Below are 72,089 nucleotides of genomic sequence, written 5' to 3' on the forward strand. Positions count from 1 at the left end.
GATGTGATTATTGTAAAAGTTAAACAAATATAGAAGTATTTACCTGTCGACCAGAGCCGTCAACGCCGCTGGGTTGAAAGTGGGCAGTCCACGGCGAACCTGGAACGATACGACGTCCAAGCCATCCCTCTATAGGAGAGGAGTGTACCTGTCATCATACCTCATCTCCTCCAGAAGCCATCGTCTCAGTGTAGGCAGGTCCTTGAAAAGTAAGCCTACCTTAATCTCAATGCTATCGACGTTATTCGGAGCCTCTAGCAGTTCATCATCACGTCCTTCTGCATATGCACCGGTGGAATGACTTAGACTGCTAAATTCATGTACTGCAGGGTCACGCTCGGGACACAAACATCTTATGAGTTCAATTTCTTGCTCGGTCATTTCTTGAACCGGACGGTCATCATCAAAATCTAAGGCCCGTGCAGCCTCATATGGCTCCTCCTCATCCTCAATCTGAACATCAACACTATTTGATGCCCTGCATATGTTTTCCATATTGTATGATACAGGCACATCAAGATAAGCACCATTATCTAGTAGTGGAGATCCTGCATCGCGTCGAAGGAGGAAATACTACATTAAAAAGTCTAATCAAACGAAATAACGATGGATACGAACAACGTGTTCAAGACACTTACTAGGATGATCCTGAATTGGATCCTAGGTCAATGGGATCTCCTGGGGGGTTACCACCGGATTAGAAGCCCCACATACGTCGTGAAGACGACGAGAAATCTCATACTCGTTCGGGCTCGATTGAGCATCGGCACAACAACCACTTCTTCCGGAAGCTCTAGCAAAGGAGCTTCAATACGAGATGCATTTGGCATTTGTGGAGACAACCCGACTGGAGCATCGCAATGACTAACAGATAACTTTCGAACAACCACATCCAAACATGGTGGAACAATCGTCTTCACAATTCTGACATATCTCACCCAATCATCTTCTGAGGCAATGGAGATCAACCGTCGGACAACTATCCCAGATGTAATATGGGTCAACAAACCCTGAACTCCTCACAAGCTCGAGCGAAAATCTGGGCAAAAGAGGGTCTTTCATTGAACATCATGGTCACGTTCTTCATACCATAAAAACTAGCATTCCCATAAACATCTGTCTCCACGCTTCCTCCATGGTATAGTGTCACTAGGGTGTCCATCTATTGCAAACATGGATTACTAACTCAATAATGCCAAGGTACTGAAGCCTAAATACTTACTAAGTAATAAATAAATAATAACTAGTTATTAACTACTAACTATATAGTACATATTAAACGAAATTATATAATCTATGAATAATGTACGAAAACAATGTATACCTGAGATCGCGTACGAGTCAAGCTAACGGTGACGAAGGTAGTCGGAAGGACACATATGTACAAAAAAACTACTGTCAATAAAAATTCGGCAGCACCTCCCCTATAAAGTGAGGTTTCTAAAACCTGCAAAGAAACGACAACGTGATGGTTGCCAACACACAAAACATCACGACAACTACATAATAAACAAATGCTAACCATATGATAAACAATGTAACAGTCAAAATCTCACGTCGGCCTTATTCCTCTATATGTTTGGTGTATATATCTTTAAAACAATACTCTCTTGTAAAAAATGTAACTATGAATTACGTTGTAACTATGAATCAATTATGAATTAACTATGAATTAATTATGAATTAACTATAAATTATATGTAACTATGAACTTTGTGGGGATGCACAATTACCACTCGCGGCGGCGGGGAACTCGCGGCGGCGGGGAACTCGCGGCGGGGAGCTCGGGGAGGACGACACGCATCGACGAGGGGCGGCGGGGAGCTCGTGGAGGACGGCTCGCGGCGACGAGGAGCTCGCAGAGCAAGCACGAGGGGGTGGGGCGGGCGGAACTCGCGGCGCGGAGGAGGTCACAGGGGCGGCGGGCCGCGCGGAGGAGCGACCGGCGGCGGGGGGGGGGCGCGGAGGACGACGCGGTGGCGATGGGGACCTCGCTGCGGCGGCGGGGCTGGCAGAGGCTGCGGCGGCGAGGCTCGCGGCTGCGGGGCCGGCGGTGAGAAGAGGCGGCGCGGGCAGAACAACGCGGTGAAGGAACAGAGAACATAAACGCGGTGAAGAAACGGACCGTGCGGCTAAATCCTAGCTCGGCGCCAAGATCTATGGCGCTGAGCTAGGTGCCCACGCAGGCTAACACGTCAGCCGTGGTCGCCAGCGCCACATCAGCGCTCGGCGCCATAGACCATGGCGCCGACCTGTGTTACCTCGGTGCCATGGGCTCTAGCGCCGAGCAAAGGGTACAAAAATGACATTAATTTTTTTTAGGATCCAAACGTGATTTTTTTCCCATGAAAGGGCCAAAATACAAAAAAATCGGACAATTACATTTGCCATGATCCGAATTTCATTTTATTGGCCAAAATTTGTTTTTTGTATTTTATATTTTGAATCGAAATCTATTTAAAATCCGAACGAAATCTATTTGTCGGCTAGTAGCGAAAACAAAAAAAAATAGCGAGAAAATAAACCGTGGGTATTTCTAAACCCGATATCCATCAGTCAACTGTCAATACGTGGATGGGCGGAGTGGGGAGGAAGAAGGCACAGGAGGTTGGGTTGGAATTGGATGGGAACGCCGGAACGGCACCGATTCCTCTCCGCAGCAGCACAAGGCCCCGTGCGGCCGTGCCGGCTTCCCCTGCCCCCCGTCTCTCTCTCCTCCATCTCCTTGCTGACACCTTTGCGTGCCCTGTGGTTCTGATCCGATCTATCCATCATCCAAGGCCGCCTCCATCCTGTCCCTGCTTCTCGCGCGCGCATGCACGCTAGGAGGGAGGATAGGAATGGCGACGGAGGTAAACCGGGACGCCAACGCTGACGACCCTCCTCTGCCGCAACCGGCCCCTTCCCCGTCGTCGGAGGGGAAGGATGCCAACAACATCAGGGACAGGGTATCCTTCTCGTCGTCCTCCTCCAGAGCGGCCCGCCCTTCGTGCTGGGGAAGCATCAGAATCATTCATCGGTTTGGCCGGATCCGGAGCCGGAGCCTGAGCAGAATGGGCAGCGACGAGCACGACACGCGCGCAAGCCTCGGGGGTCGTGGGCGCCGCTGCGGTTGCGGTTGCGTTTGCAGCGGCGGCAAGGCGGGTGCAGCGGTCGGGCCGACGAGGTCCCTCCTCCAGCGCAACGATTTCTACTGCGACGATTGCAACACGCACGCGTAGGAGACGTCCCTTCAGCTTTCTGCTGCTTCATCAGATTTTGCCCATGGTGTATGTTGTGCATCTGAATCTGATCAGGAGCGATTCAAGTTTTGTAGTGCTTCATCATTTTAGATAGCCGGTGTTTTCGCTATACTGTTTCAGTTACGTATTTGTTGCCTGAAATGTCCGTAGTAGCAATCATTTAGGCAGATCAGTTTATCCTAGAACATGAACAACTAAGAACTGTTTGATTCCTTTAGTCATCTGACTAAACTTTAGTTTAATCACTAAAATAACTCGTTTGGTTTCAGTGACTAAACTTGACTAAAAAACATTAATTGAAGTGAATAATAATTGCTTTACCTCTATTAATTAGTGGATGTCTGCTGCACTAAGAAAGAGAAGAGGACAAGTGAGATAAAAATACTTCTTTAGTCTCTTTTAGTCACCTCCTTAGTGACTAGATAACTTAATTTTAGTCATTCCACTTTAGTCATCATATTTGCTTCTTCAGGGACTAAAAGTGACTAAATTTTAGTTGCCCCCAAACCAAAAGAGAACTCTGCTACAGAATAAGGCTTGAAGATCTCGTAGTGGTGATTAATTGAAGGAAAAATAAACAGATCCAAGCTATGTATATTATAAGGAGATTGGCATGAAACAGATAACAAGTGACTGATGCAAAGAATCGATTCCTACCCACTAGCACGAAAAGGCTTCTACTCGGGGTACTTCGATTACAATGACAGCTGAAATAATAACTCATACAGAACTGGACAAATCTACTCTACTTTTCCAAGTCTCTGGAGACAATCAAAAGAATGTGGATCAGTAGCAAACCCCATCCCGGTGGTGTGGGGAAGTATAATCTAATCCAAGTAACCTTTCATCGTCGGAACGCTCAAAGAACGAGAGATTTGCTATCTTACCGTTATTATCAGTGAGCTTCGAAAATTTTACCATCGGGCTCATAAATCATAAACATAGATGGATACACAAATCATAAGCATAAACAACCGACGTAATAGTAAGAAGGCAACAGTCACAGCGGTAAAAGATCGATTATTCCCTGAACGAACCTTGCAGAAGAAAGCAGGCGGCACCAATCTTCACACAGATGCACAGATGAAAGAACCTAGCAGTTTTTCTGATGAGCGAATCTCACGGGCAAGGCCAAGGCCCTTGTACCACACGAGACCAGACGAGAGAGCGGGCCTAGCCCATTGAACGAGCCCTTGAGGACATTGTCCAGCAAGTATACCTGGACAGTCCAATAAAAAATTCATCGTAATACGGAGTGCCTTCACCGAGGAAGGATAAGCCTTTGGACAAACCAGCATGGCACCCGTGACTGTGACAGACCAAGCAATGCGCCAACCATGGAAGCAAAATCAGCAGTACCCCTACCCACTGACGTTTCTAGCCGTACGCCCGTCCACAAGAGAGCTGTGACGTTGCAGAATAGTGAGCTTCGTTCACGTCACGTGGTCAGAAAAAAGTCTGAGAACGGCAAATAGTGTTCACGTAATGCGTCAGGACTCTAAAGTATGAAATTATAAGGTATATACCATGGGTATCTTAAGCTATGTATTCAGCCGTGTCTAGTGGGTTAAACATAAAAAAAACTCAAGGCTCTTAATGCTCCAGATAGAAAACATTGCCTTTAAACGTACACACAAAGCGACCTTACTAGCTTTTATGACATGAGACTTTGTTGCTGGCCTTTTTCTTGGTGTTGAGCTTTTTTTCCTATAGCACCCAATAGACCGTGGTGGACTACCACTATCCAACCATGCAGAGCTATAATCATCATCTAAGTTGAGACACGATCTTTTGCTTCCATCTCTGGAGTCGTCGTCACTATGCTGCACACACCACCTAGGCTGATGGCGAAGGACATGTCATTTGTGCTTCAGCTTGAAGTCGGTTTTATCAGGCTTGTTGCTAAAGCTCCTTTTGGCTGATTCAACGAGCATAGCATCATCCACTTCGCTCAGTCGGACCACATGCAAGCGGTTGTAGAAGCCATTGAAGAGGGTGATCTTGCGGTTATTTATCGACCACCGATCCTTTAGCTGCTTGGGGTACGGTAGCGAGGAGCTTCTATTGTGGAGTTGTAGATACGGGCTATTTGGCCCTAGAAGATTGATCCATTCATGTCATTGCCCTCAACTGAGTCCACAGAGTGCAGTAGCCACATGTGGACTTATAAATTTATGAACTCAAAATTTGTTGTTAACCTAAAAGTTATGTTCAGTTTATAAATATATGTGTGTGCCTATTAGCTTCCTCTAGTCTCTTCACCAATGGAATTGAGTAGCAATAGAGTAAGTGGATCGGGTTCGAAGCTACATCGCTATGGCTGCTTTAGGACACTATCATACATTCACGGACAAAATACATGATGAGCACCAAATGGAGGAGCAAATGGATGAGGAGCACCATATGAATACCCATACGAGTATGGAGGAGGATATGAATAACGAAAGGTTAAGAAGGAGGAGTGTCAATGGTAGGAATGTTGGTGATAGGATTTTTATTAGCAAGAGGAGCATCCACGGATTATTCAGCTTTTTGGGGGTATGGTGGCAAGGAGCTTCTATGGTGTAGTTGTGGGTACTGACTAACTGGCGAGGACCTATAAATTTATGAACTCAGAAATGATTGTTGATCTAAAAATTTTGTTGAATTCAGAAAAAATATATGTGCTTACCAACATTTCATCATGCTTCTTTGTCTAGTCCCTTCATTGTTGGAATTGATGAGCACAGGAGGAAGTGGACTGGTTCAAAGAAGCATCGTTGTGGTTGCTTGGGGCACTATTATGCCTACATGAGGATAAAATGGAGGACGAACACCATATGGAAAAGGACCACCAAACGGCGGAGCGGACGAAGGAGGAACACCATAGGATCTATATGGAGAAGGACCATACCGGTATGGAGGAGAGCATGGATAAGTGAAGGTTGATGAGGAGTATTGATGGTTGGAGCTTTAGTAGTAGTAGAAGGAACATCGGTGGTAGATTTTTTTATTGGCAATAGGAGGAGCATCCATCCATGGATGGTTGATAGGGATACAAAGGAGGAGGATATCAGTATGGAAATATAAGTTGCAGACTCAGGAAACGAGGACGGGCAAGAAAATCCTCCCAACGACGATGGGCGGGAGAAAGATCATCGAAAAAGATCTACACACCAGCAGGGGTTCCGGGACATTCTGGAGATTGCTCGTTGAGCAAGTCAGTGAAAGTTTCAAAGTTTGGACTCTATCTAGAATCCATACTGAAATTAGAAGCATTTTTTACTCGTTCCCATTTTTTTACTTCTAGAAGCTAATAACTCTTTCATTAAATTTCTTCTAATCCTAACAAACAATACTACTATATATATAGGTAGCAACAGCTAGTTGTTAAGTTCTTAAATAAATTGCAATCATATTAGTTGTACCCTATGCTATGTTCAGATGCTATCACACATCAGAAGAGGTCCTTACACACAATTAAAAACAAGAGCATTGAAATAACTACAATATTATTAAATAAATCATGTGTAGATATTCGGCTTAGTTTTCCTATCAAGGACATATTGTGTAACTTAGCTGCAAGACAAGTCCTTCAAAGTAGTATTTTATTTTTTAAATTCATCTCGCTATGTATTGTTCATTACCCTCGGAAGGCTACTTCATCTTTAAATGATTTTGAACAGAAGTCTATAATTTGACTAATTATCTGCCTTACAAAATTTGACTTTGCTTAGGTTAAATTATGTCTTAGCATTTGTTGGACAGAAGAGAACTTCCCATGTCCCCAAAATAAATATCAGTCTCGGGTTAGAACCTCGATCTTGTCAACCGTTGACTTCATGGCCTACAATCGTGGGACAAGGACAGCCAACGGCGTCCGCGCAAATCGCTGTTATTAATCTCTCAAACATTTTGCAAGCACAATCCGACACGGTTGAGAAGGACCAAGTCAAAGCAACCCAGACGACGATAGAATTGATTATTTATCTTATTTATCGGAGCACAAGCAACTCCCTCCGGTCCGCACAAATTAGCAGTAACAAGCGTGGTCAGCAATGTCTCGAACCAAACCAAGCGAAGACGAACAAATCGAACTGCACACCGCGGGGATTTATTATTGAGAAAATCAAGGGAATGCAGACGTTGGATCTCTACTTGGGCGCGAAGTTGGCCTTGATGTGGTCCACCTCGCCGCTGCTGATGCGGAAGGCCTTGGCGAGGATGTCGGAGGGCACGGGCGGCACGGCGCCGAAGAGCGTCATGGCGATGGCCTGCGTGCCCTGGAGCTGGCTGTTGAAGGCGGCGACGACGGCGGCGGGGCCGTGCCCCCTGTTCTGCTGGAAGTGGACGAGGCCGCGCGGGAAGACGAAGACGTCGCCCTTGGTGACGGTCTTGGTGAAGAGCGCGTTGGCGGTGGTGATGAAGCCGACCTCGAGCGTGCCCTCGAGGACGAAGATGATCTCGGTGGCGCGCGGGTGCGTGTGCGGCGGGTTCTGGCCGCCCGGCGCGTAGTCGATGCGCGCCATGGAGACGCCCAGCGTGTTCACGCCCGGGAACTTCTCCACGTTGGCCGCCGTCACCACGGAGCCCGCCGGGTTGTTGGTGTTGCCCGGGTTCCTCAGCCCGTCGAAGAAGAAGTCGTCCGCCGAAAAGTTCGCCTTGCACGCGAACCCGTTCAGCTTCACCGCTGCACGGACACGACACGCACGTACGGGGTCAGCAGCAAGTCGATTGTTTGTCGCGATACATATAAAAACACAAGAACAAGACCACCAGGACAAGAAGCAGATGATGCCAGGAAGCTAGCTTTATTGAGAAGACCGATCGGGTTTTGACTCACGGGAGGCGTAGTCAGCCGGGCAGACGTCCTGCAGCATGTCGGGGTCACCGGCGAGGGCCGGGGTGGCGAGCGCGAGGACGACGGCGCAGGCCGCGGCGACGTAGAGGTGGACCTTCGCCATGAGCGGTCAGTCAGTGGATGGAGTGCCGCTTCCCTGATCTCTGCACGTTGGCGAGTGATGAGTAGTAGCGTGCTCTCTTGTGTCAGTGATGGAGCTGGGAGCACAGCACACAATGAACCTGTACTTATAGAAGGCAGGGAGATTAGCCAGGCGGCCTAGCTAGCCGACTGGAGCTCTGAAACCACGGGGAAAGCGGCGGCGACGACGGGGGTAGCCGGGTGGGAAAAGAACAAGGACAAGCAAGACGCCAGCTTCCTGGCTGTTAAGATGGGAGCGTCGTCGCCGTTGAGATAGAGTTGTTTATGCAGCGTGGGCGAACTGCTACACATGCATGCCGGGTACTTGGGGCAGCCGAGCTTGGACGCAGTCCTCGGCACGTCGCGGGGTTAATTATTCTGTGCGTGGCAGATGGGCGTCCGTGGCAGTGGGACGACAGCGGCGGATCCAGGGCCACCGTCTCCAGTCCAGGCGTCCAGCTTCGTTCTCTGCCTCCGTTTCGTCATCCGTGCCTGTGCGACAGGCCGGGTTTCTTGCTTCGTTTCGTCCTCGCGTCGCACTCGGTCCTCCCGACCCATAGCCCACCGTCATGGCATTGTGCCATTTGCTTACTCCTTTGCCTTGGATGAACCAACGGTTCCGTTCAGGACTTATTCACTTATTCCTATCTCAGAAGGATTGAATGATATTAGAAAAATTTATGAAAGATTTTAACTCGTTTGAGATTCAAACCTACTCAATTCCATTCAATTCAAATGAATTGAGAACAAATCGAACACGTTTCTAGAAACGGAGAAGAGACAGCGCCCTGATTGCACGGGCCACAGGCGTCGACCCGTGCAGCAGGATGCATGGGCGATTAATCGCACATGGGTTGCAGCTCAAACGGTTGGCTCTTAGCACATGGCATTCGTACCATTTTCAGGAGATTGTTTTAGGATCACGTTGTACAGTGGTGCTGGTAGTAGTCAAGTAGCGGATCCAGAAATCTTCGACAGCCTAGACAAAGATAATATTTATACTGTAAACATATAACTTTACATAATTTTTATCTATATTTAATTATAATTTATTGCTTGTTGCATGTGTATAGATTCATTAGCATTAGTAGAGTAGCTCATCTTTACTATATTAAAGCACTCGTTTCAACGGTCGTCCCGTGTCATATTTTTACAAATAACCCCATATCTATTTTTAACTAAGTCGCTGCAGCCTGGCCCCTTACAATCTCCACGTTCCAAACCACACCTCCACATATAGATGGCCAAACGGGCGGCCCGACGACGCCCCGAGCCGCAGCTTCGTCCCAGGCCAGCGTGACCGTGTCGGGCCGGCCCGTTAGCTCGTCGAGCTATTTGGTTAAATCAGCGTAAAATATTAAAAAGTGATGCAGGAGGTGGTGTTCGAACCCACCCCCTGATGGAAAAAGGGTGGGAGACAATGGATAAAGTTGTCTAACGAGTAGAACATCATGCTCAAGTGTTTTTAATATAGAATACTAGGTAAGTGCCCGTGCGTTGCAACGAAACCATATAATAACACGATAACTTATGTACATATGTGTTATATTGTTATGGGAAAATGTTTCGGAATCCATTTGTGATCCTATCCATACATAAATTTTGTTATTTTAATCTAATAACATACATCTATTCCATGCCACAGATTTTCCTTCTTTGTTCATCCGACCATGGTGCGCTTCCTGCCCCGTTGCCTCATTGTTTTGCGAAGAGTAGACAAAAAGTCACTACTCACATCAGTGCAGCTAGCAACGAAGGCCATGCGCTGCCACAGGGGCCAACAAGACCATGCCATACCTTGAGCCAGCTTGTTCTGGGTGGAACACCATTGCTTCGAAGCCTTTCTGTACGCCGCAAGGATTTTCTCCATCTGGTTTATCATCAAGATCAGTGCTGTTACCCACATAAGTTTGCTAAGGCATGATTAACACAACATAACAGACCTGCATAAAAACCATAGGAAACAATATGCCACTAACAAAAGGAAAAAAGCATAAATCCAATTGCAACTGGACTAATCTGTGATGTAGAGTCGTAAATGTTTGCACAGATCAGTCGAGCCCAAGCACAAAATAACAGTTTAGCAAAACCAAATATTGACCAAACATATCAATGGAAGCAACTTGAATATCGATTAAGCCTCCTCACCACATCCCCACAGGACGAATGCATGGAAATCAAAGCTCTCTCTAGCACATATAAGTCCACCGCTTTGTCCTCAGGAATTATCGATGTGAAACTCAGACAGAACTTGCCAAGATTTAACATATATTAGTTGCAAATCAATAGCCACGATGCAACTCAGATGGGTCGATTGCTGCTGACCTTGACAGCCATAAACTCGACTCCATAGCTTAATAAAGTGAATGCATTAAACAGAAGGTGTTGGCGAAAAGGATATTGTACCCACCAATTGATTGTTACTGTTCTTAATCATCATGTTTGACGTGGTCAAATCACCATGAACAAGGCCTCCATCGTCATCGTCCTCGCTAGCTGGTCCATGTTCCATGGCTCTCGATCAGCTCTGTGCCCGGTGTCGGCCATCGACGAGTTCGATCTGACCGACGACCGATGGATGGATGGATCGACCATTGATCGTCTCGTGCAGCAGGCCTGCATGCTCAGTCAGCTACTATATACACCTATAGTAGTAGCTATATGCACCATTGATCTGTTTGTAATTGTTCACTTCGTAGCATCATGAAGCAAAGAAGACATACCAAGCACAGGAAGCTCGATGCATGACAAAAGCAAGAAGGCTTGGTGAACAATTACAAACAGAAGCGAAGGACTGCCTGCATATGTTGGAGGGATGCTCATTAAGGCAAGGAAAAGTTGTTTACTTCAAAAACTACAATCGTACAGCTGATTCAAAAATTGTAAAATGTCCGCACCATGTGTGCCGCCATCGGACAGCCACTTGATGAACAGCTCGTTTCTTATCGTCGAGAGCCCTGATTGCTGCCTTCACAACCTGGATGAACGCTCAGTCTGGTGAGTTCTTTTTAGTAAGGGCAGATTGGTCACTGATGCAAAAATGTAACAGCAGTCAGCCACACTAGGAAGGATACCCTAAATCCCTAGTAACACATAGAAAACTAACCTTTCGCCGCACAGGATAAATCTTTGGGTGAGGAAACGTCGAAAACGCTACTAAACATTGTAATACTGTCTCCCACACAACCTAAGAGGAAAAGGTTGTTAAACTGACATACTAATTCACACATGTAACAGAGGTACAATTAGTATGGATGGATTAATAAAAATAGCAGTAGGGTCACCATCATGTGAGGATAGGAAACAAGTTCACTAAGAACGCTGATTGTGATTTGGATGTTGTCCAGAATGCACTCTTTGCCTGGTTAGAAAAAAACTGAAGTTAATGACAAGATCAAATAAATTGCATTAGATCAATATCTTGAAGGCAATATCAAAGAGCACAAAAGTAATTTATCCATCTGGAGGCCACAACCTATATTAAATATAAACTAAAAGTTGGCGAGAATGTAAGAACAAAACAATAAAAATGGTCCAACATTTTTCATCCATCAACATTCCAGAGAAGACAAGTAACAAACTGTACACCTGATCCTTATCCCCAACATCCATACTTAATTTAGCTAAGCTATCAACCATCATGAGTAAAATCTGCAAGATGGGGAATAATAAGTTAATTTGACTGTGAATGCTAATATTACATGGACATATGTATATCATAATCAAAATAGTTGTAACCTAGTGTGCTTCAGTTATAACTGCTGGTACTGGAGCATTGGAAATGATATGCCCAAAAGCTTGGTATAATGCCAATCTGCAATTGATAAGGATTCTATCATTTTAAGAGATTATAATTCGGCAAGCTAACAATACACAAGCAGTTCTTAAATTAGTAAATAAAACATATAAAATAGCCATCAAGATGCAATAGCAACCAATTGTTCTACCATATCATCTAATAATGACGTTACGTGCAAGGAAAATTACTTCCTTTTTACATTGTGCAAGGAAGATGGTGTTATGTGGTTTTCTCGACTGGATGCTTTCCCAAAATATGAATGGCATAATGAATTGCACCTCTTCTAAATCCATGGCAATTCAGTTCGTTTTAGGTTGCCGGCACTTTTTTTGTTAAATTAGCGTATGAGTGTCAGAGACGGGTGGGATTGCAAGAATCTTTATGTTTGATCGGGCTGTCGCTCTAGATAGAGCAACATATAGTTGGCCATCAGAGAACACTGGTTTGGGCAAGTATACACCAACATTGGGAATAGTCTGACCCTGTGCTTTGTCAAACACTACCTACATGAAACTAAAAGAGCCCCTAGCTCCGCACCGACGTAAAACTACAGCGAACAGGATTCCATGATGAACGACGACAATCGTTTAGTACCATGAATGTTAACATGTTTTCGTATGATCAAATTTAAAACTGTTTGACTCAGCACCATACTATAAAACTGCACCCTTCTACGGTTGAAACACAGAGCGTTATTCAGTCCCAACATCTATATGCTATAAATATTTTTTTCCAGACATCAAAAAAGTGTTGCTGCTCATGCAGAAACATGATGACCTGGGACACCATTGGTCCACTCCGCTCATTCTAAAATGTGAATATAATCCATGGGTTCCCAGGTAAAATTTGGAAATAGCAAGCACAAAACAATATGGAAGATGGGAACACCATTGGTCCTAGAAAATGTAGTGACAGTCATCTAGCAGAGTAGTAGCGGCTAATATATTTTATATTGTTCAAGTTTTATTTGATCAACCCAAAATAAGTAAATCAAAATGAAGCCTGGTTTTATGTGTCAATTACTAAGTTTATAAACTGTGAATAATTTTTGAAAGCATGTCATTTGCATGAGAAATTAGTAAGTCAAGAAACAAATAATGAAGTAAAATAGTAGTCTGCATATCAGAGTGTATTTGTGGTTTACCTGGGAAAAATGAGCCTAATGCAATTGGCCTTCTTTGAGCACTTTTGAAATAACGAGTCAAGAGTCCCGTTTCAATATAAAACCTATGGATGGAAGCACATTATAGTAACTTAATAATGATTGCTTTGCAGCAAAACCAAATGATAAACATATTTCTTACAAAAGTTTGCATTGCGCAGTATAGTGTGTAAGCAATTCTCTAAAGTTTTTTCCTTTGGATTAAGAAGAATAACTTAGAGAGTACAATGATCCCAAGACACACCTTGCACCCCTTTTACAAAATCATTTGTCTTTGATTAAGTATTACAACACAACTAAACAGAAATGCTAGCCTGCTACAGTTTAGACGGACAGTATGAGAGTGGTACTGATAGCAGTATAGTACAATAGTACTTCTAATAGCCTGATTTTCTTGGTAGCTTCAATTAGGCACTGATTTTGCTGGTTAGTTCATTTGCATGCTACAAACTGCTTATTCAGATTCATAGTTTGAGAGGTAAAAAATTTTATAAACAAAGCTAGTTTTGCAGATTGGCGAGTCTTCTGTTTAACTATGATATTGTCCCCAATGTACAAGTATGATTCCTAGATATGCTGTCTATAAGAACGAAAGCAAGCAAGAGGGGATGCAAAGGTTTGAGTGAGGCTAACCAAGGTGCGTGTAGTTGCAAAGGAGCCACAACACCTCCCAGTTTGTTGTTCGCTTTGCCGTCGCAGGGAAGAATCACCTTGCACCAACCACGCCTATGCAAGTAACCGTCGCATAGAATAAATTTGCTAAGCCGTGCAAAACAATTTAGATACCAGGGAGCTCCAGGAAACACTCACCTTCAGCTGTGTATCCTTAGTAATCCTGCTGCGCGTCGTCGTCGGGGAACATGACGCTACAGGCGCCTTCCACGCTGCCATCTCAGTAATAGAAATATCTTACCTTTCTGTAGCTTCATTGGGTTGAGGAGGCGCGATGGCGGGTTGCTTTAGGTTTAGGGATCTAGCTCCGTGTTGTCGTCGGGGAACACGACGCTGCAGGCGCCTTCCACATCTCAGTGTCCTCCTCCACCTTCCTCTTCAGATCAGATCAGCACTCGACATTCCAATGGGAGGTGCCTCGGTACGATGCGGTCGCCGAGGCCGAGGCCACACGCCTTGTTGGTGTCGATGTCGGCGTAGAGCGGCAGGATGCGGCGAGGCGGAGCACACGCAGGTGTGGGCGGAACTGTCAAGGAGCTAATCGCAGCACCAGCTCTCGCGCGCGGCGAGCGTACACCATGGCCTCGCCGTCCCACCCATCCATCAGCTGAGGCGAGACGCGGCCGGGTTGGAGAGGCGACGAGGGGGTGGCTCGGTGGCCAAAAGGCAGGACATGACGAAGGGGCATGGCCTCCCTGAATCGCCGGTGAAGAAGCGGGCACGAGCGAGGAGCTCCTACGATGGAATCCGGTAGTGGTCTGGGGGAGGGGGTGCCGATGTCGAACAAGGGCGGGGTCACGGGATCCCCCCCCAAGCGAGCTCCCCACTTCACACCGCCACGGTACCCCAACCGCGACGCCGGTGACCTCTGCACCGCATCGCTCCAGCCGATCGTTCCGAGGTAAACCTTCCCAACTCGATGGCGCTCCGGCTGCATGTATCTCCGTTCGATCTGTTCGGTCGCCAGTCGTGTCGACCCCCCCCCCCCCGAGCTAGGAGCTTCTACGATGGAATCCGGCAGTGGTCTAGGGGAGTGGTGCCGATGTCGAACGAGGGTGGGGTCACGGTGTCCCCGTGGATGCCTCTAGCGCCTGCGCCACCATGGAGTGGTCACGGACGGAGGACGGTGTTGGACTGCGGCGGTCGTGGATTCGGGCATCGCCGGGGGGGAAGGCCTCGAATCCCGGATCCCTGTCACGGCGGACGCGGCGCAGGGCAGCGGTCGCGGACAGCTTCGGCGCGGGGCGAGGGAAGCAGGGCAGCGGCCGCGGACGGCTTCGGCGTGGGGAGAGGAAAGCTGGGCAGCGGTCGCGGACGGCTTCGGGAGATGGGGGCAGGGACACGTCGCTGGCGGGGGCGGGATTGCAGGGAAGGGACGGCGCGGGCGGGGGCGGGATTGCAGAGAGGAAGACGGCGCAGGCGGGGGCTGGAGCGGGGGCACGGTGAGGGTGGTGGTCGACGCCCTCGCTCTAGCCTTAAGGTGTAGTAGAGATAAGTTGTACATATGTATATACGTTTTTTTTGTAAAATAAAAAAAATATAATTGTGCCGGACAGGGCCAGCACTACTGGTCGAGGCTATGGCCCAAGCACAGCATGATGCTCATGTCGGGCTGGCACAGGCACTATTAAATGGGTCGTGCCCCAGGCCAGGACGCCAAACAAAGCCCATTTGACCATCTATACCTCCGCACGATAATGATGGTCCTCGCCTCAGTTGTTACAACCTCGTTCGCCATCCTACTTCTTTTTTCTCTCTCCACGTGCCTCCGCCTCCGCGCCACCCCATTCTGGGTAGAGGGCGTGGGAGCAGGCGCCTGCTCGCTGTATTCATCCGACACCAGCCTCGACACCGATCCGCGCAGTCGGTGCGTCCAAGGCTAGGAAAGGCACTCGCATTCTCTCGTCCTTCTCGGACTGACGCCTTGTGCGGGTGCCTCTCGGTTTGGAGCTGCTCCGACTGGGCTTTTTTCTCTGCTTGTGTGCTCTCTCCCTATATGATCTAGCGTATACTACCTATGTCGCCTCCAGATGCCCAGGTCTTCATCGTGTCCTTCTCCAGCAACGAACAGGTATGCTCGCCTCTTCCCTTCCCTTCCTGCTCTATGAAGCCTTGGAAGTGGGGGAGGCGAGGGATGTGGGTCCCTGATTTGCTGTCTATGGTACCCGTTCGATGGCTCAGCATCGCCTGTCTACATGGTCTTTCCCTTACCACGGTGTCGACTTGATATGCTTCTACCACTTCTATGTACCTGTCACCCATCATTTTGTCATTGCAAAAATTATTGTGTTGTTCCTCTGTTGTTTTGGATGTTAGTTTTTTGTGCTAAGTACCGAACATAATTTGGGCGTGTTAATACTTTATTTATTGTCTGCACATGGTTTGTGTTCTTCTGATGATGGCTCATGGATCTTGCAAAATATGTGTTAGGATTTGGAGATCCAAGCAGGTACTACCACAAGGTGCTCGTCCCTTGTGTTCTTGGCTCTTGCATGCATTAGGTCGTTTCTGAGACCACAGTGGCGCAATGGACTCCATGGTATTTGAGGTTGCTGAATTGGATGAAGCAGCAATGATTTGTCTCGCTAACAGTAAAAGGAAAGGTTATTTGTTGGTTTCAAACGTTAGTGATTGCTATGAAGTACCATAATTTGTATAGAGCGCATCCAGTTTTTATTGTTGACTAACTTTAGCAACCACTGCATATTTTGATCTATCTTTTTTATAAGTTTGAGTTCATGTGACTTATTTTAGAAACTTGAGCTCACAATCTTTCTCTTATTTGGTCTTTGTATTGTGGAATTATGTTATTTTATAATCTCTATTCGTTCAGTCAGTCATTGTTAACTCTTTTCTAATTGCTCCCTTCACTGATCGTGTTGTACCAAGACATATTGAGTAAATTGTTGGACGCAGTCTTAGTGGTTACACTTAGTGGTTACACTGATCTGAGTTTAGGGTCTGTTTGGTTCATCTATAGATCTCTAAAAGTCTAATTCTAGCTTGTGAGCTAACAATTGTAAAAAAACTAAAATTTGTTTGGTTAAAACAAATGTCAACTATATATTCTATAAAAGCATAAGAGCATGACATTTTATAACATGGATGATAAGAATCTAAAAAAAATCTAGGGTAGGTGTGAATTGAACTAGAGGAATATATAGATTTATAGGAATCTATTCAAGAATATGTACTGGTTTGGTTGAGATTCCAAATTTTTGGCAGCGAATCTGCTTCAGGAAGATGAACCAAACACACCCTTAGTAGTATCTATGTACACCTATAATGGAATTCGGGTAGACCAGACCGAACCGGATAAGGCTCAACCAGCACCCTGGTGATATGGCTGTGTGCGATCGATACCGACCACCATAGCTCCATCTAGGGCTAGACAAAAAACCCGTGACCCAAAACCCGAAATACCCAAACCCGAAATATCTGAAACCCAAATTTCGTTCAGGAATTTCGGGTAACAACTTGCAAAACCCGAATTTATTTCGCGTAATTCGGGTATCATAATCGGGTACCCGAGATACCCGAATTACCCGAACTTTCATGTGTCATGTACTCATGTCATTCTTAATTATTAATTTGTGTATATATAATTATGTGTAAGTGTGCATGACTTATGAATGTAGATTGCTTGTGTTTTATGTCCATGTATATCATTATTCAAACTACATTTTTATACTAATTTAATAAAGTGCATATGTCTTTATAAAGAAAATATAGAAGATGTGAAAGAGAAAGATCTGCATTATTTTTACAAACTAAGTAATCTTTTTTTAAAAAAAAAATTACATCACATTTATTTTGGTTGAATTATATAGCCTTTTGTTTAATTATATGACCAGTTGCATTTTTATTTTAATAAGATATTATGTTTCGTTTCAAATAAAAGTGTATAAAAAAAGTTAACGTGGAGCTGAAGTGTCTATAAACTGCACTGGAGCAATAGATAAGAACTGGCGAGATATGTAGACGTGCAACAAGCACCAGCTGCGTTGAATATATAGTATAATAGTAGGAGGACCGCAAGAGTATATGTTTATATGCCCTATTTGTTACAATTTTATGCAACTGCTGCTTAGACGTATACACTGTATTCTGGACCTGTTTTCTGACGAGCCACATGTTGCTGGTACACTAGTGCTAGTATATTACTAGAGGGTTTTTTTTTTGTCATACGAATAATAAAGTTTGCTGAATCAGTCGACAAACAAAACGCATAAACAGTATAGTACATTTATACCCTGCTCTTTGCCCAGAAGCTAGCTGTCTCCGGTCTCCTGTCCCTGTCTGCATCGACCCTCTTCGCACACCGAGGATGCGTGAGATTAATGTCGAAAGTGACGGGAGAAGGAAAAAAATGGCGGATCAGCGCAGTGGCTATCAGCCCGGAAAGTTCCTTTGCTGTAAAGATCGGAGAAGAAGAAACTGGGGGAACGCCGGGAGACTTGTCTCGTTTTTCGCAGGGTTTTCAGGCTGAGCTGAACTGGAGGAGTCCGATCTTATTTTACTGCCATCAAAAGCAAACCGACGGTGCACCGGGTTTTTCTGACCAGGTCCTGGCCAACCAGACCATAGGAAAATCGAGTATGTTTTGTTCATCTCCTCTAAATTATAATTTTTTTATATTGTATTTAAATATACGCTAAGTCTAAATTCATAATAAAAACAATAGGAAACAGAAAATTCAAAACTTTTTTTTATAATTTAGGGCGGAGAGAGAAAAACACTTTATTATCCTAAGACTAAGACTAATTAAATGCGGTAGCTTGTTGCTTGCAACGTACCCGAGGGAGCTGCCGCACCGTCTAGAAGCAGCAGCATGTGTCAGACGGAGATTGTTGTATTTTTTATTTATTTATTTTGCAAAGAAATAGGGTGGACAAAAACTGAGACTGGTTTTCAAAAAGAAGGGAGCGGTACTAACTAACCACTGCAGTACCATTCAAATTTACCTCAGCCAGCCAGCCAAGTCCCGTGCTGCTAAAATAAAACCGGTCGCTGGCTGGCTTCACCAACCCAACAACCACCACCCCCAGCGAGTCAGCGACGCGCGCGGCCGGACTCGACGCCCCCAGATGGCCAGATGAGACGGTGGCCGGCTTGAACAAGGCTATCCTGTCTTGGAAAATGCCAATCGTCGACAGGACCATGGCCAACCGAGGCTGTCCTGTTCCAGATGAGACCACGGCAGGACGGAGTTAGTAGCCATCAGGTCGGCCGTCGCCGTCGCCGTCGGGGACCTGCTGTGGCAGCTGCCGCTGTGTGCTTTTCTGCTGTTGGCCTGTAGCTGCTGCTGCTGGTGGTGGTATGTGCTGACGACGCGCCGGCGATGGCGAGTGAGTGCACGGCATTTCCTTGTCCCAGACGATTGCCGTCGCGCGCCGGCGCCTCGTCACGCAGTGCGCTCAACTCGACCCGGCGGCTTTTGGGCGCTTTGTCCGTGACCTGCACCTGCCGTCTTGTCGCCGTGGGATTTTAATTTAGCTATTGTTTTGAGCGAGGGTATAGTTAGTTAGTGCCTCGTCTGATGCATGCGCATCTCTCGTATACAGTTTTTTTTTATCTAGGTTTGTTTAGTTGCAGCGAAGAGCAGCCGTGGGGGCGCGCTTGATTCGAGTTTGGGAGGCCAGTTTAATTAAGCTCCCAAGGGCACGTATACACGTAGCAAAAAAATCGAAAGTGCATGTCTCTGCATTATTAGGAACTTGGAGATATAGGGCAGCTCCGAGAGCTCCGCCAAACTGGACCTAAAATACAGTATGGCTTTTGGGTTCAAGCATTTTCTCATCTATTACAATTATTACAAATAATAGCATAACATACAAGATTTTTTTTTGGCTAAGACATAAAAAATATTGATATACCCAAGAGAAGAACAACAACAACAACAAAAAAATCGAAGTCTTCAAATAGCATATACTTTCCGCCCCATGGGACGACTGTTGGATCTTTTATGGGTCTGACCCATTTATTGAATAAACTCTATGGTGTGTAGTGGTGGAGAATACCAATCGTACCATATTGGAAGTCCAAGAGTCTTTTGTCTTGACTTATATGGTGGGAATTATTCCACCTAACTTGAGAATTCAAGAAACGGACAAGGACGTGCCACACGCGCGCGCACGCGCCGCCGCCGCCGGCCGGGCCGGGCTCGGGCCAGGCGTTGCGTTGCGTTGCGTGGCGTGGCGTGGCGTGGCAGGCAGGCGTGGTGTGGTTGTGTTAATTTTTAGCACTCACTATCCTCCGCGTAACACGCGACCCTTCTCCTTCAGCTTCCCTCTGCGAGAGGTTAAATAGAGGAGAACCCCTGGCACTTGGTACACGTGAATAGAAACCATTTCAGAGTCACAACACAGCCGCAAGTGAGAGTGTTCCCATCTCGTGACTCTGCGCGCACAGAGAAGCGAGAGGGCAGGTGCCTCCGGAGCCCTTGCCGTTCAAAACCTTGCACGGGGGATCGGCAATTAGGTTTTTGGGGAGCGTCTACGCGACTGCCCAAAACGTCTTCTTCCTGGCGACATGACAAGGGAAGCTGGACAAGGATCCGGATCATCAGAGCGTATGAGAGGGTATGATCAATTTATTTCCCTACTGTTTTGCGTTCTGCAGATTACATATGTTTCATATATTCACCTCTGTTGTTTCATATGTAGTCATGTATTTATCTCATCTGTTCTGTCATTTTATAATATGTTATATCTGTTTGTTTTAATTCTACAGTCATGCTGTTTATATTGCTATCTACTTATTTTTAGTTGTTCCGTAATAATTCATGAGCCATGTTTATATACTTATTATATTCATATGATTCATATGCTCTATCTTCTCTTGATCCATATTGGTATGGATCAATTTGAAATCACGATTTCTATGGTTAATTATTTGTTATATGTCATCATCATAATGTTAATTTATGGAATTAAAATAATACGAAAAATGCCTATAATTCTAACATTCCAAAAACCTAATGTTAGGCATTTTTCTGTCAGAGGTTTTGCTGCTGTGCTAAAGCCTGATCCTTTTGATGGTAAAAACTTCTTGATATGAAAAGCTAAGATGGAATTGTGGCTTACTGCAATGTCTTGTTTTTATGCCGCTGAGGGCAAGCTTGCCGACTTACCTCCTGAGAATGATGCTAAGTTTAAGGCTGAAGACAACCTCTTTCGAGGAGCAGTAATTAGCGCACTTGATACTAAATTCCAGAAAAGCTATATCATCCTTCCTACAGGGAAAGAGCTGTGGGATGCACTTGTTGGAAAGTTTGGAGTAACTGACGCTGGTAGCGAGCTGTATCTCATGGAGCAGCTGTATAACTACAAGTTGGTTGAGAACCGATCTGTAGTGGAACAGGCTCATGAGTTTCAGGCACTAGCTAAGGAACTCGAACTTTTTCCTTGTCCTTTGCCTGACAAGTTTGTGGCTGGCGGTATAATCGCCAAGTTACCACCTTCTTGGAAGGACTTTGTTACCTCTCTCAAACATAAGAGACAAGAGTTCAATGTGGAAGAGCTCATTGGTACTCTTGATGTTGAGGAAAGGGCTAGAACAAAGGACAGTGGAAAAGGTGTTGAGACCTCTACTGCTAATGTGGCGCAGAAGAGAAACTTCCGCAAGTTTAACAAGAAGAAAAACCAGAACAAACCAGAGAACGCAAATAAACCTGTTCAAACAGCACAGTTTAAAAAGAAGAACAACAATAACAAGGGAAAGGGAGGATGCTTCGTCTGTGGCAGTGATCAACATTGGGTTAGAGAGTGCCCTGATTGCAAGTTCACACAGGACAAGAAATCAGCTAATGTTGTAACCACTGAAACTGAAGGTGGAACATCTCGGTATGGTAATTCTTTACCATTTGTTCTTTCAGTTTGTAATTCACCTGAGTGGTGGATGGACAGTGGTGCAAACATTCATGTGTGTGCTGATGCCTCTATGTTAAATTCCTACCAGGCCGGGAGGTCTGGCGCCTTGTTGATGGGAAATGGGTCGCGTGCTCATGTTCTTGGTGTTGGTACGGTCATTCTGAAGTTTACTTCGGGAAAGATAGTGCCATTGAAGAGCGTGCAGCATGTGCCCTCTATCAAGAAGAATCTCGTTAGCGCTTATATGCTATGTCGAGATGGATACAAAGTTGTTCTTGAGTCTAATAAATGTGTTGTGTCGAAACATGGTACTTTTGTTGGTAAAGGATATGACTGCAGAGGCTTGTTCCGCTTATCACTGCATGATGTGTGTAATAAACTGGTGAATTCTGTTAATTTTTCTGATGAGTCAGATTTATGGCATTCATGTTTTTGTCATGCAAGCTTTGGCTGTCTTATGCGGTTAGCAAATATAAATTTAATTCCTAAATTTAACTTGGTCAAAAAGTCTAAGTGCCTTGTGTGTGTTGAATCAAAACAACCCCGCAAGCCTCACAAGGCTGCTGAGGCGAGGAGTTTGGCACCTCTAGAACTTGTTCATTCTGATCTGTGCGAGATGAATGGAATTTTGACCAAAGGTGGTAAAAGATACTTTCTAACTTTTATAGATGACTCCACTAGGTTTTGCTATGTGTATCTCTTAAAAACAAAAGATGAAGCGTTCAATTATTTTAAGGCCTATAAAGCTGAAGTTGAGAACCAACTTGAGAGGAAAATAAAACGGTTAAGGTCCGATCGAGGTGGAGAATATTTCTCTAATGTGTTCGATGAGTTCTGCGTGGAACATGGTATTATTCATGAGAGGACACCGCCATTCTCACCACAATCCAATGGGATTGCTGAAAGGAAAAACCGCACTCTAACAGATTTGGTGAATGCCATGTTGAGTACAGCGGGATTATCCAAGGCATGGTGGGGTGAGGTGATTTTGACAGCATGTCATGTCCTGAATAGAGTTCCAACAAAGAACAAAGAGATCACACCATTTGAGGAATGGGAAAAGAGAAGATTAAATCTCTCATATTTGCGCACTTGGGGTTGCTTGGCTAAAGTGAATGTGCCAATCAACAAAAAGCGTAAACTTGGGCCTAAAACTGTTGATTGTATATTCCTTGGGTACTCCTTTCACAACACTGGGTATAGGTTCTTAATTATAAAATCTGATGTGCCTGATATGTATGTTGATACTATCATGGAATCAAGAGGCGCAACATTTTTTGAGAATGAGTTTCCCATGAAGAATACACCTAGTGATATAAGTCATGAGACTATAATTCCCCATGAGCACGAAATGTCGATTCCTATAGATCATGCTGAGGATTCTCACGTGCACATCATTGAGGAGGATGACACTATAGTCACTCGAAAGAGCAAGAGACAGAGGGTTGCAAAATCCTTTGGTAATGACTTTATAGTGTACCTTGTGGAAGACACACCAACTACCATTAGTGAGGCATATTCCTCTCTTGATGCTGACTTATGGAAGGAAGCAGTAAGGAGTGAGATGGAATCTATTATGTCTAATGGAACTTGGGAGGTCGTTGACCGTCCTTATGGTTGTCAACCTATAGGCTGCAAATGGATCTTCAAGAAAAAGCTTAGGCCTGATGGTACAATCGAGAGGTACAAGGCAAGGCTTGTGGCCAAAGGATATACCCAAAAGGAGGGTGAAGATTTCTTTGATACCTACTCACCAGTGGCTCGACTGACTACAATCCGCACATTAATAGCCGTGGCAGCCTCTTATGGTCTTATCATTCATCAGATGGATGTTAAGACAACTTTCCTTAATGGAGAGTTGGATGAGGAGATCTATATGGATCAGCCAGAAGGGTTCATCGCGGATGGTCAAGAGAACAAGGTGTGCAGGTTGATAAAATCATTGTATGGCCTAAAACAAGCACCTAAGCAATGGCATGAAAAGTTTGATAATACTCTTACAGCTGCTGGCTTTGCTATAAATGAATCTGACACATGTGTGTATTATCGGTATGGTGGGGGTGAGTCTGTTATGCTATGCCTTTATGTTGATGACATCTTGATCTTTGGATCAAATCTCAATGTGATTGAGGAAGTTAAAAATCTTCTATCGAGCAATTTCGAAATGAAAGATTTGGGAGAAGCTGATGTCATTCTAAACATCAAGCTTGTTAGAGAAGCTGATGGTGGGGTAACTTTGTTACAATCCCATTATGTGGAAAAGGTATTGAGTCGCTTTGGTTTTAGTGACTGTGATCCTGCTCCAACACCTTATGACCCTAGTGTGCTATTGAGAAAGAATCGGAGAATAGCAAGGGATCAATTGACATACTCCCAGATCATTGGCTCGCTCATGTACCTTGCAAGTGCAACAAGGCTAGACATCTCTTATGCTGTGAGTAAGCTAAGTCGGTTTGTGTCGAAACCAGGAGATGATCACTGGCGTGCTCTTGAGAGAGTGTTGCGGTATTTGAAAGGTACTATGACATACGGTATTCATTATACCGGAAACCCAAAAGTGCTGGAAGGATATTGTGATGCCAACTGGATTTCTGATGCTGATGAGCTTTATGCCACAAGCGGATATGTGTTTCTGTTTGGAGGTGGCGCTGTTTCCTGGAAGTCTTGCAAGCAGACTATCTTAACGAAGTCTACAATGGAAGCAGAACTCGCAGCATTAGACACTGCTGGGGCTGAGTGGCTTCGTGATTTCCTATTGGACTTACCGGTAGTTGAAAAACCGATACCGACTATTTCCATGAACTGTGACAATCAAACTGTGATTACAAAGGTTAACAGTTCTAGGAATAACATGAAGTCTACAAGGCATGTTAAGAGGAGATTGAAATCTGTCAGAAAGTTGAAAAACTCCGGAGTTATAACTGTGGATTATGTCCACACATTGAATAATCTGGCAGATCAATTCACTAAGGGTTTGTCACGCAATGTGATAGAAAGTGCATCGAGGGAAATGGGTATGAGACCCATGTGAAATCTACTCTAGTGGTAACCTGCTTTATGTGATCGGAGATCCCGTGAAGTAGAGTAGAGAAACAAGCTAGGAGTAGATTGTGAGGAAAGATCCCTTCCTTAACTCATTTCTGATGCACATCTTTCCTATCTGTAAGGCAGGATGGTTTTTACCTTAATGTATTCCAAGAGTCTTATAAAGGTGAGATGTTGTCCTACAGAACATCTTTTGAGGAATACACCTATATGAGTCAGACTGCTGGTCACAGTCTATGGGACTTGGGTAATCCCTAAATAATCATGAAAGGCACTGAAGTATGACTTATATGCTTCTAAACAGCGGGAATACCCTTTTGCAGCCTAGTATTAGCAAAGGATTTGAGTGAATCTCACTTCGCACAAAACTGTCAATTCAAGGCTTAGTCCATTATTCAGTTGTGAATGAGTGAAACTCTTATTCTAGATGGATGTTCAGCTTACAGTCTCCATCGAAACACTGTTATATCAAAGGATTGTGATTCTGATACTTCATCATTACAAACCCTAGAGTTTGGTGGGGATTGTTGGATCTTTTATGGGCCTGGCCCATTTATTGAATAAACTATATGATGTGTAGTGGTGGAGAATACCAATAGTACCATATTGGAAGTCCAAGGGTCTTTTGTCTTGACTTATATGGTGGGAATTATTCCACCTAACTTGATAAGTCAAGAAACGGACAAGGGCGTGCCACACGCGCGCGCACGCGCCACCGCAGCCGCCGGCCGGGCCGGGCTCGGGCCGGGCGTGGCGTGGCGTGGCGTGGCGTGGCAGGCAGGCAGGAAGGCAGGCGAGCGGGCGTGGTGTGGTGTGGTTGTGTTAATTTTTAGCACTCACTATCCGCGTAAACCTTTCAGTTGTCTGTCTCTTCGTCAGCTGCATGCGAGTCTCTTGTCCTTCAGCTGCATGTCCCTTGGCGTGCAGCACGCGACCCTTCTCCTTCAACTTCCCTCTGTGAGAGGTTAAATAGAGGAGAACCCCTGGCACTTGGTACACATGAATAGAAACCATTTCAGAGTCACAACCCAACCGCAAGTGAGAGTGTTCCCATCTCGTGACTCTGCGCGCACATAGAAGCGAGAGGGCAGGTGCCTCCGGAGCCCTTGCCGTTCGAGACCTTGCACGGGGGATCGGCAATTAGGTTTTTGGGGAGCGTCTACGCGACTGCCCAAAACGTCTTCTTCCTGGCGACATGACAAGGGAAGCTGGACAAGGATCCGGATCATCAGAGCGTATGGTAGGGTATGATCAATTTATTTCCCTACTGTTTTGCGTTCTGCAGATTACATATGTTTCATATATTCACCTCTGTTGTTTCATATGTAGTCATGTATTTATCTCATCTGTTCTATAATTTTATAATATGTTATATCTGTTTGTTTTAATTCTACAGTCATGTTGTTTATATTGCTATCTACTTATTTTTAGTTGTTCCGTAATAATTCATGAACCATGTTTATATACTTATTATATTCATATGATTCATATGCTCTATGTTCTCTTGATCCATATTGGTATGGATCAATTTGAAATCACGATTTCTATGGTTAATTATTTGTTATATGTCATCATCATAATGTTAATTTATGGAATTAAAATAATACGGAAAATGCCTATAATTCTAACAACGACCATGAGGTTGTTTGTCAAGGTCCACCCTGCCTCTAAGGAACATCATGCGGCCCATTAGGTCCCTCGGCCTAGCAATGCCATAGTTTGACAAGTGTCAGAGCGTGTCCTTGTCTTCAAATAGCACAAAGACCCTCACTGATGTTGACGTAGAAAGACTCGATGGAGGCTTTCACGATCCCTGCCATGACCTTGTGCGTGCTCTTGCCACAGGGTGATCCACCGCGCTGTGAAGTGCACAAGCATGGTGGTGGTGGATATCAACCCAAGCTGGTGAGTTGGCGATGCTCCAGGATCAGCTCTCATGATGCGTCCATCTCCGACATCTCCTCCAACTAAGCTTTCTCGCTCGTCGGCTCCCTTGTTGGCATCTCCATGTGGGTTTTGGGGCAATGGTGATGTATATGGCTTGATCATGAGCAAGTGAACCTAGCAATTGATCTAGTGCATGGGATATAAGTTGATAACTCAACTTTGACCTAACCATTGAAAGATGTGTGAAGAAGCTTGAAGAAGTACCCCCATCGAGTTATATGCTTATGCACATTGGCTAGTTCAATCCAATGAGAAAGAAGCCAATGAAAACAATCTAAGAAGAAGCTCAAGTCATCCTCAACTTGAAGTGATCCATCAAATTGGTGTCTTGCAAGCATACAAGTGGTGTTTCTACCCTCGTCTATCAAGATAAAGCCACCCTTTATTGGAAATTGATGATAAAGGGGAAGAACAAGGATACAAAAATAGATCAAGGTGGAGAAACTAGGTCACAAAAAATATATTAATGGGGAGAAAATGAGAAAGTTTGAATAAAAGAGAGTGATAATTTTTTTGAAACACACAAGTAGGGTGATCAATCTCATGAATTTGGCTGTTCATTTGAAGTTTGCATTTTCATATGATTGCTTGCATTTTGACTGGTCCCCAAAAGCAGGGTACCCAAAGTAGATCCATTACTGGTGGCAGGCACACGTATGTACCCGCTAAGCATGAAAACGAGGCAGACACTGTTGGCCTACACCAGCCATGATGAGACATGTCACCGCAGAATACCATCCCGTCTAACATCACAACATGTCGGGCGAACATCGAGGGGCCAGCTTAGATAGGATGGGACACACCCTCATACGGCCATGAACATCTCCAACACTGCGATATGGGGCCTGCTAGGGTCTACGACAGAGTTAGAGTCCCCAAATGAGACACGACAGTATAACCCACCATACCGCGTGTGTGCTCACGCAAGCACCAAAAGACGACGTCACCAGAAGAACTTCTGTAAATGACAGACCCCACTCCTATCGGCTGCAAACAACCCACCTCTTTGTAAAAGTCCTTCCCCTTGAACTATAAAAGGGGTGGCTGAACTGGAACCAGGGCAGAGGGTGAGCTAAGGAACATTCAATAGAAGCCTTCGTGTTCCTCGCTCTTTCAGTCTCACGTGTACCCCTTATAACACATCCTCGGGCCTCCAACCCCAAAGAGCAATACAAGATCGGTGCTACAATTTTGAAGCGAGTCCGTTATAAACCCTAACGAGTCCGCACTAACCTCCCCCATCGAACACAAATTCTATTGTGTTCCCGTTTTCGGAACCACGACACATTTGCACAAGTAGTGGTTTATACAATTGGTACCTTCCTAGCTTTGTGTGGTGTTTACTAGTTATAAGACTTTCTTGACAATTTGAGAACTAGCATGCATATGATAGTAATAGCTAGACTTGTAGCGAGCTTATGAAGTGATGACAGAAACATGCCTATAACTTTGATATTGTGGGGTTTCTAGTGTTTTTGATGTCTAGCTAACCAAGGTTCTAAGAATGGAAATCAAATGATGAACCAATGTTTCCAAATTGTATACATGTTACTAAAAGTCGCCTAGAGGGGGGGTGAATAGGCAAATCTAAAATTTATAAACTTTAAGCACTACTATAAGTCGGGGTTAGCGTTAGAAATAAAAGTGAGTCCGAAAGAGAGGGCAAAAAACAAATCACAAGCAAATAGCGAGAGTGACACGATGATTTGTTTTACCGAGGTTCGGTTCTTGCAAACCTACTCCCCGTTGAGGTGGTCATAAAGACCGGATCTCTTTCAATCATTTCCCTCTCTCAAACGATCACTTAGACCGAGTGAGCTTCTCTTCTCAATCAATTGGGACACTTAGCCCCACAAGGATCACCACACAATTGATGTCTCTTGCTTTGATTACAAATGTCTTGGGAACAAGAAATGGGGAAGAAGAAAAGCGATCCAAGCGCAAGAACTCAAAAGAACGCGATAAAACTCTCTCTTCTAGTCACTATTCCTTTGAGTGGAATTGGGACAAGGAGAGATTTTGATTCACTCTAATTGTGTCTTGTATTGAATGCACTAGCTCTTGTATTGAATGTGTTGGCTGAAAACTTGGATGCCTTGAAGTGTGGTGGTTGGGGGGTATTTATAGCCCCAACCACCAAAGTGGTCGTTGGGGAAGGCTGCTGTCGAAGGGCACACCGGACAGTCCGGTGCGCCACCGGACAGTGTCCGGTGCGCCAACCACGTCACCCAACCGTTAGGGTTTGACCATTGGAGCTCTGACATGTGGGGCCACCAGATAGTCTGGTGGTGCACCGGACAGGTCCTGTTCACTGTCCAGTGCTCCTTCTGGCGCCTGCTCTGACTCTACGCGCGCAGTCACGCACTGTTCACTGTTCCTGTAGCTTTTGCAGACGACCGTTGGCGCAGTTAGCCGTTACTCCGCTGGCACACCGGACAGTTCGGTGAATTATAGCGGAGTGGCTCCCTGAAAACCCGAAGCTAGCAAGTTGGAGTTGATCCACCCTGGTGCACCAGATACTGTTCGGTGCGCCATATCAGGGCAGCCTTCGGTTTTCTTTGCTCCTTTCATTTGAACCCTTTCTTATAACTTTGTATTGGTTTATTGTGAACCTTTGACACCTGTGGAACATATATTTTAGAGCAAACTAGTTAGTCCAATAATTTGTATTGGGCAATAATTCAACTACCAAAATCATTTAGAAAAAGGTTTGACCCTATTTCCCTTTCAATTACAAAGGTTTGTTCTAAACACCTTAGCATAATTTTGTAGCATTGTCTCTCCCACGATTCTTATCAAACATATGTGCAAGCTTTAACCCAAACACACTAGCACATATTAGGGGAAACTAATACTGCTATATCGAGTTGGGTTTGATATCAAGCATCTCTTGGACTTTCATATGGTTACCTATCACTAGTTTTCACATGTGTGCCTCACCACTCATAAACTAGACTTATCTAGATCAAGATATCCATCTATGCCCCCTTTACAGTACGACTGGAGGGAAAATAAAGGTGCTATCGCTAATATGTGTGTTCATCAACTCTATTGTCACTTAAAACTAGTTCATCTTTAACCTTCTCGCTCATCCTTTGAAAACTGATCATTCATCAATATGGGCATAGAAACTACATTAGCCTAATCATTCACCGTTATTATGACCTATCTCAATCTACATATGTAAAATACACATTATCATAATAATTTAATGTAATTAAACACCAAAACCCAACAAGGGACCTAGATGCGTTTACATATAATATAACATATAGTAACACTACATAGAGAGCACATATTTTCTATTTTACACACTTTTAAATATTGTTTTAAAACTATTTAACAAATATTAACCTAGCTAAATCTATAATTCAGCATTACATGATCCAATGAGCATGATTTTATTTACTATAACTCAAATATGTAATAGTTAGCGTACCATAAAATTTTCAATATAATTGGACCGCAGAAACTGCATCTATAAACTAATTACATAAAGCATAGATCTAATCTATTCATGTGGAGTTCAACAAGATTGAATTTTCTATGATTTAGTCTGGGTTTTTTAAAGATTTGATCAAAATAAACATAAAGAATAAGGAAACACATATAGAAAATCAGACATATGGTCACGTGCCTGATTTTCAAAGATGAGATAATTTCTATCTGATTTTATATGGGTGAAAAGGCTGACTAACTTCCACGATAGTTGAGAGAGACAAAATAATTATTTTTTGCGCTACACACGGGCTACAAAAGGACACACAACCGTAGCCCAGTTTTACGGGCCGAAAAGAGGAAAAGACAAGGGTAGTCGAGTGGGAAGGAGCCCAACAGGCCATACAAAGGCGTTCACGCAAGTTAACTCCGGAGGCCCACCACTCCCTCTTGATTTCTCCATTTAATCCGATAGGCCAAAACAATCCAAAAAAAAAACCGATATGCGAAGCCAAACCAAAACAAAACTTTGGTGTGCATGCCGGCCGTGTCCGCTCCCTCCGTCCTTGCGCCGGCACCGCCGACGGCGAGACGCGGCGTGCTACGCACGCGCTGTGGCTTGGCGGCCACCGCGACGCCCGCGTCGTCAGTATGTCCGGTTACGGGCACCTGCCGGCGCTCCCCGAGAGACCGAGCGCGTGTGCGTGTTGACAGCCTGCCTGTGTTTCGCTACAGAGAGCCGTGGCCCGTGGATCTGCAGGCCAAAGTGACGAGCAAGTACTTCGACGTAGAGGTGTACATTTGGGCTGGACCTAATGTACGGGCACGAAGCACGAAAAAAAAGTTCGGCCCAAGCACGGCACGACACGAAATTATTTCGGGCCGTGCCGGCCCGGCCCGGCCCGTTGTATACTTGTATCGGGCCGTGCTTGGGCCGACGCCGAGGCCCACAGGCGGGCACGAGCCCGGTCCGTTTAAGCAGATCCGAATTGGCCCGTTTACTGGCACGAAAGGCCCGAAATTCATAGCAGCGCACTCCTGAAATTCTCGTTGTCTGTGTGTCCACGGACGGACGGCGGGACGGGCCTAAAGCGCCGCAACCGCGCGGCCCATTTCCATTAACCTGAAACCCTACGTGCTACGTCCCTGCCCGGCCGCCGTTTTCTCCCGTGTCCCGATCCGCCGATCCCGATTCCCGACTGGCGACTCCCATCCAGCACCGGCCACCGGCATGCTCCATCCATAACCTGTGACTTTTAAGATAGGGAAAGATTAGAAGGAACGGATCGAGTAGGCAGCTTAGCTGTTTGCTTAGACTTTATAGAGACAAAACACTCCCACACCCACAGTCCACAGACTCGCACTGCACTTGTCCAATCCAGGGAGGCTGGGAAGGATCAGGGATCCATCCACCGTTCTGTCTTCTCAGGTCGACAGGAGGCCAAACCAGGTGCGCGCGTCCGTGTCGGCGATGAGTGCGGGCAGGAGCCGGGCGCGGCAGAACGCGATGCGCTCAGGGCCTCAGGGGTGGTGGTGCTGGGCGCCGTGGCCTTCGGCTACCTCTCCTTCCGCGTCGGCTTCAAGCCCTACCTCGACCAGGCTCAGGAGGCCATCGACTCCGCCCGCGACCCCGACCCTGACGCCGCCACCACCGCCGCGAGGGACGCGTCCGACGATCCCGGCGCCGGTTGCCCAGGGGGAGACCTCGGGCCGTCCAAGGACCCCGCCGTCGTACTGCGCGACTGAGGCCCGGTGCGGGCGTTTGGTTGCGCCATTTTTTATTTCGGGCCGCCCATTTAAAGCACGGCATGTTTAGTGAAATATGGGCTGGGCCGTGGGCCGGCACGGCACAGCCCGAATTTAATACTGGGCCGGGCCGGCCCGAAATTAAACGTGCCGAGTTTTTTCGGGTTTGGGCCGGGCCGGGCTGGGCGGCCCGAATGTACAACTATACTTCGACGTGGAGGCCAATGTAAGCAATCTCCTGCGGGTAAAAGCAACTCCAAGAAGGATCCTAAACTAAGGTCAATATTTTTTTAAACCGATTTAATCTATTTAGAAGTGACACAAAACGTGGTTCTCCAACAACAAGCCTCAAATATACTAACTCCGTTATCGAATATTTGTCATCCGCTAGTTTATTTTTGAATTAAACAGGAACAAATACTCGTGCTGCTAGACCAGACCCTACTGCTCACGTGGTGGACGTTTTGTATTATCATCATCATATAGTCTAATGTTCAGTATACAACAAGTGGAGACCTATAGGTTTATCTGCAAAGAATTGCAGCTTCAGACAATGTTCAAAATTAGTAGTGCCTTTTCTCTTTCTTAATGTATCATGTAAACCTCTACTACTTATTAAGTTAGCAATAGTAGTCTGCCTTTTTGTGTTCTGTCATTCTACGATCTCAGCCGTCCAGAAAAAAAATCAAATCATGGCTGCCTAGGATCGAATCTTGGATCTATTGAGCAGAATGCCTAGCCTTCCACCCTCTAACCAACATGACTCATGTTGAATTGTATACAACTTCAACTAAAACGTCTTTTGTGTTTAACCCACCGTACACTCTGTATGCTCACTGAGTCTAGAAAAACATTTATAGCTTGGTCCCTGATTTTTCTGGAATTTGGGACGCAGTCCAGGAAATAAAGAAAATAGGGAAAAGGAGTTTAGAAATTGATTTTTAGTTTAAAAATAATTGCAGAAACCCATTTAATTCATGGAAATTTCATATTAAATCTAAATGAGTTCATTCCAATTTCTATAATTCTATAATATTATTTTTATCACATACTACCTCTGTTTTGTCATGAAAACAACAATAAAATTGATTTCCTAATTAATCCTATATCAAATACATAGAAACTTTGAAAATTCGTAACTTCCTCATTTTAATTCTAAATTGAATCGTTCCAGTTGTGTTAGTCTCGTATGAATATTTACTACGCAGTAACAACATTGATTATACCACGTTTTATACTTTTATAATTAGATATTTATTTATCCTATGTTAATTGGGTTAATCCATGTCTATTGGATTAATTTATTTAATATATTAATATAGTATTCTAACTTTGTGGTTATACGATGTTTGATCATTAGTCTTGCAAACACACACTTACCTTTTTGTTTAAGCAAAAGCGTATGGTGGTACGTGTCCAATGACTAACGATGTACGAGAGAATTTCTTCCGGTATGTGTGAAACGTGCTCTCCAATAATGAGACCATACAAATCATGATATATATCAAAGTCTGCATGATACTGATGGTTGCAATGTAGTGGTGAAACAGATAGATTATAAATAACAAAATTTATGTATGGCCAGAATCACAAATTGATTATGAAACATTTTATCTACTACTTATTAAGTTAGCAATAGTAGCCTGCCTTTTTGTGTTCTGCCATTCTGCGATCTCAGCCGTTCATTCTACCATTCTACAATCTCAGCCGTCCAATCCCGCACACCAGTTTTCCGCGCGCAGAAAAAAAATCAAACCGTGGCTGCCTAGGATCGAACCTTGGATCTATTGAGCAAAATGCCTAGCCTTCCACCCTCTAGCCAACATGACTCATGTTGAATTGTATACAACTTCAACTAAAACGTCTTTTGTGTTTAACCCACCGTCCACTATGTATGCTCACTGAGTCTAGAAAAACATTTATAGCTTGGTCCCTGATTTTTCTGGAATTTGGGACGCAGTCCAGGAAATAAAGAAAATAGGGAAAAGGAGTTTAGAAATTGATTTTTAGTTTAAAAATAATTGCAGAAACCCATTTAATTCATGGAAATTTCATATTAAATCTAAATGAGTTCATTCCAATTTTTATAATTCTATAATATTATTTTTATCACATAATACCTCTGTTTTGTCATGAAAACAACAATAAAATTGATTTCCTAATTAATCCTATATCAAATACATAGAAACTTTGGAAATTCGTAACTTTCTCATTTTAATTCCAAATTGAATCGTTCCAGTTGTGTTAGTCTCGTATGAATATTTACTACGCAGTAACAATATTGATTATACCATGTTTCATACTTTTATAATTAGATATTTATTTATCCTATGTTAATTGGGTTAATCCATGTCTATTGGATTAATTTATTTAATATATTAATATAGTATTCTAACTTTGTGGTTATACGATATTAGATCATTAGTCTTGCAAACACACCCTTACCTTTTTGTTTAAGCAAAAGCGTATGGTGGTACGTGTCCAATGACTAACGATGTACGAGAGAATTTCTTCCGGTATGTGTGAAACGTGCTCTCCAATAATGAGACCATACAAATCATGATATATATCAAAGTCTGCATGATACTGATGGTTGCAATGTAGTGGTGAAACAGATAGATTATAAATAACAAAATTTATGTATGGCCAGAATCACAAATTGATTATGAAACATTTTCTCATAATGGTATAACACATATTTTGTATATAAGTTATCGTAGTATACTGGTATTATATATTCCCGTTGCAACGCACGGGCATTCAGCTATCATGTATAGAAGTCTGCACGATACTTTTGGTTGGAATGTAGTGATGAACTAGTTAGATTGAAATAACAAAATTTATGTATGGCTAGGATCACAAATTAATTACGAAACATTTTCACATAACAGTATAACACATATTTGTTCATAAGTTATCATGATATTAAATGTTTCCGTTGCAACGCACGGGCACCCACCTATATGTGTTTATGTCTACATCTATGACAAGAAACACATCTACTACATCTCTCTCCAAGCTCACTTACTACCATTGCACAATGCGTAGTAGTAGATAAGTATCACCGATATTCTTGAATTATATTTTTAGATGGAGGTAATATTATTTAAAGAAGAGCTTTGCATGCTATTTCTTTTGTTTGAATAATGCATTATACTTAAATTCCCTTTTTTGCATGTGTGAATTTTTTTTCTTCGTAATATTTTTTCCATGGATTAGACTTGTGAGTCATTTTCATAAACCAACACCAAGCATGAATCCATGTTTCCTACTTCAAACCCCGAACAAACTCCATGAGCAGGAGACATTCGCGTTGTCGTCGCTCATCGATGACGAGAAGAAGCTTGGCGACTGTCAGTTCGACCTCTAAAAGCAGTCTTACGTGGTCGCATGCGCCGCTGTGTACGACAAGCTCCTGCGAAGCCGCCGCTTGGACGTGGTCCAGAGCAGCTGCACCGCGCTGTCCATCGTTAAGCAGGGGGGCCTCATGGTTGTCGCCAACGTCGACGACTCTCGGATTGTTCTGGACACCGCATCCGACGACGACGCCATCACACCGTCCAGCTCATCGTCCACCTGAAGCCCAACCTGCCACGTAAGTCGCTACTGGTCGGACATGAATTCTTGTGCGATGGGACGATGGACGTTGCTGACGTTGTGTGAGTGTCCTCGAACACGATGTATGTAGTGGAATAGCGCATTCGGTGGTGCAACGACCAGGGGTACTACCTCGCTGATGAGCCCGGGATGCACTTCGTTTGGCAGCCCAACCAAGAGTCATCGGTACTCGTCATGTCGCGTGCGTTCGACGACTACTATATCGAGGATTGTGGCGTCATCTTGGCGCCGGAGGTGACATAGAGGAGGATCGACAATAGTGACCAGTTCGTCATCCTCGCCACCGTCAGGGTAGCTTTTGTGCCGGCCTGCCTTTAATTCTTTTCGCAAACACATACACACTTACCTTTTTGTTTAAGCAAGAGCATATGGTGGTGCGTGTCTGATGACTAACGATGTACGAGAGAATTTTTCCGGCATGTGTGGAACGTGCCCGTGCTCTCCAATGATGAGACCATACAAATCGTGGCATATATCGAAGTCTGCATGATACTGATGGTTGCAATGTAGTGGTGAAATAACTAGATTAAAATAACAAAATTTATGTATGGCTAGGATCACAAATTGATTATGAAACATTTTCTCATAACAATATAACACATATTTTGTATATAAGTTATCGTAGTATACTGGTATTATATATTCCCGTTGCAACGCACGGGCATCCAGCTAGTAGAAACTATGGCTACTCTGGCTTACTTCGATCCATCCTCACGGAAAGCCACCGCAGGAGCACTGCTGGCCGTGCGGGTTGGAGCTGTCGGCACGTGGGGACACGCTCTTTGTGGGGAGGGAGGCGGCGGACGGGTGGAAGAGCCGGCCAGATGAAGAAAGTTCGTTCGTGAACGCGAATAGGTCCTCTCCACCGAGGTCGTATATTTGCGTGGAGTCTATATAACTTTGCTTCAAATTTATAAAATAACACCTCTCTTAGAAGCTGTTTTTTCTTCTTATGACCTATATTTGAAAACATGACTCAATTTAAGATCTCTTTTGGAGATGTTATAAAAAACTATAGACCGTATTATTTACAGGGTGAAGTTTAAAATAGAAATTGAGATAGTGAGTAGAATACTAGAATGGGGAGTCTGTTTTTTTGCCTATACCCATCTCGCACGCCCGAATGGCTGCTGGAGATTTTGTTAAATATTCCTACGACTGAAGAGGAGGAGAGTAGAGATGAGGTTCCTATTCATCATTCAACATAGTAAATCATTGCTTACAAGTCTATACTATACTTAAAGCACCAGTTTCAACGGTCGTCATGATTCATTTTTTTTACAAATAACCCCTCACAGCTATTTCAAATTAATCCGTTGCACGTCTATAGATGCCAAACAATGCCCGACACAGACTAGATGCATGCGGGCCACAACTATGGCACATGCACGTCATGCCGGGCCAGCCCGTTAGCCCATCGATCTATTTAATTAAATCAGCGTAACGACGCCCGACACGGGTTAGATGCACGCGGACCACAACTATGGCACAGGCACGTCACGGTGCAGGAGGTGGGGTTCGAACCCATGCCTTGATGGAAGAAGGGCGGGAGACACTGAGTGAAACTGTCTAACCAGTAGAACATCACGCTAAGATGTTTTTAAGAATGAATATAAATTGTATATAGGTATATAGTTTTTTTGTAAAATAAAAAAAATAATCGTGTCGGGGCGGGCCAGCACTACGGGCCGAGGCTACAGCCCAAACACAGCACGACGTTCTTTGCTCTTGCAAGCATTAGATCGTTTCTGAGACCACATTGGCGCAATGGACTACATGGTGTTTGAGGTTGCTGAATTGGATGGAACAACAATAATTTGTCACACTAACAGCAAAATGAAAGGTTATTTGTTGGTTTTAAACGTTAGTAATTGCTACGAAGTAGCGTAATTTATATGGAGCGCATCCAGTTTTTATTGATGCCTGACTCAATCACTCCATATTTTGATCTATCTTTTTTATAAGTTTGACTGTATGGGACTTATTTTATAAACTTGATCTCACAAACTTTCTCTTATTTGGTCTCTGTATGATGGAATTATATCATTTTATAATTTCTGCTCATTCAGTCAATCGTTATGAACTCTCTTTTAATCGCTCACTTTATTGGCCGTGTTGTAACAAGACATATGTTGTAACAAGACATATTTGCATGGAGTAAACAATAACATCAGTTAGCCAAATCAAAAAAATATATTATACAGAGAGCGGAGACAATCAATAAAAAATCTTGATTTTTTTTGATGGATAGTTTACGTGGGTATTGTTGTAAGCCGTCGCAACGCACGGGTAACCGACTAGTAACAACATAATGCACTCAAGCATGGAAGGAAAACCTGAAAGCAGAACAAAATCAGTTATGAAATTCTGTCTTCCAAGGCACCTATTGATCTGCAATTCTGCATACCACTGCATGTCTCCCTGCAACTAGTTCTGTCAGGAGCTAAAATGTCGTCTTCACTTATTCAAGTAAGCTATTAGTGGTGACCACAGGGTACTCATGGGAGAAGTATGGTGAATGCTTTGACGATGAAAGTTTTACAAGTGATTTTGAGCCTTTTACTTTATTACCTTTTACTTTTGCATTTTCATTTTCAACTACTGTTATTAATTCGGTTTTCACTGTGGTGATTTTTTATGTGAACTTTCTGTAGCCTTTTGTAACTAACAATATGCATTATTACCATTGTCGGAAAAGTTATTGAAAGGGGATTAGGCTTACACCTAGTTCCTAAATAATTTTGGTGGTTGAATTGCCCAACACAAATCTTTGGACTAACTAGTTTGCTCTAGTGTATAAGTTATACAGGTGTCAAAGGTTCACACTTAGCCAATAAAAAGACCAAGTGTTGAGTTCAACGAAAATGCAAAGGAGCAACCGAAGGCTCCTCTGGTCTAGCGCACCGGACTGTCCGGTGTGCCACCGGACATGTCCGGTGCACCAGAGGACTCAGGTTTCAAACTCGTCACCTTCGGGAATTTCCAGAGGCCACTCCGCTATAATTCACCGGACTGTCCGGTGTGCACCGGACTGTCTGGTGCTCCAAGGAAGGGTGGCCTCAGGAACTCGCCAGCCTCGGGTTTTTACTCCAGCCGCTCCGCTATAATTCACCGGACTGTCCGTGTGCACCGGACTGTCCGGTGTGCACCGGACTGTCCGGTGTGCACCGGACTGTCCGGTGCATCTGCGGAGCAACGGCTACTTCAGGCGCCAACGGCTACCTGCAGCGCATTAATTGCGCGCCAGCGCGCGCAGAGGTCAGGCACGCCCATGCTGGCGCACCGGACACTCTACAGTACATGTCTGGTGCGCCACCGGACATCAAGGCGGGCCCAGAAGTCAGAACTCCAACGGTCGATTTCCAACGGCACTGATGACGTGGCGGGGGCACCGGACTGTCCGGTGTGCACCGGACTGTCCGGTGCGCCATCGAACAGACAGCTCTGCCAACGGTCAAGTTTGGTGGTTTGGGCTATAAATACCCCAACCACCCCACCATTCATTGCATCCAAGTTCTCTACTTCCCAACTACTACAAGAGCTCTAGCATTCAATTCTAGACACACCAAAGAGATCAAATCCTCTCCATATTCCACACAACGCCCTAGTGACTAGAGAGAGAGATTTGCTTGTGTTCTTTCGAGCTCTTGCGCTTGGATTGCTTCCTTGTTTCTTGATTCTTTCTTGTGATCAAACACTCACTTGTAATTGAGGCAAGAGACACCAATTGTGTGGTGGTCCTTGCGGGAAGTTTTGTTCCCGGCTTTGATTTGAGAAGAGAAGCTCACTCGGTCCGAGGGACCGTTTGAGAGAGGGAAGGGTTGAAAGAGACCCGGCCTTTGTGGCCTCCTCAACGGGGAGTAGGTTTGCGAGAACCGAACCTCGGTAAAACAAATCTGCGTGTCACACTCTTTATTTGCTTGCGATTTGTTTTGCACCCTCTCTCGCGGACTCGTTTATATTTCTAACGCTAACCCGGCTTGTAGTTGTGTTTATATTTGTAAATTTCAGTTTCGCTCTATTCACCCCCCCTCTAGGCGACTTTCAATTGGTATCAGAGCCCGGTGCTTCATTAGAGCCTAACCGCTCGAAGTGATGTCGGGAGATCACGCCAAGAAGGAGATGGAGACCGGTGAAAAGCCCACTACAAGCCACGGGAGCACTTCATCGGAAGAGTCCCGCACCAAGAGGAAGGAGAAGAAGAAGAGCTCCTCCAACAAAGGAAAGGAGAAGAAATCTTCTTCGCACCACAAAGAGAAGAAGGAGAGATCTTCCTCCCACAAGCCACATCGGAGAGGGGACAAGCACAAAAGGATGAGGAAAGTGGTCTACTACGAGACCGACACTTCATCAACATCGACCTCCGACTCCGATGCGCCCTCCGTAACTTCTAAACGCCAAGAGCGTAAGAAGTTTAGTAAGATTCCCCTACATTACCCTCGCATTTCTAAAAATGCACCTTTACTTTCCGTCCCATTAGGCAAACCACCAACTTTCGATGGTGAAGATTATGCTAGGTGGAGTGATTTAATGCGATTTCATCTAACCTCACTCCACAAAAGTATATGGGATGTTGTTGAGTTTGGTGCACAGGTACCATCCGTAGGGGATAAAGACTATGATGAGGATGAGGTGGCCCAAATCGAGCACTTCAACTCTCAAGCGACAACAATACTCCTTGCCTCTTTAAGTAGAGAGGAGTATAACAAAGTTCAAGGGTTGAAGAGCGCCAAGGAGGTTTGAGATGTGCTCAAAACCGCGCACGAAGGAGATGAGCTCACCAAGATCACCAAGCGGGAAACGATCGAGGGGGAGCTCGGTCGGTTCTGGCTTCGCAAAGGGGAAGAGCCACAACACATGTACAACCGGCTCAAGACTTTGGTGAACCAAGTGCGCAACCTCGGGAGCGTCAAGTGGGACGACCACGAAATGGTTAAGGTTATTCTAAGATCTCTCATTTTCCTTAACCCCACTCAAGTTCAATTAATTCGTGGTAATCCTAGATATACTAAAATGACCCCCGAGGAAGTTATCGGGAATTTTGTAAGTTTTGAGTGCATGATCGAAGGCTCAAGGAAAATCAACGAGCTTGATGATCCATCCACATCCGAAGCTCAACCCGTCGCATTCAAGGCGACGGAGGAGAAAAAGGAGGAGGCTACACCAAGTCGACAACCTATAGACGCCTCCAAGCTCGACAATGAGGAAATGGCGCTCGTCATCAAGAGCTTCCGCCAAATCCTCAAGCAAAGGAGAGGGAAAGACTACAAGTCCCGCTCCAAGAAGGTTTGCTACAAATGTGGTAAGCCCGGTCATTTTATTGCTAAATGTCCTATATCAAGTGACAGTGACCGAGGCGACGACAAGAAGGGGAGAAGAAAGGAGAAAAAGAAGTACTACAAGAAGAAGGGCGGCGATGCCCATGTTTGTCGGGAGTGGGATTCCGACGAAAGCTCAAGCGACTCCTCCGACGACGAGGACGCCGCCAACATCGCCGTCACCAAGGGACTTCTCTTCCCCAACGTCGGCCACAAGTGCCTCATGGCAAAGGACGACAAACAGAAGAAGGTTAAATCTAACTCCTCCACTAAATATGAGTCTTCTAGTGATGATAATAATAGTGATGAGGAGGATAGTTTGCGTGTTCTCTTTGCCAATCTTAACATGGAGCAAAAAGAAAAATTAAATGAATTGATTAGTGCTATTCATGAAAAGGATGACCTTTTGGACTCCCAAGAGGATTGTCTAATTAAAGAAAACAAGAAACATGTTAAGGTTAAAAAGGCTTATGCTCTAGAAGTAGAAAAATGTGAAAAATTATCTAGTGAGCTAAGCACTTGCCGTGAGATGATTGACAACCTTAGGAATGAAAATGCTAGTTTAAATGCTAAGGTTGATTCTCATGTTTGCATTGTTTCAACTTTCAATCCTAAAAATAATAATGATGATTTGCTTGCTAGGATTGAAGAATTGAATATTTCTCTTGCTAGCCTTAGAGTAGAAAATGATAATTTGATTGCTAAGGCTAAAGATTATGATGTTTGCAAAGTTACAGTTTCCGATCTTAGAGATAAAAATGATATTCTTCATGCTAAGATTGTTGAACTTAATTCTTGCAAACCCTCTACATCTATTGTTGAGCATGTATCTATCTGTACTAGATGTAGAGATGTTGATGTTAATGCTATTCATGATCATATGGCTTTAATCAAACAACAAAATGATCATATAGCAAAACTAGATGCTAAAATTGCCGAGCACAACTTAGAAAATGAGAAATTTAAATTTGCTCGTAGCATGCTTTATAATGGGAGACGCCCTGGCATTAAGGACGGCATTGGCTTCCAAAAGGGAGACAATGACAAACTTAATGCCCCTCCTAAGAACTTGTCTAACTTTGTTAAGGGCAAGGCTCCCATGCCTCAGGATAACGAGGGCTACATTTTGTACCCTGCCGGCTATCCTGAGAGCAAAATTAGGAAAATTCACTCTAGGAAGTCTCACTCTGGCCCTAATCATGCTTTTATATATAAGGGTGAGACATCTAGCTCTAGGCAACCAACCCGTGCCAAGTTGCCTAGAAAGAAAGCTCCCAATGCATCAAATGATCATGCCATTTCATTTAAAACTTTTGATGCTTCTTATGTGCTTACTAACAAATCCGGCAAGGTAGTTGCCAAGTTTGTTGGGGGCAAACACAAGGGTTCCAAGACTTGTGTTTGGGTACCCAAAGTTCTTGTGTCTAATGCCAAAGGACCCAAAACCGTTTGGGTACCTAAAGTCAAGAACTAAAATTGTTTTGTAGGTTTATGCATCCGGGGGCTCAAGTTGGATACTCGACAGCGGGTGCACAAACCACATGACTGGGGAGAAAAAGATGTTCTCCTCATATGAGAAAAACCAAGATCCCCAAAGAGCGATCACATTCGGGGATGGAAATCAAGGTTTGGTCAAAGGTTTGGGTAAAATTGCTATTTCACCTGACCATTCCATTTCCAATGTTTTTCTTGTTGATTCATTAGATTACAATTTGCTTTCCGTTTCACAATTATGTCAAATGGGCTACAACTGTCTATTCACTGATATAGGTGTTACTGTCTTTAGAAGAAGTGACGATTCAATAGCATTCAAGGGAGTGTTAGAGGGTCAGCTATACTTGGTAGATTTTGATAGAGCTGAACTCGACACTTGCTTGGTTGCTAAGACTAACTTGGGTTGGCTCTGGCACCGCCGACTAGCCCACGTTGGAATGAAGAATCTTCATAAGCTTCTAAAGGGAGAACACATTTTAGGACTAACCAATGTTCATTTTGAGAAAGACAGGATTTGTAGCGCATGCCAAGCCGGGAAGCAAGTTGGCACTCATCATCCACACAAGAACATCATGACGACCGACAGGCCACTGGAGCTCCTACACATGGATCTATTCGGCCCGATTGCTTACATAAGCATCGGCGGGAGTAAGTACTGTCTAGTTGTTGTGGATGATTATTCTCGCTTCACTTGGGTATTCTTTTTACAGGAAAAATCTCAAACCCAAGAGACCTTAAAGGGATTCTTGAGACGGGCTCAAAATGAGTTAGGCTTAAGGATCAAGAAAATAAGAAGCGACAACGGGACGGAGTTCAAGAACTCTCAAATTGAAGGCTTTCTTGAGGAGGAGGGAATCAAGCATGAGTTCTCCTCTCCCTACACCCCTCAACAAAATGGTGTAGTGGAAAGGAAGAATCGAACTCTATTGGACATGGCAAGGACCATGCTTGATGAGTACAAGACTTCGGATCGGTTTTGGGCCGAGGCGGTCAACACCGCTTGCTACGCCATCAACCGGTTATATCTTCACCGAATCCTCAAGAAGACATCATATGAACTCCTAACCGGGTAGAGGAAGCACTACAAGATTCGGATTGGGTGGTGGCAATGCAAGAGGAGCTCAACAATTTCACTAGGAATGAGGTATGGCATTTGGTTCCACGTCCTAATCAAAATGTTGTAGGAACCAAATGGGTCTTCCACAACAAGCAAGATGAGCATGGTGTGGTGACCAGAAACAAAGCTCGACTTGTGGCCAAGGGATACTCCCAAGTCGAAGGTTTGGATTTCGGTGAAACCTATGCACCCGTAGCTAGGCTTGAGTCAATTCGCATATTATTAGCCTATGCTACTTACCATGGCTTTAAGCTTTATCAAATGGACGTGAAAAGTGCCTTCCTCAATGGACCAATCAAGGAAGAGGTCTATGTTGAGCAACCTCCCGGCTTTGAAGACAGTGAGTATCCTAACCATGTCTATAAGCTCTCTAAGGCGCTTTATGGGCTCAAGCAAGCCCCAAGAGCATGGTATGAATGCCTTAGAGATTTTCTTATTGCTAATGGCTTCAAAGTCGGAAAGGCCGATCCTACACTCTTTACTAAAACTCTTGAAAATGACTTGTTTGTATGCCAAATTTATGTTGATGATATTATATTTGGGTCTACTAACGAGTCTACATGTGAAGAGTTTAGTAGGATTATGACACAGAAATTCGAGATGTCTATGATGGGGGAGTTGAAGTATTTCTTAGGATTCCAAGTGAAGCAACTCCAAGAGGGCACCTTCATTAGCCAAACGAAGTACACTCAAGACATTCTAAACAAGTTTGGGATGAAGGATGCCAAGCCCATCAAGACACCCATGGGAACCAATGGGCATCTCGACCTCGACACGGGAGGTAAGTCCGTGGATCAAAAGGTATACCGGTCGATGATAGGTTCTTTGCTATATTTATGTGCATCTCGACCGGACATTATGCTTTCCGTATGCATGTGTGCAAGATTCCAAGCCGACCCTAAGGAAGCTCACCTTACGGCCGTAAAACGAATCTTGAGATATTTGGCTTATACTCCTAAGTTTGGGCTTTGGTATCCTAGGGGATCCACATTTGATTTAATTGGATATTTGGATGCCGATTGGGCGGGGTGTAAAATAAATAGGAAGAGCACATCAGGGACTTGCCAGTTCTTGGGGAGATCCTTGGTGTCTTGGGCTTCCAAGAAGCAAAATTCGGTCGCTCTTTCCACCGCCGAAGCTGAGTACATTGCCGCAGGACATTGTTGCGCGCAATTGCTTTGGATGAGGCAAACCCTGCGGGACTACGGTTACAAATTAACCAAAGTCCCTTTGCTATGTGATAATGAGAGTGCAATCAAGATGGCAGATAATCCCGTCGAACATAGTCGCACTAAACACATAGCCATTCGGTATCATTTTCTTAGGGATCACCAACAAAAGGGAGATATCGAGATTTCATACATTAATACTAAAGATCAACTAGCCGATATCTTTACCAAGCCTCTTGATGAACAATCTTTTAACAAACTTAGGCATGAGCTCAATATTCTTGATTCTAGGAACTTCTTTTGTTAAAATACACACATTGCTCTACTATATACCTTTGATCATGTCTCCTTCATATGCTATGACTAATGTGTTTTTCAAGTCTATTTCAAACCAAGTCATAGGTGTATTGAAAGGGAATTGGAGTCTTCGGCAAAGACAAAGGCTTCCACTCCGTAACTCATCCTTCGCCGTCGCTCCAAGCCACTCTTCACCTTTGGGGGAGAAAGCAAAAGACTTCGTCTTTGGTATAATCTTAACTCATTTATTTGTGACCAAAGGGGAAGATAGCACTTCGAGGGCTCTAATAATTCCGTTTTTGGCGATTCATGCCAAAGGGGGAGAGAGTATGAGCCCAAAGCAAAAGGACCGCACCACCACCAATTTCAAAAACTTAGCGTTTTTCAAGAGTATTTATCAAATTGGTATCCTATTGTGTTCAAAAGAGGGAGAAACTAGTATTTCAAAAATGATATATCAAAACCCTCTTGAACACTAAGAGGAGGATCTCCTTTAGGGGGAGTTTTGTTTAGTCAAAGGAAAAGCATTTGAAACAGAGGGAGAAAATTTCAAATCTTGAAAATGCTTTGCAAAATCCTATTCATTTACCTTTGACCATTTACAAAAGAACTTTGAAAAGGATTTACAAAAGAGTTTGCAAAAACAAAACATGTGGTGCAAGCGTGGTCCAAAATGTTAAATAAGAAAGAAACAATCCATGCATATCTTGTAAGTAGTTATATTGGCTCAATTCCAAGCAATCTTTACACTTATATTATGCAAACTAGTTCAATTATGCACTTCTATATTTGCTTTGGTTTGTGTTGGCATCAATCACCAAAAAGGGGGAGATTGAAAGGGGATTAGGCTTACACCTAGTTCCTAAATAATTTTGGTGGTTGAATTGCCCAACACAAATCTTTGGACTAACTAGTTTGCTCTAGTGTATAAGTTATACAGGTGTCAAAGGTTCACACTTAGCCAATAAAAAGACCAAGTGTTGAGTTCAACGAAAATGCAAAGGAGCAACCGAAGGCTCCTCTGGTCTAGCGCACCGGACTGTCCGGTGTGCCACCGGACATGTCCGGTGCACCAGAGGACTCAGGTTTCAAACTCGTCACCTTTGGGAATTTCCAGAGGCCACTCCGCTATAATTCACCGGACTGTCCGGTGTGCACCGGACTGTCCGGTGCTCCAAGGAAGGGCGGCCTCAGGAACTCGCCAGCCTCGGGTTTTTACTCCAGCCGCTCCGCTATAATTCACCGGACTGTCCGGTGTGCACCGGACTGTCCGGTGCATCTGCGGAGCAACGGCTACTTCAGGCACCAACGGCTACCTGCAGCGCATTAATTGCGCGCCAGCGCGCGCAGAGGTCAGGCACGCCCATGCTGGCGCACCGGACACTCTACAGTACATGTCCGGTGCGCCACCGGACATCAAGGCGGGCCCAGAAGTCAGAACTCCAACGGTCGATTTCCAACGGCACTGATGACGTGGCGGGGGCACCGGACTGTCCGGTGTGCACCGGACTGTCCGGTGCGCCATCGAACAGACAGCTCTGCCAACGGTCAAGTTTGGTGGTTGGGGCTATAAATACCCCAACCACCCCACCATTCATTGCATCCAAGTTCTCTACTTCCCAACTACTACAAGAGCTCTAGCATTCAATTCTAGACACACCAAAGAGATCAAATCCTCTCCATATTCCACACAACGCCCTAGTGACTAGAGAGAGAGATTTGCTTGTGTTCTTTCGAGCTCTTGCGCTTGGATTGCTTCCTTGTTTCTTGATTCTTTCTTGTGATCAAACACTCACTTGTAATTGAGGCAAGAGACACCAATTGTGTGGTGGTCCTTGCGGGAAGTTTTGTTCCCGGCTTTGATTTGAGAAGAGAAGCTCACTCGGTCCGAGGGACCGTTTGAGAGAGGGAAGGGTTGAAAGAGACCCGGCCTTTGTGGCCTCCTCAACGGGGAGTAGGTTTGCGAGAACCGAACCTCGGTAAAACAAATCTGCGTGTCACACTCTTTATTTGCTTGCGATTTGTTTTGCACCCTCTCTCGTGGACTCGTTTATATTTCTAACGCTAACCCGGCTTGTAGTTGTGTTTATATTTGTAAATTTCAGTTTCGCTCTATTCACCCCCCCTCTAGGCGACTTTCAGTTATACCCCGCATGCTTTGGTCATCCTTCTTACTATGATCAGATATATATAGTATTTTAATGGGGTTATGGACTGTCAAGGAGGTTTGAGAAATGCTTTTGGTAGGATCATCGATCCTATAGCAGTTGCGAAGTGCATACTGCTAGGATGTGTCCTCTATACTAGCCGATAACAGTAACTGTGATAGGGTTAATCCTTACCGTCTGGGATAGGGTTAATCCTAACCGTCTAACTACGTTCCTGATAGAGGTTATCTTAACTGTTGTTTGCAGCCCCCGGTCACACGACGCCATATAAATAGATTAAGGGGACCGACGAGTTTAGCTAATGCTAATCATTCGACCACAAAACTATAATCGATACTTTGTAAAGGTCTCATCACCTAGAAGCTCGGAGTGACCGGAAGAGTTGCAGGAAGGCGTCGTGGTGGCGTGGATGTATAGCGGCACAGCAGCAACGAGTGTGAGAACATGTGGAGAAAGCGTTTGTTCAGCTGCTCTGTAGTCGTAGCTGCTGCAGCTGTTCGAACTGCTGCAACTGCAATCCATAAAGACAAAATACTGTAAAAGCCGTAGCCGTATTAAAGCCGCAACGAACTAGAATACTTGGTTTCTAAGTAAACCAGAGGAATTAATGTAGCAAACTAATTCTATTTTCTAAACCAGCTTAATCTTAGACTAACTCCAACCATATCCTCTATCTCTCTCCTTTATATCCTTTCTTTCTAGACTTCTCTAAAAGATTTTCTCCTTTATATCTTATTTTCTCCAACAATGTCCTTAATACCTCATCCTCTATGTGTTAAATATCTATTTTACATACCTCATCCTCTATGTGTTAAATATCTATTTTACAGACATATTTTACTCTAGATTTTTGTAGGGGGCGTTTTATAGTTCTTCACTAGAGTTAATCTTAGCTCCCGAGTGATCTCTATATTAATTTCTTTGTAAACTAGACTCATGCGTTATGCTATAGTACCACGCTACAGTAATCAGTTAGGATTTCCACCGGTGGTCGAGGGTAATAAAACCGCCGTGAAAATATTGTTTTTAAATAGAAAAAAAATTACACGCCCGACGGCTCTGTCAAGGTCAAAAAGTCACGCATTTTTCGCCGCTAAATCGCGACTACACAATCGATGGAAATCGAACCCACAACCTCATCCTCGCGAAAGGCCCTTCTACCACTCCGCCTATCATAACTTTTAAAATTTTACAACTTTTATTTTGGTATTTTCCCATTCGAGTTCAATTTCAAAATTTGCATTTTAAATTTAACAAATTTAGATGAAAATTTTTAGAGCCAAAATAGTTTTAAAAAGTGGTTAACTATATAGTTTTATAACTTTTAGAGATCTACAACTTTTATGTTGGTGATTTTTTCATACAAGGTGATTTAAAAAACTCAAAAAATCAGTCTAAAAATGATTTCTAGTGGCGATTTTATCAAGGAACCTCGGTTTTCTTAAGAAACCACCACTAGAAATAACACTGACGTTTAATAACTGAAACCGTCTGTAAAAAATAAACTCCACCGCATCATATGAGCTATTTTCTACTAGTCTTTGAAGATATAAATATTGATTATATTTTCTATATCAGCTCTTTCGAAAAATGACTTGCAGTTTGTAGGATACTTAACGCCTAAAGTAGAGGCTCAATTAGGCAATCTATTTCACAAATTATGGCCTCTAACTTATCCTAACCAAAATCTATACAATAAATAAACCATTTTATGTGCAACTACGATTTTGACTAAGTGTTGTTATCCCTGCCGTAAAATACAACTTAGGTTGCAACCCTATCAACTAGTCTATAACCTAAGTTAGAAAGGTAAAGCTCACAATCAAGATACACAATATAAATACAAAAGCTTAAGTACGATAGACATAGCGCCTGTTTATTTCAGCTTTGTTCTGACAAGCTTTTCTGAGAATCTGGCTGTGGGGAGAATCTGAATATCGTGGGGATTACATGTGGAGCAAGACAAAGGGGTCCATAGGGTTTAGGATCTAGGAAGTGACTAATTCTTCATATCACGACGACTCGATCGATTGTGGCTTCACGTTAATTTTAGACGATTTTTTATCAAAGTGATTCTCATAGAAGTGGACTGAAAAGTTGAGCATTTGGCAGTCCGTAGCAGCTTCTGGTGGCCAGAATCAGCAAAAAAGTTGAAACAAACATGTCCATACAAATTTGATTTCATTATTTTTAACCAGGTATCGATAAGCGCACATTATTTACTTTAGTCGTCGTTAGAACCACTCGAAGGGATACCAACATGAGGACCAAGTTTTTGGTTAGGTAACTTCATGATAGCCTTGAGCCTTCTCCACATGCAACTAGTGCTTTAATGTGACCTCTCCCAAATGTTCTCCACCGTCTTCACTATCAAGTTTCCGACCAAAACATCATGGACCTCGTTCCCTTCAATACATGGTGGTGGGCACACCACAAATGTAGTTAGTATGACCTTGCAAGACTACAAACCTCTCTGCTACAACTACTACAATGGTGTGCGGAAGAACAAAGTGGTGATAGGTGTTATAATCTCACTCAAACAGAAGGATTAAATCTAGAGTAAACGCTATAAGCAACGATCTAACTAATCTATGCACTTCACAAAGCACCATCACTGAGTTATTCTTTGAGCACTTGGGTGTCTATAGCTACTAGAGATGAGGCTCAACTCTCTTGATATGTTCCTCGGTTCTCACACTCCTCAAATGGTTAGTTGGGGTCCTATTTATAATCCCTAAGGAGAGATATAGCCATAGCACCCTCAACAACCACTACTTATCATTATATTGGACCATTATGTTAGGGTTTGATGCCTCTCAAAGACGACAATGTCAGTATTATGGAAGCATAACCTTTGCCAACTTTCAGGGCCAATTTTTATGGTGTATAACCGACACCTACCATCAGACCAGTGCGACGACCCATTTTCTTCTGTAGAACTTCTTTAGTGACAATTTGACTCTGTATCTAATGGTTCATCGATAATTGAAAATGATCGTTCAACACTTTTGAGTGTGATTGAGTGACCATATGGTTCGATGCCCTTGCCACGGTGGCCCCGATGCTCTAATAGAAATACTTGAAGGCAATGACATTAATGACGAACTTGCGCCTTCAGATGATGTTGACTATGAAATGGTTGATAGTGATGATGATAATTATGATCCGGCTAACCCCGACACATATCAAGATTATTTTTAATCGATGTAATGCTATTATTTTTATTCCGCACCTGTTTCTAAATAAATATTTTTATATGTGCTTATTTACTTACTTTTAATTGCAGATTGTTGGACAAATATGGTGGGCGGTGGGATTAGGATGATGAGGGGGAGGAGGAGCACCCGTAGGACGTCAGAGGAGGCACAACAGGACGACAACGTTCAGCAGCAGGCCGCTATCGATGCCACGCAACAGGACGACGACGATGCTCAGTAGGACGCCTCAGGTTCTGGCGCCTCAAGTTTGAGGAACATTTACTTACGAGGTCCCGCGAGTCTCCCTCAGCGTCCCATACTTCGTGACAGGCGGCCGCAGATTCGACCCGGTGGGGAGAGGCATGTAACTTTAGATGTTCTCGCTGCTTGTTCATATTATGTGTTCAAATTGATAATATAAACTAATAATTTTTATTTATCACTTGGACAGGTCTTAGAAGGTTGTGGAGACTGCAGGGGGTCACGACCGCAACCCCAATGGCATCCTCAGCCTTCTGTGCAGGGAACACTTTCCTGGATTGGTTGAGTACGTCGGAGTGATGGGGCCAGCCTACACCTTCGACCACTACATCGTTGCCCCTGATGTAGTAGATAGGGACGACAGGGAATTCAACAACAAGGCGGAATGGTGAACAGGGCGAAGCAAGAGCTGTGGGTAAGTCTTCCTATATTGTAAACTATGTCACATTCGTTGCACATTCTTGAAATAATGTATGGATACATCATCTTTGTATGTAGAACTTCTTCAGATGCGAGACTAGATACGAGGACAGGGCGGATGTGGTGGCCACCACGAGCTGTAAGAAGCTCGTCGTGGACATGCACTATGAGGCGCGAATCTAGGCCATCGTCAGTTACCACGGCTCTGTCCTTGGAGAGAAGGTGACCAAGCAGGACGCCCGAAGCATGTCGCTGACTCAGGACCAATACTTGCAGGTAAATACAGAACTTTAATATTCATGACAAAATTTGCTTAATTTTATCTTCTGATATGCAGTGTGTTTGTTTTACTCTGTAAATGATTCCTTATTTGTGCGTCACGCATCCTCGGTGCTAGGAGGAGATGGTGGATAGGTGGTGCTCGCCTTATTGGGATGAAGTGCACAACGCTAGCTGAGAATGACGTCTGATGATGCAAGGTCCCTCCTACCACCAAGGCAGGCGTAGCCTCGGCAAATATGCAGAAGCATAGTACGCCATCTTTTTTATTTAGGAATATAACACTGGATTAGGCATGATTTCTAACTATCTCGTTGGTTTTTTTGCAGTCGGCGTCACATGGTGGTCAGCCTTGCACCACCTTCTCGTCATATGCTATGGCCCACAGGGGCAAGGCGACGTCCGACATCACCTACAACCCGAAGGATGAGCCCAAAGCATATAGCAACCTCGTTGTCTATAGTTGCTTAAGTGAATACACTACCATGGCACAAGGTCCATGGGCCAGATTATGACATAAGGACCGAGGACATCGACACAGATGTCCTCATGAGGGTTGGAAGAGACAAGAGGCATGGGCGGCACTAGATTGCCGACGGCGCAATCGACTCATCGTCCACTCCCACTCTGTCTCAGGTGCGAGCAAGGACCACAAGCTCGAGCCCAGCCATACGACCTCGGTAGGACAGCTCACATCATCAGATACAACAATTTCTGGTTAGTGCTTCTGTAACTTGTCATTCCTTGAGTTATATACCTTCTCTTTGAGTTATTATAACATTGAGGTGAAATATTACAGGCCCAGATAGAATAAGAGAGGAGGGGACGACAGGAGATGAAGGCAAGGATGATGGCGGAGCGGGAGGCCCACTTGGCAGATTAGTAGAGGATGGCAGAGATGTTCCAGTACATGCAGATCCTTGGCGCGACACATGGTTTTGCTCCACCACCTCTGTTGTTCCCTCTAGTTAAACCTGCTTAGTTCCATACTCCTGTGAGTATCAAAATTTTGTTCCTGTATGATATATATTCATCTGGTATAACAAATGCAATCTCTTCTCTGTGCAGGGACAATCTGGGACGGCATCCAACAACCCTCATGGATCACTCAGCCCATCGTCACACCAGTCCAGCCGCCCACCTCGCTGATGCTCTTCTAAACTTAGTTGCGAGACATGTTTATGCCATATAATGGATGTTTATGTACTTATTTATGTGAGTACTTGTTAGTGTTGTGAACTATTTTGTGGTACTTGTGACTTTGTGATGTATGTGAAGAAACATGTGATCTTTGTGAGCCATGTCGTGTATTTGATGTATGTGATGATTCTGTGATATCTGTGATGTATATGTGACGATTATGTGATATATCTTTTGTTTGTTTGGATGGAATAGCAAAAATATAAAAAGGGGTATTCTAGTCACTTTGCCGAGTGTAACACTCGACAAAGAGGTACTTTACCAAGTGTCAAGGTCATAGCACTAGGCAAAAAGAAGGTACACCTGGGCACCGATAAATCTTCTTTGCCGAGTGTTGTGGTCTTGGCACTTGGCAAAGGAACTGACAAAGGGGCTCGCTGGTGATCCCCTTGCCGAGTGCTAGTCCGACGGGCACTCGGCATAGAGGGAGCCTTTACCGAGTGCCACCTAATACGCTCGATAAAGGAACTGGCAAAGGGGCCCACGGGAAGCTTCTTTGCCGAGTGTCAGTACAGTAGACACTCGGCAAAGAGTGAGTCTTTGCCGAGTGCCCGTGAGGCACTCGACAAAGTCTCCGTCGTCGTCACCTGGTGCTGGGATGGCGACTTTTCTTTGCCGAGTACCACACGTACACTCGACAAAGTTTTTGCTGAGTGCTCGACAAAAAGTGCTCGATAAAGAGGCTATTGCGGATGTACAATTCACTAACGCCTCGTTTGGATGCCTAGAAATGAAACCTTTTCCAAGAAATAAATTCCAAGAAATGAATTATATAGAATTCAATCAACTAGAAAGTGATTCAATTCCATTATTTTTGTTTGGTTGTACAAGCAATTGAATTCCTAGAATTAAATTCTAGATGTTGTTTGGATACTTTGCACACGGAATTTGAATTTGAATACAAACAAGGATCTCTTGACTTTGCATCTGCTTAAAAATGAGCATGAACAATTTACAACTATCAGAAACTTTTAAGTTCACAAATAACAATTCCACAAAGGCAAGTCACACATAACAGTTTCACAAAGTCATCAAATTCGCACATAAAAGTTCTACAAAGACATCAAATCTTCACATAGTAGTTTCATAAAGCCATCAAGTTCGCACACAACAGTTTCACATAGCCATCAAGTTCACACACAAAAGTTTCACAAAGACAAGTTCACACAATCAGTTCAACACAGAGATCTAAGTTCACATTTAAGTTGTTTCACTTCCTTAGCTGCATCATAAGCCACATCTTCCTCCTTTCCATTGGGAGTGCCATCATCGACTCAAACTTGTGTGCATTAGAGGTGAGGATGTCATAAAGCTCAAGTTCTGTGTCTTCATCAAGTCCCTCAACCTCTTGTAATGCGGCGAGAACTTCGGTGAAAGAGGGTAGCTTTGGACCGTCATCTTTCAATGCAGATGTAAGCATGTCGAACTTATCACACCATATAGAGTTAAATGAATCATCTGATCTTTGTCTTTTTAAACTACTCGAGGAAGATACAGAATATGGAGCATCCTTGCCTCCGGTATCATTCTCTTTTGCCATTTCCTTTGAACTTTCAGCTGCTGTTTTAGCACCCTCTCCATTTGCTTGGTCTTTATTGTACACTAGGCTGAGTAGATCCCAAAACTTCACAACCTTATGTTTATATCCTTTTGCTTCCTTATTCCTCTATAAAAAATTGTTACAAAGATACATCAACAAATAAACTTGGAATTGAAACATAAACTAAGCTGCAAAAAATGGAATAAACTACTAGGCAACAGTAGCATGTATGACCAATTTGGAGTAAAAATAAGAACAAAAATTCTTCACAGTTTACAGTTCAGCAGTAGAATTTGGAGTAAAAATGGAATAAACTACAAAAATTGAAAGTAATGGCAGTAGTGGCAGACAAAGTAGTTTACAAAGCTAACAAAAATTCTTCATAGTTTACAGTAGCGCACGGTGAACAAAACAGGCCTAAGCAGTAGCGCATGGTGAAGAAAATTCTTCACAGTTTCCTTAAAACTAAGCTTTGCTAACACCAGTAGTGGCAGACAAAGTAGTGCACGGTGAACAAAAATTACAAAGTAGTTTACAAAGTAGTCCACAATTGAAAATATACACTACTTTGCTAGCCGCCCAACAAGACAGGCCTAAGCAGCCAAGCTAAGCTTTCCTTAAATATACACTCATATGTACAGTTTACAGATAGCCTGACCAGTGCACGGTGAACAAAAATTGAATTACAAAAATTGAACTGCAAATATTGAACAACAAAAATTTTCTTACCTCAACGTACTCATCCCATACAGTGTCACTATCAACTTTGAGCTTGTTCTTCTCCCAATCCCATCCAAAACCACTAGTAGATGGATTGTTGCCTTGAATAGCCCATTCATTCAAGTGGTACCGTGTAGATCGGTATAGGGCAAGAAATCCCGGACCATTTGTATATCCAGCATCCACTAGATAGTATTTACCACTAGGAACAACAAATGAGTCCTCCCGTGACATGGCATCACGTAGTATGCGTGAATCCGAAGCCGACCCTTCCCATCCAGCCAAGACATACAGAAACTTCATTTGTCGATCACAAACCCCCAATACATTAGTGGTGATTCGTTGCTTCCTATTTCTGTACCTACCTTGGTCAGTCAATGGAACATTCACATCGATATGTGTGCCATCTAGTGCACCTAGGCAGTCCTCAAACCATTTCCACTTTGGATCCTCAGGTAGAGTGGTTTCTGGATTAGGGAGCTTGATGAACTCATGACTTAAAGATAGAATCCCTCTAAGCACTTCGTTGAAGTGTCGACTGATTGGTTCAAGGGACCACCATAAGTGCTACGGATCAACCTCATTTTGGTGTTATGACCTACTATAAGCAGAAAAATTGCAAGCTTTTCTTCTACCGACACATTTAGGGTACCCTGTAGGCCACTCTTTTCCCGTAAGATGGCACTCAAGTCACTAAAAGATCTCTTAGTTAGGCGCAAACTGTCATAGCAATATACATTTGAACCCTGGTACATATTACGTAGCATTTGTTTTCTGCACTCGACATTTCTCTCTTGAACTTCGTTAGCATCTACGATGTGTCTAGGTCTCCTCCGTTGATACCGGTTTGCAATAATAGCCATAATAGACACAACTAATACAACAACTCTCTTTCGCTTCTTTCTCTTCCTTTTAATTTCCTCCTCGTTAATATATTGAGTTGATATCTAGAACAAGTAATTTATATGCAATTAGACATGCTAGTTGAAAGCAAAATGCTCTACTCAAGAATAAAAACACTACTAGTAGGAGCACAAGGTGGAATAGGAGAAGTACCGATGTAGCCATGGAGATTGAAGGATTTGTTCGAGGTAGCTAGATGAAACTTGAGGCGGAAAATCCCAAAACAGCGAGTTGTTTTAACACTCCTGCAAATGATTTGTTGGAGGTAGTTAGACGAGACTGCAAAAAAAAACTTTGTTGGAAACATTACTTAACACACAAAAGAAGAAAAAGTAGATTCCTGAAGAGCAGTAGCACATCTCTGTTGATCACATAGGTTTCAAGTGAGGGAGTTCAGAAGATATCAGAACAGCTACATTACTTAAAAATGGACAGGAACCAAATATCCACACAGATTATTTATGCCCTCGGACAAAGCTACATTCCAGTCTCCGCGATCGAAGCAAACTAATGGAACAAATGCTAGTAAATGACAGCCTGCAAGCTAAGGTACGAACTATGTCTGCACGATTATAACTATCAATAGTGGATTTAATTCTATGTATGAAGTGGTAACTATATCCTCCCCTGCATGATTAACCAACCAATAATTGATTACAAGGACTAGCCAAACAGCCCTCGCAGTCAGTTCCAGTTCATCGACAGTTCAGACTTCAGACTACCTCTGATCTGCTAATGCCTTCTTGTCATAAGAGTTCAGAGCAACGTAATAATGTACCCTTAAGACTGATGGTGAAGAATAACAAGAACATGTGGGGATTGCCGTATAGTATTCGTTTACACCACCGCATACACCAGCGCTACCTGTATTCTTGCTAAAACTACCTGTATTCTTGCTAAAACTACCTGTATTCTTGCTAACACCAGCGCATACACCAGCGCTACCTATATTCTTGCTAAAACTACCTGTAGCGCCTACACCAACGCTACCTGTATTGCTAAAACTACCTGTATGCCTTCATGTATTCTTGCTAGAACATGTGGGCATCGCATACACCAGCGCTACAAAGGCAAATACGAATTAATCACGCGACGACAAAAGATTTTTCAAGGACTACCTGTATTCTTGATCGGAATTAACCAGCGCTACAAAGTCAAAAACTACCTGTATTCTTGCTCAGAATTAATCACGCGGCAAAAGATTTGGAGGTAAGAGGATCAGTAGAGAACTAACCGAATACGAATTGATTACAAGGACTAGCCGGACGGGGGAACAAATACGGATTGAACATTTAGATGCGACGGCGAAGATATTCAGGGGAGAATGGATCAACAGAGAACTCACCCAAAGAACAGGGGAAACAGAGTCGGGCGAGGCTGCGATGGCTGCCTCCGTGTGACTTGGAGTGGAGCGGCGGATTGGAGCAGAGCGATGCCGCGAGCAGAGAGCGGGTCGGCGTTAGCGACGAGCAGGGAGCGGGGCGGCGTGAGCAGCGAGCGATGCCGCGAGCAGGGAGCGGCGTGAGCGGCGAGCGATGCCGCGAGCGGAGCGGGACGGCTAACCCTAGCCACTTTCTGACGCTTTCCGATGGGTGATGGTCTGAAATGAGACAAGGCCAAATTTTTAGGGACGAGAAATGGGCTGAAATGGCCAATTCAATTCTAAGGGGATCCAAACAGGCCGAGATATGGAATTTAATTCAATTTGGACCAATTCTAGGGAACCAAACGGGATGTAAGCATTCTTTGCCGAGTGTCACACTCGGCAAAGACATCGCCGAGTCTTTTCCAGCCTTTGCCGAGTGCTTCAGACACTCGGCAAAGAAGCTGTTTTCGGTAGTGTATGCATTATGTTTTGTCCCCTAAAACCGAGTGTGACAGTGGCTCCAATATGTTGTCCTTTTGCAAAAACTCCAAACAATAGATTTTATTTATTGGCTTTCCATTTGTGCTCAAATACACATATTTCCATCGGTACTATAAAATACTTAATATATTACTGATATATGACAACCAAATGCTACTATTTTATTCAATATATATAACTGCTTTGTGTAGAGTATATAAGCTGCGATTAAGGAAGTCTTTAGTTCTCCTTGTAATTGTTGGATCTTTTATGGGCCTGGCCCATTTATTGAATAAACTCTATGGTGTGTAATGGTGGAGAATACCAATAGTACCATATTGGAAGTCCAAGGGTCTTTTGGCTTGACTTATATGGTGGGAATTATTCCACTTGATTTGAGAAGTCAAGAAATGGTCAAGGACATGCCACACGCGCGCGTGCTGCCACCGCCGGCCGGGCCGGGCCGGGCCGGGCCGGGCGTGGCGAGGCGAGGCGAGGCGAGGCAGGCGTGGTGTGGTTGTATTAATTTTTAGCACTCACTAACCACAGGAGTTTCAGCTCTTGCCCGTCTCTTGGCGTGCCGCATGCGAGACCCTTATACTTCACTGCCCGTCTCTTGGCGTGCAGCATGCGACCCTTCTCCTTCAGCTTCCCTCTGCGAGAGGTTAAATAGAGGAGAACCCCTGGCACTTGGTACACGAGAACAGAACCATTTCAGAGTCACAGTCCAGCCGCAAGTGAGGGTGTTTCCATCTCGTAGCTCTGCGCGCACAGAGAGGCGAGAGGGCAGGTGCCTCTGAAGCCCTTGCCGTTCGAGACCCCTGCTCGGGGGATCGGCAATTAGGTTTTTGGGGAGCGTCTACGCGACTGCCTAACGTCCGTCGTTGTCTTCTTCACTGGTTCCTAGCGTCTTCATCTCGTATGGATGGCAAGAGAAGTTGGACAAGGATCAGGATCCTCAGAGCGCATGGGAGGGTACGATCAATTCAGTTCGTTACTGTATTACATTCTGCATATTATATATGTTCATCTCTATTGTTTCGTATGTAGCTCTGTTCTATCATATTATAATATGTTATATCTGTCTGTTATATTTTTACAGTCATTCTGTTTATATTGCTATCTGTTTATTTTCAGTTGTTCCGTAATAATTCATGAACCATGTTTATATACTTATTATATTTATATGATTCATATGCTTTATGTTCTCTTGATCCATATTGGTATGGATCAATTTGAGATCATGATTTCTATGGTTAATTATCTTTTATATGTCATCATCATAATGTTAATTTATGGAATTAAAATGATATGGAAAATGTCTATAATTCTAACAATCCAAAAACCTAATGTTAGGCATTTTTCTGTCAGAGGTTTTGCTGCTGTGCTAAAGCCTGATCCTTTTGATGGTAAAAACTTCTTGATATGGAAAGCTAAGATGGAATTGTGGCTTACTGCAATGTCTTGTTTTCATGCCGCTGAGGGCAAGCCTGCCGACTTACCTCCTGAGGATGAGGCTAAGTTTAAGGCTGAAGACAACCTCTTTCGAGGAGCAGTAATTAGTGCACTTGATACAAAATTCCAGAAAAGCTATATCATCCTTCCTACAGGGAAAGAGCTGTGGGATGCACTTGTTGGAAAGTTTGGAGTAACTAACGCTGGTAGCGAGCTGTATCTCATGGAGCAGCTGTATGACTACAAGATGGTTGAGAACCGATCTGTAGTGGAACATGCTCATGAGTTTCAGGCACTAGCTAAGGAACTCGAACTTTTTCCTTGTCCTTTGCCTGACAAGTTTGTGGCTGGCGGTATAATCGCCAAGTTGCCACCTTCTTGGAAGGACTTTGCTACCTCTCTCAAACATAAGAGACAAGAGTTCAATGTGGAAGAGCTCATTGGTACTCTTGATGTTGAGGAAAGGGCTAGAACAAAGGACAGTGGAAAAGGTGTTGAGACCTCTACTGCTAATGTGGTGCAGAAGAGAAACTTCCGCAAGTTTAACAAGAAGAAAAACCAGATTAAACAAGAGAACCGAAATAAACCTGTTCAAACAGCACAGTTTAAAAAGAAGAACAACAATAACAAGGGAAAGGGAGGATGCTTTGTCTGTGGCAGTGATCAACATTGGGCTAGAGAGTGCCCTAATCGCAAGTTCACACAGGACAAGAAATCAGCTAATGTTGTAACCACTGAAACTGAAGATGGAACATCTGGATATGGTAATTCTTTACCATTTGTTCTTTCAGTTTGTAATTCACCTGAGTGGTGGATGGACAGTGGTGCAAACATTCATGTGTGTGCTGATGCCTCTATATTCTCCTCCTATCAGGTCGGGAGGTCTGGCGCCTTGTTAATGGGAAATGGGTCGCGTGCTCATGTTCTTGGTGTTGGTACGGTCATTCTGAAGTTTACTTTGGGGAAGACGGTGCCATTGAAGAGCGTGCAGCATGTGCCCTCTATCAAGAAGAATCTCGTTAGTGCTTCTATGCTATGTCGAGATGGATACAAAGTTGTTCTTGAGTCTAATAAATGTGTTGTGTCGAAACATGGTACTTTTGTTGGTAAAGGATATGACTGCGGAGGCTTGTTCCGCTTATCACTGCATGATGTGTGTAATAAAATGGTGAATTCTGTTCATTTTTCTGATGAGTCAGATTTATGGCATTCACATTTTTGTCATGCAAGCTTTGGATGTCTTATGCGGTTAGCAAATCTAAATCTAATTCCTAAATTTAACTTGGTCAAAAAGTCTAAGTGCCATGTGTGTGTTGAATCAAAACAACCCCGCAAGCCTCACAAGGCTGCTGAGGCGAGGAGTTTGGCACCTCTAGAACTTGTTCATTCTGATCTGTGCGAGATGAATGGAATTTTGACAAAAGGTGGTAAAATATACTTTCTCACTTTTATAGATGACTCCACTAGATTTTGCTATGTGTATCTCTTAAAAACAAAAGATGAAGCGTTCAATTATTTTAAGACCTATAAAGCTGAAGTTGAGAACCAACTTGAGAGGAAAATAAAACAGTTAAGGTCCAATCGAGGCGGAGAATATTTCTCTAGTGTGTTCGATGAGTTCTGCGTGGAACATGGTGTTATTCATGAGAGGACACCGCCATTCTCACCACAATCCAATGGGATTGCTGAAAGGAAAAACCACACTCTAACATATTTGGTGAATGCCATGTTGAGTACAGTGGGATTATCCAAGGCATGGTGGGGTGAGGCGATTTTGACAGCGTGTCATGTCCTAAATAGAGTTCCAACAAAGAACAAAGAGATCACACCATTTGAGGAATGGGAAAAGAGAAGATTAAATCTCTCATATTTGCGCACTTGGGGTTGCTTGGCTAAAGTGAATGTGTCAATCAACAAAAAGCGTAAACTTGGGCCTAAAACTGTTGATTGTATATTCCTTGGATACTCTGTTCATAGCACTGGGTATAGGTTCTTAATTATAAAATCTGATGTGCCTGATATGTATGTTGATACTATCATGGAATCAAGAGACGCAACATTTTTTGAGAATGAGTTTCCCATGAAGAATACACCTAGTGATACAAGTCATGAGACTATAATTCCCCATGAGCACGAACTGTCTATTCCTATAGATCATGCTGAGGATCTTCACGTGCACATCTCTGAGGAGGATGACACTATAGTCACTCGAAAGAGCAAGAGACAGAGGGTTGCAAAATCCTTTGGTAATGACTTTATAGTGTATCTTGTGGAAGACACACCAACTACCATTAGTGAGGCATATTCCTCTCTTGATGCTGACTTATGGAAGGAAGCAGTAAGGAGTGAGATGGAATCTATTATGTCTAATGGAACTTGGGAGGTCGTTGACCGTCCTTATGGATGTCAACCTATAGGTTGCAAATGGATCTTTAAGAAAAAGCTTAGGCCTGATGGTACAATCGAGAGGTACAAGGCAAGGCTTGTGGCCAAAGGATATACCCAAAAAGAGGGTGAAGATTTCTTTGATACCTACTCACCAGTGGCTCGATTGACTACAATTCGCACATTAATAGCCGTGGCAGCCTCTTATGGTCTTATCATTCATCAGATGGATGTTAAGACAACTTTCCTAAATGGAGAGTTGGATGAGGAGATCTACATGGATCAACCAGAAGGGTTCATTGTGGATGGTCAAGAGAACAAGGTGTGCAGGTTAATAAAATCATTGTATGGCCTAAAACAAGCACCTAAGCAAAGGCATGAAAAGTTTGATAATACTCTTACAGCTACCGGCTTTGTTGTAAATGAATCTGACACGTGTGTATATTATCGGTATGGTGGGGGTGATTCTGTTATGCCGTGCCTTTATGTTGATGACATCTTGATCTTTGGATCAAATCTCAATGTGATTGAGGAAGTTAAAAATCTTCTATCGAGCAATTTCGAAATGAAAGATTTGGGAGAAGCTGATGTCATTCTAAACATCAAGCTTGTTAGAGAAGCTGATGGTGGGGTAACTTTGTTACAATCCCATTATGTGGAAAATGTATTGAGTCGCTTTGGTTTTAGTGACTGTGATCCTGCTCCAACACCTTATGACCCTAGTGTGCTATTGAGAAAGAATCGGAGAATAGCAAGGGATCAATTGACATACTCCCAGACCATTGGCTCGCTCATGTACCTTGCAAGTGCAACAAGGCCAGACATCTCTTATGCTGTGAGTAAGCTGAGTCGGTCTGTGTCGAAACCAGGAGATGATCACTGGCGTGCTCTTGAGAGAGTGTTGCGGTATTTGAAAGGTACTATGACATACGATATTCATTATACTGGAAACCCAAAAGTGCAGGAAGGCTACTGTGATGCCAACTGGATTTCTGATGCTGATGAGCTTTATGCCACAAGCGGATATGTGTTTCTGTTTGGAGGTGGCGCTGTTTCCTGGAAGTATTGCAAGAAGACTATCTTAACGAAGTCTACAATGGAAGCAGAACTCGCAGCATTAGACACTGCTGGGGCTGAGGCCGAGTGGCTTCGTGATTTCCTATTGGATTTACCAGTAGTTGAAAAACCGATATCGGCTATTTCCATGAACTGTGACAACCAAACAGTGATTACAAAGGTTAATAGTTCTAGGAATAACATGAAGTCTACAAGGCATGTTAAGAGAAGATTGAAATCTGTCAGAAAGCTGAAAAACTCTGGAGTTATAACTGTGGATTATGTCCATACATCGAATAATTTGGCAGATCAATTCACTAAGGGTCTGTCACGCAATGTGATAGAAAGTGCATCGAGAGAAATGGGTATGAGACCCATGTGAAATCTACTCTAGTGGTAACCTACTCTATGTGATCGGAGATCCCGTGAAGTAGAGTGGAGAAACAAGCTAGGAGTAGGTTGTGAGGAAATATCCCTTTCTTTAACTCATTTCTGATGCACATCTTTCCTATCTGTAAGGCAGGATGGTTTTTACCTTAATGTATTCCAAGAGTCTTTATAAAGGTAAGATGTTGTCCTACAGAACATCTTCTGAGGAATACACCTATATGAGTTAGACTGCTGGTCACAGTCTATGGGACTTGGGTAATCCCTAAATACTCATGAAAGGCACTGAAGTGTGACTTATATGCTTCGAAACAGCGGGAATACCCTTTTGCAGCCTAGTATCAGCAAAGGATTTGAGTGAATCTTATTTCGCACAAAACTGTCAATTCAAGGCTTAGTCCATTGTTCAGTTGTGAATGAGTGAAACTCTTATTCTAGATGGATGTTCAACTTAACAGTCTCCATCGAAACACTAGTATATCAAAGGATTGTGATTCTGATACTTCATCATTATAAACCCTAGAGTTTGGTGGGGATTGTTGGATCTTTTATGGGCCTGGCCCATTTATTGAATAAACTCTATGGTGTGTAATGGTGGAGAATACCAATAGTACCATATTGGAAGTCCAAGGGTCTTTTGGCTTGACTTATATGGTGGGAATTATTCCACTTGATTTGAGAAGTCAAGAAACGGTCAAGGACATGCCACACGCGCGCGCGCCGCCGTTGCCGGCCGGGCCGGGCGTGGCGTGGCGTGGCGAGGCCAGGCAGGCAGGCAGGCGGGCGGCGGGCGGGCGTGGTGTGGTTGTGTTAATTTTTAGCACTCACTAACCGCGGGAGTTTCAGCTCTTGCCCGTCTCTTGGCGTGCCGCATGCGAGACCCTTGTCCTTTAGCTGCCCGTCTCTTGGCGTGCAGCATGCGACCCTTCTCCTTCAGCTTCCCTCTGCGAGAGGTTAAATAGAGGAGAACCCCTGGCACTTGGTACACGAGAACAGAACCATTTTAGAGTCACAGTCCAGCCGCAAGTGAGGGTGTTTCCATCTCGTAGCTCTGCGCGCACAGAGAGGCGAGAGGGCAGGTGCCTCCGAAGCCCTTGCCGTTCGAGACCCTGCTCGGGGGATCAGCAATTAGGTTTTTGGGGAGCGTCTACGCGACTGCCCAACGTCCGTCGTTGTCTTCTTCACTGGTTCCTGGCGTCTTCATCTCATACGGATGGCAAGAGAAGTTGGACAAGGATCAGGATCCTCGGAGCGCATGGGAGGGTATGATCAATTCAGTTCGTTACTGTATTACATTCTGCATATTATATACGTTCATCTCTATTGCTTCATATGTAGCTCTATTCTGTCATATTATAATATGTTATATCTGTCTGTTATATTTTTATAGTCATTCTGTTTATATTGCTATCTGTTTATTTTCAGTTGTTCCGTAATAATTCATGAACCATGTTTATGTACTTATTATGTTTATATGATTCATATGTTTTATGTTCTCTTGATCCATATTGGTATGGATCAATTTGAGATCATGATTTCTATGGTTAATTATCTTTTATATGTCATCATCATAATGTTAATTTATGGAATTAAAATGATATGGAAAATGCCTATAATTCTAACAGTAATTACTCGTTTGGTTAGAGGGACTAATCTTTAGTCCCTAGTTTTTAGTCCCGTTTAGTCTCTATTTTGCCAAACGGAAGGACTAAAGTAGATACTAATTGGCTTTAGTCTCTAGTCTCTCATATAGGTGCTAAAAGAGACTATTTGCCAACATTTACTCCAATTGCCCTTGCCTAGAAAACTAGTGTGAAACAAGAAAAGAGGTATTTGAGTCTTTATATGTTAAATTTAATGTATTTAGAATCTGTTTAGTCTCTACAACCAAACATGGTAGGGACTAAACTTTAGTCTCTGGACTAAACTTTAGTCCTAGGACTAATAAAACCAAACGGGCACTAAGTTGTAATTCATTGAATAAATCAGTCGATGTACTTCTCATGTCATTCTCTGTCAGACACAATGGTCTGGAGCTTCTTTGCAATCTCTACAAAGACCTTCCTAGATTCCACCTCTGTCATGAAAAGCCGCACCGCGCTGGCGATGGCATCACGACTGAACCACGACCTGTCCTTCTCATCCCTCGGCACCTGCACTCCCACCTTCTTCCTCTACAGAAGCAGCGTGTTCGACAATTGGTCCCAGGCAATTGGCAGCATGATAAGAGGGTGCCGGAAGAGAGGCCTTTAATGTTGAAATATTAGACAATTTTCAGATTAAATTCCTAATATAAATCATGACCAAATTAGAAGAATTGAAGTATAAAGTCAAATCAGATGGTGTGTACTGATCAGACATACTGACAGATGACGCGGGCCGGAATCAGCACGGTCGACGACGTCGAAGCAGCGGGGTCGATGACGTCGAAGCAGCAGGGTTCGACGACAAGATCGCGAGCAGTCGCATGAGGACGCTTCTCAAAAACCTTATTCGCCCTCTCCCGATGCAGGATCTCGAAGGCGAAGGGTTCCAGAGACCTGCTCTCCTGATCGCAGATGCATGTCGGCGGTCGGGATGAAGAGAACTACGATGGCGACGCAGTTGTGAATAGAGGTGAAAACCTAACTTGTATTTGGGATAAGTTTGATGCTGGCTGCCAGGCGCCTTATATAGGATCGAGTCTGTGAACCGATAGCTATCCGCGATCTGATCTACACACAAACAACTCGTGTTCAGTTTAGATCTTTATAGCGATAGGTTAGGATTCTAAACTTAACAACCAAGCAACCAAAAAAATAAAACAGCAAAAGGAAGTCGCGTCCTCGCAAGGCGAGGGGCCGGATTTCGGTGGACCATTCACGCGCATGTCGTGCGCCCTTCGCCCCGCCCCGCCCCGGCCAGGCGAGCAAGCGCGCGTGTTTGGTTCTCCACACTCTCTCCTCTCATCCATGACTTGGTGAGTGAGTGTGGCCTCCATATTTAAACTAGTTCCACTCCACTTGGACTAGCAATATGGTACTAATAGTTCCACCATTCCCTAGCCATACCCATACATGGGCTTTTGAGTTTTTTCTAGGATTTTTGAATTTCTCAATTGGGCCTAGCCCATAAATCCTAACAATCCCCCACCAGATCTCAAATGCCCATCTGCAATTTTGCCACTATTCACTACTGTTTAATATACTAGTGTTTCACCAGAGACTGTTAAGTTGAACTTCCGCCTAGAACTCCAAGCTACACCAACCCACAACTTGGACAATGCACTATGCCTTGAATTGCAAGTTTTGTGTGAATGGGTTTCACTTAAAGCCATAACCAGTACCTGGCTACTAGTAGTCCCCTTCTCGGGTGGAGCATATACGTCGTACTCCAAGGTCTCTTCATGAGTTTACTAGAGATCACCCAGATCTCATAGACTGTGACGTTAGACAGTCTAACTCATATAGGTGTGTTCTTTCAAGAATGTTCTGCAGGACAACATCTTCGCTAATAAAAGCCAACAAAACACATTAAGGCACAAAGCCAACCTGCCTTACATCATTTGAGAGTATTGCATCTTTACTTAGAGAGGGTCAAAGGTTACTCTCCTCAGTTCACCAATGGCTTGTTCTTCCTAGGACCTAATTCACGGGATCTCCGATCACATAGACTGGGTTTCCACCATGGCAACTTATATGGGTCTCATACCCATCTCTCTCGATACGATTTCTATCACATTATGTGGTAGTCCCTTTGTAAAAGGATCTGCCAGATTTTTATCTGTTGAAATATAAGTCACACTTATAACTCCGAAGTTTCTCAACTTTCTGACAGACTTCAATCGTCTTTTGACATGTCTTGATGACTTCCCATTATCCTTAGAACTCGTCACTTTAGCAATCACTATCTGATTGTCACAATTCATAAGGATAGCTGGTATTGGTTTCTCAACCAGCGACAAGTCCATCAAGAATTCACGCAACCATTCTGCCTCAACGGTTGCTGTGTCAAGTGCAGCTAGCTCGACTTCCATGGTTGATCTCGTCAAGATGGTCTGCTTGCATGACCTCCATGATACCGCACCTCCACCAATAGTAAAGACATAACCACTGGTGGCATAAAGCTCGTCTGCATCAGATATCCAGTTTGAATCACTATATCCTTCAAGTACTGCATGCTGACCAGAATAGTGAATTCCATAGCTCATTGTACCTTGCAAGTAGCGTATAACCCGCTCAAGTGCATGCCACTGATCAGTCCCTGGGTTTGACATGAACCTACTCAATTTTCTCACAGCAAACAAAATATTGGGCCTTGTTGCACCAGCAAGATACATGAGAGAACCGACAATCTAAGAATATCTCAATTGGTCTAAACCAATTCTCTTGTTCTTTCGCAGTGTCACACTGGGATCATAAGGTGTTGGAGAAGGTTTGCAATCAGAGAAGCCAAATCGCTTCAAAACCTTTTCAACATAGTGAGATTGCGAGAGAGTAATCCCACCATCTGCCTTAATCAGCTTGATGTTTAGAATCACATCAGCTCCCCCCAGATCTTTCATATCAAAACTCTTTGATAGAAAAGACTTGACTTCATTGATCACATCAATGTTTGTGCCAAATATCAATATATCATCAACATATAAGCATAATATAACTCCTTCGCCCCCACCACAACGATAATTTACACACCTGTCCGCCTCATTAATGGCAAGATCGACGATGTCGAAGCAGCGGGGCCAATGACGTTGAAGCAGCAGGGTTCGACGACAAGATTGCGGGCAGTCGCATGAGGACGCTTACCAAAAACCTTATTCGCCCTCTCTCGGTGCAGGATCTCAAAGGCGAAGGGTTCTGGAGACCTGCTCTCCCGATCGCAGATGCACGTCGGCGATCAGGATGAAGAGAACTACGATGGCGGCAATTGTGAACAGAGGCGAAAACCTAACTTGTATTTGGGATGAGTTTGTGGCTACCAGGTGCCTTATATAGGGCTGAGTTCGCGAACCGATAGCTATCCGCTATCCGATCTGCACGCGAAAAACTCACTTTCAGTTTTGATCTTTATAGCGATCGGTTAGTATTCTAAACTTAACAGCCAAGCAACCAAAAATAAAACGGCAAAAGGAAGTCGCGCCCCCACAAGGCGAGGGGCTGGATTTAGTGGTGAAGCCACGGGGGGGGGGGGGGGGGGTGGGCCTGGCACCCCCCAACGGGTATGCCCTCTAGTGGAAAAGTATCATCACTTTGTGCTTCCTTGAATTCAATACTTGGCTCTTTTGACATAGAAAAGGTATGCTCTCTAGTGGAAAAGTATTATCCTGCAGATTTCTCAAATCAAGAAAGAATGCAATTAGAGTGCCAATTGCCACATTTTCAACTTGATGTTTGCAACCATCCAGAACTAAAGGGTTTATCATCTTTGGCTGATTTAACAAGTGGATTAGTTAAACTGGATAAAGATTCTTCTTATCCGATGGTAGATAAATTATTGAGATTACTTTTGACTCTCTCTGTGTCAACCGCGACCACAGAGAGAGCCTTTTCAGCTATGAAATTTGTGAAGACACGTCTTCGAAGCAAAATGGGAGATGCTTATTTATGGGATTATCTGGTCGTTAATTTGTTTGACAAAATAGATGTTGTTTTATTATACTGTTTTTGTAATGAAGATTATATATCAACATATGCATTGTGGTTGGTTCCCTTGCTATTTTTATATTATGTCCTTGCTGGTTTGGTCGCTTGGAGGCTAAGCCTACCCCCTCTGTCTTCGGATCCTGGCTTTGCCCCTGGCTGGATTTCCACGGACCATTCACGCGCATGTGCGCGTGCATTCGCGTCCTTTGCCCCGCCCCGGCAAAGAACAAGCCTTGGCCTGTTTGGTTCAGCTTTTTTCTGACCAGCTTTTTCGAGAATCTAGCTGTGGAGAGAATATGGCTGTGTAGAGAATCTGAGTATCATTAGGATTATGTGTGGAGGAAGATAAAGTTGTCCATGTGGCTCAGGATCTATAAAGTGATGGATTACTACTATTGCGATGACACAACCGATTATATGTTTATGTTGATTTTGAATGGTTTTTACCCAAACGAATTTTATAGAAGCTGACTGAAAAGCTGAGTGTTTGGCAGTCCGCAACAGCTTTTGGTGGCCAGAAGCTGCGAAAAGCCGAAACAAACAGGGGAATGTGTAGAGTATATAAGCTGGCGTGCTCCTTGCCTTGATATAGATGGCCATTTGGCACTAACACGATGGCCAGCCCAGGCACGGCACGAAAAAGCACGGTCCAGGCACGACCCGGCCCGGTTAGTATAGTATCAGTGCCTGGCACAACACGGCTATAGTGCCGTGCCTGGGCCACTATCTCGACCCGTAGTGCTGGCACGGGCACGACACGGTTACATTTTTTTATTTTAAAAATAATAGTTTACATATATTAAGTATAAGAATTCAACATATAACATAAAAAAACCACAATTGCATTAGTTAGATGGATGCGTTTAAGCCTCTTATGCACTAGATTGTGAGTTCAAACTGTTGAGAACTACGTTACCACGGATCACCAGATCCGCTCCCTTCCCTCCCGTCAGCAGTAGAGGCGCAAGAAGATGTAGATAACCCGTCTCCCTTCCCATAAGCACGACATAGGAAACACACGAGACACTGAACATAGGGTTGGGCCTCTGGCCTCTTTCTGATCTCTGTTCCATATGAGGGGGTACATGTTCTATATATAGAGACGTGATTGCCCTCAGGGGCATATTCGGTATTTGCCCACATAACCCTTCATTAGGGTTTCTCAACACTCCCCCTTGGGCGAATACCGCGACCAACACATACCTCATTAAAACTCCCAAAAAACCCAGTGGGAAAATATGGAGAAAGAGCGCATGGTGACGCATATTGCATTTGCACTTTGTTGTCTCGCTAAAAACCTCATGTGAGAAACTTCAGGAAAACTCACCAAGGAAAAAGAGTACAACAACTGTCATCAGGACATATTTCGATCTTCTATATCTAGATTCAATTGAATCTTCTATAAAGGCTAACTTTAGAAATGTGCTCCCCCTGATCCTTGCAAAATCGTATCAATAAGGCAAAACATCTTCTTCTGGAAGTATATGCATATAAAGATTTAACAAACGGATTGCATATCCTTGCAAGGACTATTTCAGAAACTTTACCTCAACTCACTTCTAGGATATATGAGGTAAGTGCACGTATCAATATAAATAAGCCACTTTGATTGATGGTGTTTGATCGGCTGGATCTATATATTTGATAGAAAGTTTCATAAAGGTTCACATATTGATCATCAAGCTCACGCCTTCAGTGCATAGAATATGACATTTATTGTCTCACGATTGTGATCAATATAAGCATTCGCTCCCCCTGACGATGACATCTGTCAAAGTCGTTATCCCTCATAACTCAAGCATATTCTTCAAGATATGTGTCTCATTGTTCATCTGGAATAACGAGAATGGATGAGGTTGGGGTGCTATCATTTTCTATCTTACACCATAATTTATACATAGTTGTGCAAAGCAAATAACATGTCCTTCAATAGGACTTAGGGGATAATATAGTTGCAACAGTACATATTCTAAATATGACACATCGCTCGAGGCGTTCATCCATTGTAACATCTATGATGGTGTAACAAAAGTCCATCTAAGATCGTAATCCATCAAGGATTTTTCATCGATCAGATACATCGTTATAGTCTGTCATTCTGGCACAATGGGGATATTTTGCCAGTAACACCTAAACCTTATAGGTTTCTGCCATCAGGGCTTTAGAGGATACCGTAATTCCGCATCTAGTGGAAAATACCATGAGTAAGATCGTGGAATGCACATGTGCTTATTCGGTGAACTTCAAGTCCTTTGGTACCTCATCTTATTCCTTTTCGGGTCTGTATGGGTCTTTATCCCTTTATAGGGGTTATCAAACTTTGGTGTTCAACACAGACTTTGTTTCTTCTGGATAGGTTCCATCTGGGAACGATAATCTCAACTAGGAGATATTCTCCCTACATAGGAGAGTGATCATTCATTAGGAATGTATTATTCGGTATGAGATTTATATGTTGCATATTTATAATTCAAGAATATGAGTCCTCCTTGGATCTCATGACGGATCTTCTGAATCCTATTAACTGCATAGTTTAATTCATGCTATTTGCCAGATATATTACATAGCGGAATAGTGTTTATTCAACACATATGTGGGATGGGTCTCTCACAAGACCACTTGAACCATCGCATTCACCACACAATATTTCAATAGTGCCCATAAATGTCCGAACTTCAAGCTCGTGACTTTCATTTTGCGATTTATTGGTTCAGCCTCGATTGCATTTATCAATAACCCGATAAGAGAGCTTGAAGCACTCATGCCTAGGACTTTGTTTTGGATCCCTTTGCAATCTATAGAGGCAAGATAGGTGTCGACATATTTGTCTCCCACATTTAATAATGATCTTCATCATTTCCCAAAACCAAAAGATTCATTGTTCCGTATTCCTACCACAATGATATTGCGCGCATTGCTAGGAATTTCATCATCAAGATGAACCTCTTCATGAGGCAAATCACCACCAGGGTGAATTAATCGGAGGAGAGTTATCACAGACCATGTGAATCTGCAATCAGAACATATGCTTTGACTAAGGCTGATGGATCATATTCGTAGGCATCCCCGAGAATAGATCAAATGCCAATAAGTCAAATGTGGATATGATATTAATCCCGGGTATATCCACATCTACATCAGGTAGAAGCATTCAAACCAATATGGTTAATCCTCAACGATTTCTGGCAAACTCCATATACATAGGAGTACACACCGAACGACAGGTTCAGTTTGGCTTTTGTGCATTTAATAGAATATTGAGGCATTACACTATATGGGCATTCCTCTCCCTAATGCCGAGATGTTATTAAAGCATACATATAAAATCTCCAACCACAATCATCCAGTTGTGGCCAATGTATGCTATTGTGGTGATTTATTTGGGAAATCTTACGCACATTACAGATCGGGGTTTTATGCAGTGAGCTTTGGACTTAGATTAATGTAGTGGCATGAATACTACATATTTTTTTCTTCAACATGAAGGGTTAGTCTCAACATCCAGCGAGACACGCAACAACAAGTTGCTTCATGGTTACAATTCTGCAAACTTATTGTTATTACTACCAAATGCATAGTCAATCATTAAGATTTAAACTGATATGCGCAACACTATTTTATTCATAAGGGTCCTTCAGGGGCTCATGCATACCATTCGTTTGGAGCCATTAGTTGACTTCAGATCAACAAGTAAAATGACCATCAGGGTCTAATGCTCACAAAGACATTCACTGGTTGCATTGTGCTTTTAAGCAC

At 43.7% G+C, this 72,089-nt stretch overlaps 3 protein-coding genes and 1 long non-coding RNA gene across 5 annotated transcripts; 2 read left to right on the forward strand and 2 right to left on the reverse strand.

Moving 5' to 3' along the window:
* Window positions 1-2,570: 2,570 nt before the first annotated feature.
* On the forward strand, window positions 2,571-3,434 carry LOC100276698 (uncharacterized). Its single transcript, NM_001150425.2, has one exon. It carries the CDS (start codon window positions 2,841-2,843, stop codon window positions 3,219-3,221), a length of 381 nt encoding a protein of 126 aa, NP_001143897.2. The 5' UTR covers window positions 2,571-2,840; the 3' UTR covers window positions 3,222-3,434.
* Window positions 3,435-7,158: 3,724 nt separating this feature from the next.
* On the reverse strand, window positions 7,159-8,548 carry LOC100273935 (rhicadhesin receptor). Of its 2 annotated transcripts, NM_001324211.1 has the most exons (3): window positions 8,304-8,474; window positions 8,065-8,225; window positions 7,161-7,911 (listed from the first exon to the last, which is right to left on the reverse strand). In NM_001324211.1, the coding sequence occupies exons 2-3, from the start codon at window positions 8,183-8,185 to the stop codon at window positions 7,376-7,378; spliced, it is 657 nt and encodes a 218-aa protein (NP_001311140.1). In that variant the 5' UTR covers window positions 8,186-8,225; window positions 8,304-8,474; the 3' UTR covers window positions 7,161-7,375. The 2 variants fall into 2 exon arrangements, with proteins under 2 accessions (NP_001141799.1, NP_001311140.1); NM_001148327.2 differs by having other exon boundaries at window positions 7,159-7,911; window positions 8,065-8,548.
* Window positions 8,549-31,307: 22,759 nt separating this feature from the next.
* LOC103650050 (uncharacterized) lies at window positions 31,308-32,142 on the forward strand. Its single transcript, XM_008675718.4, is given in 2 exon segments — window positions 31,308-31,649; window positions 31,652-32,142. Coding segments are annotated over 2 exon segments (273 nt in total). The 5' UTR covers window positions 31,308-31,607; the 3' UTR covers window positions 31,883-32,142.
* Window positions 32,143-53,423: 21,281 nt separating this feature from the next.
* Window positions 53,424-54,767, reverse strand: LOC118476654 (uncharacterized). Its single transcript, XR_004857125.1, has 2 exons — window positions 54,690-54,767; window positions 53,424-54,086 (listed from the first exon to the last, which is right to left on the reverse strand). It is a non-coding gene; the product is annotated as an uncharacterized lncRNA (long non-coding RNA).
* Between the last annotated feature and the right edge of the window lie 17,322 nt (window positions 54,768-72,089).

Source organism: Zea mays, chromosome 3 (assembly GCF_902167145.1).
Source record: "Zea mays cultivar B73 chromosome 3, Zm-B73-REFERENCE-NAM-5.0, whole genome shotgun sequence".
NCBI classification, from domain to species: domain Eukaryota; kingdom Viridiplantae; phylum Streptophyta; class Magnoliopsida; order Poales; family Poaceae; genus Zea; species Zea mays.

What these genes read in the sequence shown, in the direction of transcription:
- LOC100276698 (NM_001150425.2), top strand. Translation starts at nt 2,841, where the DNA reads ATGGCGACGGAGGTAAACCGGGACGCCAACGCTGACGACCCTCCTCTG.
- LOC100273935 (NM_001148327.2), bottom strand. Translation starts at nt 8,185, where the DNA reads ATGGCGAAGGTCCACCTCTACGTCGCCGCGGCCTGCGCCGTCGTCCTC. An exon ending in CCCGGCTGACTACGCCTCCC is followed by an intron (nt 7,912 to 8,064) that starts GTGAGTCAAAAC and finishes GTGTCCGTGCAG; the next exon opens with CGGTGAAGCTGAACGGGTTC.